We start from the raw sequence: 72089 nt of genomic DNA on the forward strand, positions 1-72089 counted from the left end.
AGGCCCCGTTTCATACGGTTTTAATGAGAAATATTACTTAAGCAAATCATCGAAGCAGGAAAATATTATTCAAAGCATTTTACTAATCGAGTTCATCGATTTAATCGATGAATCATTGCAGCCCTAAAAATACATATATAAAAGGCCTATCGTCCCGAGACCGTCCCGGGTAAGATCTCATCTCGTCCCGTGCATTTTTTTTTCCGTCCCCGGGACGACGGGACTACGTTAGTGTCGAGCCCTGACGTAACCCATGATAAAACCGACTTTAGCTAACGGAGGGCGATAGCTAGGCGCCCCAGTGCAGAAAATAACGGAGACTTAACTGATCGTGACATTAACCCACATTAACAGAGAGCACGTTAGCAAAGCCATGACTAATGTCTCTGCAGAAAGCCGATGGAGCCCAACATTTCACATATTGTTTCAACAAAGGGCTAGCTTCTGCTACTCAGTCTGCTAATCGCCTAGCATCCATCAATTCTGACAATTCGGAGAAAAACAGTGACTACATAGACTTTGCATAAGTATACAACTAAAGTTCATAGACTCACCGTTCAAAGTTGTGTCCAGGACCAATACCAGTTAGTGTGGTTCGGGCTATGGCTCGCCATCCAGATCTGGAGAATCTTCTGGAATCCAACTCCGATAAAAAACCTGACCTGGAAACAGGTCAGACGATAGCTTAAATTCTATTCTATAATGACTACAGGCTACTAGAAAGCTATTACATTTGCTCAAAATATCTTCTAGTTGTACAACATCAGGCTTCAAAAATTACACAATTAAAATGAACCAATTTACATTAGTTTACATTCCGTAACAAAATAGTTTTTCTCAAAAATGTATAGCAAGTATACTTTAAGTTCAAAAATAGCACTTCTTGGCTTTAAATGCATAAACTTAAACATTTCTCTTCCAAAATAACTTAAAAATCCAGGTACCAGCACTTGACATTACCCTACTAATTTTGTACAGTGGCTAACCCACATTAGCACCACTGGGGTAAGAAATAACATGTGCTAAATAAGCAATCTTGCACAGAAACGGAAATTTTACAACTCTACAAAAGTGACTTTGCATAAACCTTCAAGTAGTATTTCGTATCAAATGAATTGGGACCTTGGCTTATCGTTTCTAACTCTAAAAAGTGTGTTTTTGTAATGAAAAGCTGGCGGAGATACCACTCGGAGATTAGCATCCGGAGATTAGCATGCTAACTAGCCCCCATACACAATGAATGGCACTCACCATGCTACTTCACACGTGGGACACGAGTTTACGCAGCTCGCATGGGTTCGCAGCCTTTGGGACTCTCAGAATCTTAAATTAATAAAACGAATTGTCATTCATCTGCATATAGCAATATTTTACTTAATTAGGGTTGGAATTTGCTTACCTAGCACCGTGTATTTTCCACCAAAAAGGCTGCTACTAACACGTTAGCTTCCCCGGAGCAGGTACAAGGTCTCTCTCAGTCTGCGTCTCTGGCATGTCTGACTAGCACGTACAGAGCACGTAGAGGTCGAGAGAGACTTGACCTTATTGGTTAATGATGATTTTAGACTAAAGCGCTATTGGCTGCTCGGGGTGTCAAACTAAAATACATATTACGTCTTTTTAAATTATATTTTTAACAATATTTATCTATTTATATTTCTATACTTTTTTAGTCAATATTTATTCTTATTATGAATTAGGGAGTTTTAATCATCTTAATCAGAGTAGTATCAATATTCCATCCATCCATCCATTTTCTTCCGCTTTATCCGGGGCCGGGTCGCGGGGGCAGCAGTCTCAGCAGAGATGCCCAAACTTCCCGATCCACACACACCTCCTCCAGCTGTTCTGGGGGGGACCCCGAGGCGACACCAGGTCAGCTCGGAGACATAGTCCCACCACCGTGTCCTGGGCCTTCCACGAGGCCTTGTCCCACTAGGACATGCCTGGAACACCTCCCGCGGGAGGCGACCAGGAGGCATCCGAAACAGATGCCCGAGCCACCTCAGCTGCTCCTTTCGACGTGAAGGAGCAGCGACTCTACTCCGAGCTCCTCCCGGGTAACTGAGCTCCTCACCCGATCTCAGAGGGTGCGCCCAGCCACCCTGCCAAGGAAACTCATTTTGGCCGCTTGTATTCGCGATCTTGTCCTCCCCGGTAAGGTCTACTCCAGGGTGCTGGAGAGGAGGATCCGGCCGATAGTTGAACCTCGGATCCAGGAGGAACAATGCGGTTTTCGTCCTGGTCGTGGCACACTGGACCAACTCTATACCCTTCATCGGGTACTCGAGGGTTCGTGGGAGTTCGCCCAACCAGTCCACATGTGTTTTGTGGATCTGGAGAAAGCGTTCGACCGTGTCCCTCGTGGTGCCCTGTGGGGGGTGCTCCGGGAGTATGGGGTCCGGGGCCCTCGTGGTGCCCTGTGGGGGGTGCTCCGGGAGTATGGGGTCCGGGGCCCTCTGCTAAGGGCTGTCCGTTCCCTGTATGAGCAGCAGGAGCTTGGTTCGCATTGCCGGCAGTAAGTCAGACCTGTTCCCGGTGCGTGTTGGTCTCCGCCTGGGCTGCCCTTTGTCACCGGTTCTGTTCATTACTTTTATGGACAGAATTTCTAGGCGCAGCCAGGGGCTGGAGGGTGTCCGGTTTGGGAGCCTCAGGATCTCATCTCTGCTGTTTGCGGACGATGTTGTTCTGATGGCTTCAACGAACCAGGACCTTCAGCTGCACTGGGGCGGTTTGCAGCCGAGTGTGTAGCGGCCGGGATGAGGATCAGCACCTCCAAATCCGAGGCCATGGTTCTCCACCGGAAAAAGGTGGCTTCCCCTCTACAGGTCGGTGGGGAGTCCTTGCCTCAAGTGGAGGAGTTCAAGTATATTAACCTGTATCAAAGGTTATTCAAGTTCCTGATTGTGTGCAGTGAACACACACGTGACTCCTGGCTGTTCCTTCAGTGGTGCTGCTCTTCTTCACATTTTGTACATTCACACTGCAGATGCAACATGACCAAATACACACAATGAAAAAGTGGTTAAAAACAAGAATTAAATATAATCTTATAAAATGGAGGATGTGACAGTTCCTCTATTTGTGTGTATTTTAATAGATAAAGCTCACAGTGGTGAGTACAGTTACAAACAACCCCTAATTTAACCTCTTACCCCCCGCCTTAACTTAGTGCATTTTCTCCAGTCTAGCTTTACCCAAATGTAAAAGCTTCTGTTCTGAAACTTACAGCCTATAGACTAATGCCTCATTTGAAAGCTAAGACCTACAAAACTGATCGTGACCTTTTTAAACTGGAGAAAATGTGCTCAGTTCAGGTGGGGGTTAAGAGGTTAATTCAATGACAACTGATATGGAAAATTTAAACTTTTCCTATAATAAAATCAACACTCAGGTTTATACAGAGGCTGCACCTTTCTACGTTGTATGTTACAGTATATATTCACATAACATTTAAAGCAGTAGTAAGTAACTCTTCCCCCTAGAGGCCATAAGCCTAACTGCAGGTGTCGTAGCAAGTTACGATTTTTTAACTTATTAAATGTCTTGCAGAGTAAATACTACACTGACAGGAAAGGCGAAGGGAGAGAGGGTTACTGTGCATCCAATTATACAATGGAAATATTTTTTTTCACTCAAACTTGGCTGTAAATACTGTTTAAAGTGACGTTAGCCCGCAGTTAGCTTTGCCCGTTAGCATGCTAGCTTCTTCTTCGTGATTCCATTAGTGTGTGTTGCTTTCTCCGGACCGGGGGCAGTCAAGTTACAAACATGGTTTTCTGTCCAGAGACACCAGGGGGAGATGAAAGACCCTCCAATCATCCCATAAGCACTTGTATTACCCCCACAGGGACTACGGAAAGGATTTATTAAGGTCAACACGTTACTTAGTACTGCTTTAATGTTAGTGAAATAGTAGAATAGTTCAGATTGCTTTATGCTAGTAGGCTTATAAGACTGCTATAATAATGATTCAATTATATCTAGAAGCTGTTGTAGTCTGCACTGATTTCCAAACTAGAGGTGGCTGTAAACCACAGACAAACCAACGACAACTTTATTTGCGCATAATCACTGACGCTGTATAGGCACTTCAATCACATTACTTGCATTACCAGACAAAGCTAGGCGGTGTGACTGGGTGTAAAGCTCAAAGTTGTACGTGCATCTCTCTATCACTGCGGTACCACGCTTCCCCTCACCGCTGTTTTCTCCGCTGTAACGTTAGTGCACGTGGCTCCTGACGCCTTTTCCACCTCCAGCAGCGCGTGCACGTCCTGTAGATACTCTCTGTCACTGCATCCAACAGATCAGTTTGTGGATGCAAAACAACTTTCTCCAACTAAACTCAGACAAAACTGAGATCATTGTTTTTGGCCCACAGGCACAAAGAGTTATCTGTCACCTTGAGTCTCTCTCCCTAAAACCAAAAAATCTGGTTCGAAATCTAGGAGTAATCATGGACTCAGACCTGAACTTAAACAGCCACATCAAAGCAATAACATCAGCAGCTTTTTACCATCTGAAAAACATTGCTAAGATCAGAGGAATAGTGTCAAAACCAGACTTAGAGAGACTTATCCATGCATTTGTCTCCAGCAGGTTAGACGACTGTAACGGCCTGCTCACTGGCCTCTCTAAACGAGCTATCAGACAGCTACAGTACATCCAGAACGCTGCTGCCCGAGTCCTGACAAGGACCAGGAAATACGACCATATTAGTCCAGTGCTCCGGTCTCTGCACTGGCTTCCTGTCACTCAGAGAATTGACCCGTTGCGTGTAGTCACGTGATCATGTGAGTGAGCCGGAACGGACGTCACGGAGAGCGACGGGAGTCAGGACGGAAGTGTTACACTGAGGGAAAGATCCAGGATTGCGATTGTTGTTGTTTTTGTTTTGGAGATAAAGCCATGGCTTCAGCAAGTCCGAGCGCGGTGGACTTATCAGCTGAAGTAGCACATTTAGTCGGGACTCACAGGCAGAGATATATACAGAAGTTAGCGATAGCTAGCTTGCCAACAGACCCGTACCTTCTCGCTCCTGCTTTGTTTACCGATTTGATCAAATCGCCAACTTTGCCAGAATTCACCCCTCATGATTTATACCATTATGTGGTAAACGGTGTGTCTCCTTATACTGGAGCTGATTTAAAAGCTTATAAAAGTCTTGACGCTTACCAGTTTTTTGTTGCTGGCTGGGTCACCGCGACGAGATGCTACTGTCACACTGGAGGGACAATGTATCTCATAATGGCAAAGGTAAGACCTGCTCAATCAATGCTTATTAATTACAGTATTTGTGTTAACACGCACGCCTTTAGGCTTTTTGGATCAATATTATTTTTACAATAACCCACAGAAAAGCATGTGCACTGTGTTGGGGGGTAACGTATTACAAAAGTAGCGAGTTACAATTTTGTTTAACTTTTTTCAGAAACTAAGGAATATAACATAGCTATTACTTATACAAAATACAGGAATATACTAGTCATTACAATTCAAGTAACTCGAGTTACAAGAGCTTTTAAATGTATGAAGGAAAAAATGCCAAACAAGTTGGACACTGGTGAATAAGATCTGCAGCCTGTAGTTAATGTCGTCTAAACAAAACACAAGAGAATGGAGGAAAGGGAAATCTCTGACTGCACTTTTGCTCGGTGGCTTCATTACTATATTCAGTTTATATTTTGCAATTTTTTGTAATGTAGTGTAACTCGGCTACATTTTTAATACAGGAATATGTAATACAAACAGTAAAGCTGTAACTACTAATCTAGAATATATTCAATTTTTTAAGAAACTTGACTAACACTGTCCATCACTATAACAATATAAAGGTGTCTCTTTTATTTATCATTTCAGGTTCATCACAGTCAGTCTGAAGCTCCTCTCAAGCCATGGGTGTCGGTAAAAAGGATGGAACAGTAATGTGTGGCCACTGCACATGCAAAGCAGGTCTGGGAGAAGTGTGCTCTCATGTCACAGCGCTCCTCTACGCACTTGACTCGGGGGTGAAACGTTTAGAGGATAAAAGTTGCACCGATGGACCTAGGCAGTGGGGCCTTCCTCCTGTCCAAACAGGCAAAGCTCTTTATGAAGAAGCAACCGCAATTAACTTTTCAAATCCAGCCGAGAAACATGACACAAACACCAAATCCCATACAAGACAACCTGAAAAGAAAAGAGCGAAAAGAGATGTGTCTACGGCTGCCATAGAAAAATTCTATAAAGATCTGGACAATGCAGCCCCAACAGCATCAGAGAAGAGTGGCCTCCTGAGGGTATTGCCAGAGTACTGTAAACAGTTTGTGCCAAAGGTGATTTCTCTCAAACTACCAAAGCCTCTGACAGAGTTATACAAGTCTCATAACCGCGGGTTGTTTGCCTCTGACCTCATGGTGAAATGTGATGAGGAATTCATGAACATGGAAGTCACACAGGAGCAGGTAACTGATTTTCTTAATCAAAGCTATACTGAAATTTGATTTGCGATTGTTGTTTTAATGCTATTTTGAATGTTGTAGGGAGTAAAAGTAGAGGAAGAGACACGGCAACAGGGACAGTCCAGGCTATGGTTTGACATGAGAGGTGGCAGGGTGACAGCGTCCAGGTTCAAATCAGCAGCAAGAACCGACCCTACAAATCCTTCCAAATCTTTGATTAGGCAGATATGTTATCCCAACCAGGGCCGCTTTTCGACAGTGGCAACAAGGCATGAGTATGATGACACGAACATTCAAGACATGTTTTTATAGTGAAACTATGCTTACATCTTTCAAATCAAATATGAATTAGCACATTTATACGTCTCCTCCTGGAACCACCACCTTAACGTGGTGGAGGGGTTTGAGCACCCAAATGATCCTGGAGCTCTGTTGTTGGGGGCTTTGTGCCCCTGGTAGGGTCTCCCATGGATGGTTATTTACACGTGTTACAATGTTAAGGACATTTTCAGGGAACGGTCTCAGGAGCTTATAGGAAAATTGTAGTTAAAGACTGAGAACAGGGTTTCTGCGGGTACAAAAAAATGTATTGAGCCAAAATCAAGGCAGTCATTCAAAAGCATTTAATTTATGGAAAAATTATGACATCACTCAACATATTTTACTGTATAAGTTCATTAAAAATACCAAAATGATGGTCTAAAACATGCTTTTGCTGAAATGTACCGATTTTTTTTTTACATAGAAGTCACAATTATCTTTCCTCTTTTTGATGAAATGTTTGCAAATTCTAAGAAATGACATTAAAAAGCATTAAATTGAACTCTCTTCTGTCTGTATAAACCCTTAAAGGAAATGGTTGAAATCATAATAACTTGGTTTTCTTGTTTAGATGGGGATGCGAACATGAAAAAATAGCGAGGCAGACATATGAAGCCATCGCTGGACCACAGCATCAGGACCTGAGAGTTTGTGACTCCGGACTGCACATCAACCCTCGATGGCCATACCTCGGAGCTTCTCCAGATGCACTGCTTTCCTGCACCTGCTGTGGTAATGGTGTTTTGGAGATTAAGTGTCCACATTGTGCCAAAGGTGCTGGAGTTCTCGGTGCCGCAGACAAGAAGCATTTCTGCCTTGACAACACAAATGGGATTTACACACTGAGCAGAGATCACGCGTACTACTACCAGGTGCAAACTCAGTTGTTTGTGACAGAGCGAATGTACTGTGACTTCATGGTGTGGTCTGAATCAGATTGTTTTTTACAAAGGATTATTCCTGATAGTGTCTTCTTTACAGAAGCATTGCAACATGTAGAAATGTTCTATAGGGCAGCAATTTTACCTGAGCTATTGGCCAAAATATATACATGTCCAGAAATGCAGCTATCAGACACCACACAGAGCACAGAGTCAGTGGTGGGAGAGAAGGAGTAGTAAAGCCAAGTTTATAATAGCTCTCTTCATGCTTGTTTACAGTGTTTATTGTTAAGACTGTGCAATAGGTTGTGTTCACCTCAATATTAAACTGTAGGCTCTTAAGAATGTTGATATGTCACATGGAGGGCAACTGAAAATTTGTTGGCAGTAACTAGTGTAACTGTTCATTTTTTGTTATAGTTTATTGCCAATTTATCTGTAATTATTGGGCCGATTCACATGAAAAATAAACTGTCACAAAGTTCAAATTCATATCATCCAACACATATGAACTATGGGCTAATGGTTTCCTCATAAAGTCGTAAAAAAGTGGAGAAACAATATTCAAAAACACGTGCGAGATGTTGGTCAGGTTTGTTTTCATTATTTTTTTTAGCTCTTCACCATATACTTGTTATGGAGCACAAACTTAAACATGTCTTGCTGACAGACAAGGTAATATACAAAACAAAGCAACGCACTTCACTGATTCAGCGGGAGAACCCTCTGTGAATTTGGACATATTCTTTTTGGGAATTTCTTTCATAAACTGTTTCTCTCTGTTGTATTGACACCTACCCTCCATCTGAAATAGAATTCCATAATGTGAACGCAACCTATTTGTAAAAAATGTATTCATAGTTCAGGTTTTAAAATCGATTTGTTTCAGCTACTAATCGCTGAAAGAGCAAGATATTAACTGATCGGGTCTATATTTGGAATATACTGTTTACTGTCTATATGTCAATAATTGCAGTTCTTGCACAATGTTACCTGTTTTACAAAAACACACATGTTCAATTTCATTTTTATTCATTGATGTGTGAAGTTACAGTACACAAATAAATTAGATTTTGCACTTTCTTCTTTCTTCTGATTTCATTTTACTAACTGTACAGTAGATGTGTAGTAAACATTTCAAGATGATTGTTAATCAGTTGGCACAACAGAAGGGCACAGGTTTGTTAGGGCACATGCTACTCTCACTATTTTGTCCAAAGTAGTGTACTTTGCATCGTCGCTGGTCAAAAGACTAATGGGCACCGGTCCATGCAACATTTTATACTTTGAGCGTGCTTGTCCAATGACCCTCTCAACATGTATGCGGACTGCTGCAAGTCTTCGACTGTCTTCCAGTTCAACTGCACCCAGCTGCTTTTTGCCCCGTGTGAACGCAGGTGTTTCAACTTTTGCGCAGTACAGCCCGACTTGGTTCTGGATTGTGAAACCACGGTCAGCGAGGATTACATCTCCAGGTAGAAGGTGATCCAAAAAGCCACTGTTTGCTGTAATGTGTGCATCTGTCGTGCGTCCACCCCAGCCATTTGAGATGAAGGAAATTACGCCTTGAGGAGTAATGCTTATAAGGTATTTCATGGTGTTGTGAGATTTATATTGAGAGTATGTCTGTGCCCTTGCCTTCAGATCTTTTGGTTTATCCATGAATATCTCAAAACAATCTACAATTGATATGCAATGTTTGAAGGATTTTCTAAAGCACATAGGCATAGATGTTTCGACATGCTCCCTTTCTGGCCATACCACACATGCTGGTACAAGGATATCATTCAGTACATTAATCACATTGGTAAAAACTCTGGAAACAGTGGAACTATGAACATCAAAAAGATAAGATAAAAGTGAAACCATCAAATTACCTCTCAGTCTCATTAAGGTAATAAGCAGTTGGTGGAAACTTGTCATGTGTTTAGTGTCTTTGAGGAATGGCTTTACTAGGTCAAAAACAGCCATAAACACTTCATACCTGTGTAGTCCTGTAAGTGTTTTTAGTTTTTCTTTGTTTTTGAAACTGTTTTGTTCAAGGAGGTGTACGCTTAGCTTCTCTTTCAGTGCAAATGTCTCACTTCGGAGAACCTGACACTCACTCTGAAGTACCTCAATGTACTCTGCACTGAGGTCCGTTTGGCACATCACATCACCATTGGAAGTGTCATTCTCACACATGTTAGCTTCATTTTCATGGTTCTCTTCAGGTTCAGTTGCCTCAACAGTGAGATTGACGAGTGCTCCAGTGTCTTCATTTTGAGATGACAGTAGCTTCCTTTTTCTCTTTATTTCTTGCCTGATACCATATTTCTGGAGAGTCTTCAGGGCATGTCTTCTGGTCGGAGACTTGGTGTGGGCAAATACAGATGGCACATAATCAGGTGACAAGGGGTCCTGGCTCTTCTCTCCTGGTAAAATAAATGAGTAGTTTAGTGATCATCAGTGTGTTAACCACTAATAGATCCATGGTTTACTGCTACTAAGAACAATTCAAATGTAACCACGTGCACTATAATTGATACTGATAGTCCTTTACGAAATAAACAAACAAATCCAATGCGGCTGCACTTAGCATAGCATCTGTAGGGACATATTTCAGTTACTGATTGTTGCTTATTATCTTTATCCTTCTTTTACACGCTATGATTGTGTCTTCTTGCTTATGGAATATATTTACGTTTAACCTTCTTACCTTGTAAAAAATGCTCGCTGCGACTTCCGGTATGCAACGAAACAAGATGGACGCGTGAAGCGAGGGCTCCGTAAAGTCAGGCGATTAAAACCCCTTGAATTCAGCGAATAAATTCTAAGTTTTGGTAAAAGACTCGGAATATGAGTGGGGTTGCTAAAACAAGAAGCCAAACGATGACTGGAAAAGCGGAACAAGAGGGACGCAAAAAGGAGGCGAAGCAAATGCACTTGATGCTAACTATGCTAGCATGAACGCACACGGCAGTGACTCGATATCTCAGCCAAGCTTGAAAGATATAAGTGATCAAATAAGCAACCTTCGAACGCAGCTAAACTCCGATCTAACATCGTTTAAAGAAGATGTAAAGAGAGAAGTAAAAGAAGAACTGTCAGAGTTCAGCCAACAGATGAGCCAACAGTTAGCTTCTGCGACGCTAACTCTGCAAGAACATGACAATAAACTCGAGGAGGCGGCTGCACGCATTGAAGAGCTGGAAAGCTGGTCGGCAGCGGCAAATGAAGTACTCCAAGAGACACTAAAAGATCAAAGGGCATTGCTTGAAAAAGTTGATGATTTGGAATCAAGGGGGAGGCGAAACGACCTCAGAATATACGGGGTACCCGAGGAAACGGAAGGTGATTCTGTCATTCAACTTGTCGAGAAACTGTTGGTGAGCGAAAAACTTATCGGAGAAGGGACTGATGCCCAAATACAACGTGCACACCGCTCACTTGGTCCGAAACCGACCCCCGACGCACCCCCGAGATCAATAGTTGTCAACTTTCTACAGTACAGAGTCAAAGAAGCGGTTCTCAGAAACAGAAAAAGAAGATTCAGCTGTGGGATAAAACTCTCTTTTTTGACCACGATTACACAACAGACGTGATTCAGCAACGCAAAGCTTATAAAAAGGTTAAGCTTATTTTGAAAGAGAATGGCATCCGCTTCCAGACGCCATACACCCGAATGCGTATCCATTGGGAGAACGGTCAACAAACCTACAACAACGCGGAAGAAGCCGAAAGAGAGCTGCGTCGCCGAGGTCTTCTATCTGGGGACCACCACGGGGAGGATAACGCCAGCGACACCGGCACATCAGTGACCCGAAGACTGGACCAAACATCGACATGGCAACGCATGTCCCGGCGCGGAGAGAGGGAGACAGCCAAGAGAGCACGGGAGCGGCTACAGGAATTCCAACGGAAGATCAATACTTAAGCTGAGATGAGAAAGACGCGGAGGCCAGAAGGAATTAGGTACAAACTATGATCCAAAGAGCTGTGTGTTGAATTGCATTTGGACACTTTCTGTTAACTATTTAAACATTAGTATTGTCATCCTTTTTTATGATTCAAATGGCCTGACTTGATGGACCTAAAACGCCTAAGGTAGAATTAGTGGAAAAGCTCTTTGTAGGTTTATACACTGGTTCTGGGAGGGGCCCTCTCTGAGAGGGAGGCTTTTCCCCTTACCCTATACAGGCAAAAGTAAGGGAATTACAAATACCCTACCTTGGAAGTCAACTGAGTTTGTTTGTTTTGTTTGTTTAAGTTTTGTTTTGTTTTTCTTTTTATTTACAATGTTCTTGTTTAAAGTTGGTTATAAGACAAGCGACCAAATTGATCCATCTTACTTTCATGATGCACAGTCAAAAGGTTAAAATAATGTCATTGAATGTCAATGGATTAAGTAACCCAGTAAAGCGGGCAAGGGTGATGAATAAGATAAGGAAAGATGATATGCATATCATCATGCTACAGGAAACACATTTAGGAGCTTTAGAGCACGAAAAAATCACAAAATTTGGTTATAACATATTTTATAGCTCATATTCACAAAGTCATAGGAGGGGAGTGGCAATACTTGTAACCAAAAAAATTAAGTTTAACATTTTCAAAGAAGTAAAGGATAAGGAGGGGCGATATATTGTGGTAAAGGGTAAAATAGAAAATAATCTTATGACGTTGGTTAACATCTACGCACCACCTGAAAGCGAAACAACATTTTATAAAGAATTCTTTAACACGCTCACAGCTGAAGCGGAAGGGATCTGTGTTTCTGGAGGGGACTGGAATTCAGTTTTAAATTTGAAATTAGATACCACAAGTAAAAACAGAAGTAAAAAAAGTCTCACAAAATTACTTAACACTATGATTGAAGAGACTGGCATGGTGGATGTGTGGAGGAAGCTTCATTCAACTATGAGGGACTATACTCATTATTCAGTGCCTCACTTGGTACATTCCAGAATAGATTATTTTATAATGAGACAGGAAGACCTCTACCGAGTAACTGAATCTAAGATCGGAGTCACAGATGTTTCAGACCATAGCGCAATCTATTTAACCCTTAATTTACAGAATAACCCAAAACATACTGTATGGCGTTTAAATGTGGGCCTTCTTAATAACCAATCAGTCGTTGGCTCTGTCAAACAGGACATCAAAACATTTATAGATGAGAATGACAATGGGGAGGTGGACCCATCAATATTATGGGACTCGTTAAAAGCTGTCTTACGAGGAAAACTAATAGCTAAGGCATCATACATCAAGAAAACAAGGACTGAAGCATATCAAAGATTAATCAAAGATTTAAAGGACCAAGAGGAAAAATTCATTCTGAAAAAGGATCAGGACACTCAAAAAGAAATTAAAAAATTGAAATTGCAACTTGAAAAATATTTAGATGATGATGTAGAGAAAAAAGCGAGATATACAAAACAAGCATACTATGAGCTAGGCCCAAAATCTACCAAGTTGCTTGCTAGAAAATTACGCAAACAGCAAGCAGATTCAGCAATTCTGAAAGTCAAAGACCCTACCTCGCAAAAGCTTCAAACTGAGCCAAAAGAAATAGAAAACATTTTTTATCAGTATTACAGCAAACTCTACTCAGTAGAGGACACCCCAAACAAAGAGTCAATTAGAGCATTCCTAGATAAATTAGACCTTCCTTGTATAGGAGAAATTCAAAATAAAACAATAACAGCTGAAATTACATCAAAAGAACTGGATAAAGCAATAAGTAGACTAAAGGCAAATAAAGCCCCAGGTAGTGACGGTTTCCCCAGTGAGTGGTATAGGATATTTAATGACGAACTGAAACCACTTCTTCTTAGAACTTTAAACTATATCCATAAAGAAGGCAACACACCTCCCTCATGGAAGGAAGCAATTATTACACTGATTCCCAAAGAAAATAAAGCTAGAGAAAATTGTGCCAATTATAGGCCAATCTCAATTTTAAATGTGGACTATAAGCTATATACATCTATTATTTCTAAACGATTTGAAACCTTTATTTCTGATATAATTGATGAGGATCAGACTGGCTTTATAATCGGTAGGCAAACACAAGATAATATCAGAAGAAGTCTTCAAGTAATTCACAATATTTCCAGTAATAAGCTTAAAGCGGCCATGATCAGCCTCGATGCAGAAAAGGCTTTCGATCGAGTAAACTGGGATTTCTTATATCTAACGTTGGAGAAATTTGGCCTCACTAATGACTCCATTCAGTGTATTAGAGCAATTTATAATAAGCCAACTGCAAGAATAAAAGTGAATGGATCTCTGACAGATAGGTTTGAACTCAGTAGAGGCTGTAGGCAGGGCTGCGGATTAAGCCCCCCCCTTTTCGCTTTATACATCGAGCCCCTGGCTCAAGCGATTCGGCAGAAAGAAGACTTAAAGGGGATTACGATCAACGAAAGAGAACCAAAAATCGGATTGTTTGCGGATGATATACTATTATTTTTAGAAGATATTAACATATCCCTTCCAAAACTGTTGGATCTTTTGGGAGAGTATAATATTTATGCTGGATACAAGTTGAATATTTCCAAAACTCAAATATTACTGTTCAATCATTCACCCTCAAACGATACTGCTCGCACATATGATCTAAAATGGAACACCAACAAAATCAAATACCTCGGAGTAATTCTGTCTAAAGATCCTTCACTACTATATAATTTTAACTACAATCCAATAAACGAAAGTGTTAGAACGGACATCCAGAGATGGTCTACTTATCCACTCGACTTAAGTGATAGAATAAATGTGGTAAAAATGAACGTCCTCCCGAGGCTGCTTTATTTATTTCAAGCCCTTCCAGTGAATATACCGCCAAAACAATTCACAGAGTGGGACAAACTGTTATCAAAGTTTATTTGGGATGGGAAGAAGGCTAGAGTTAGGTATTCAACACTACAGCTTCCAAAAGATAAGGGGGGCATGGCCCTTCCGAATTTAAAAAAGGATTTTTATGCAGCTCAATTGCGATACCTGTGTTGCTGGTGTGACCCTGGATATTTTGCCAGATGGAAAGAGATCGAGACATGCATCCCTGGATACAATATTCAGACACTCATGGGAGAGGACAAGATACCAACTAATCTAATAGAATTACTTGGCCCAATTGTACAATTCACAATGGAAATTTGGTATAGTGTAGCAAGACAAGTAAAATTGAAGAAAGAAAGAAAAATACTAAGATGGGTAGCCCATGACAATGACTTCAAACCTGGAATGCATGACTCAGTGTTCAAATACTGGATCAACAGAGGGGTCACAGCCTTTTGTAATTTAATTAGTAATGGGGAAGTAAGAAGTTTTCAATATCTTAAAGACAAATTTAGACTAGAAAATCGAGACTTCTTCCGATACCTGCAACTAAGAGAATATTACAATAAAGAAATTAAGACTAAAAATGAACCTAATGCAGTTTTAGAGACACTGTGTGGTGCATATCAACAGAAAACGCGCAAAATCATATCCAAGCTGTACAGTAGCCTAATGTCCTGTCAGAAAAACACAACTTTGTATGTCAAAGAAAAGTGGGAAAAAGAAGCAGCCGTCACGATCTCAAATGAAGAATGGTATAAAATCTGTGAGACGTCTCAGTCATCTACAAATTCACAAAAATGGAGAGAATTCAATTGGAAAAATTTCATTCGATTCTTTATCACGCCATCTATTAAAAGTAAACAACTGTCCACCCAACAAATGTGTTGGAGGCAATGTGGCACTGTCGACGCTAACCACACGCACGTCTTTTGGGTCTGCATAGCGATAATTCCTTTCTGGAAGTCTGTCCACTTTACTTTATGCAAAGTACTGAAGTATTCTGTACCATTATCTTTTGCCACAGTGTATCTGGGCCTTTTGTCTAATGTGAAGAAAGATGATGAATATTTGGTTAAGATATTATTGTCAGCAGGCAGGAAAGCAATAACAAGAAGATGGCTTAAACCTGAGCCACCCAGCCATACCGAGTGGATGGACATTGTGCAGGAAATATTCACCATGGAAAGAATGACCTTTATTTTAAGATTGAAAGAAGCTGAATTTAAAGAAAAATGGAGCAAATGGTCAGCATATAAAACGGCATTAGAATCTGTGTAACTCGAATTTCTTGCTTTATCATGACAAATGGTCGCTGTCTTATGTTTACTTGTTCATTTTAGTTTATTTTTTCATTTTGTAAACATACATAAAACTGAGATCATCATGTAATGTGTTATGCTGCAAAATCAATAAATATAAGAGTTATAAAAAAGAATGCTCGCTGCAAATACGTGAATACTTGGAGGGTTTCCAGTCCTTACGATTGATGGCTGCTATCCATCGTTGCCTTCTGTCTCGATTAGTAGGTATGTGGTAAAAAGATAAATTGGGCTTACACCCTTGTCTGTTCACGCAGCCGACCGCGCAACAAGCTATGACCATCTTTACAACAACAAAAATCAACAAAATACAGGGCAACTTTGGCTAGTTTTTCACACAAACTTTGTTCTTCGTTAGCCGCGCACGGTTTGTTTTGATGTCTGTCGTAGTGGAGGGGCGTTCCAATGGGGGGCGTGACGTCACACGCATTGGGTGAATAGACTTTAAAACAGCTCTGCTTGTTACAAGTCTTTTCATGGTTTAGCACCAAAGCACATCTCTGACATGTTACAGCCGTATGAACCATCTCGGGCCCTGAGAACTTCAGGGAGGGGCCTCCTGGTGGTTCCCAGAGTCAATAATAAACACGGTGAGGCTGCATTTCAGTTTCATGCAGCTAAAATCTGGAACAGTCTTCACGAGGATGTGAGACAGGCCTCAACTCTGACAATGTTCAAATCCAGGCTGAAAACAGTTCTGTTTGCCCGTGAATATGACTGAAAGTATTTTATCTGCACTCTTGCCTTTTACTGTAATTGATTAAATTTTATGTTGGTGTCCAGAGGAGAAGGAGCGACAAAAACAGAGGTTAGGTAACTTTGTGTGAATGAGCAAGAAAAATAGTGCTCAAGACAGAGCGAAATAGTGCTCAAGACAGAGCGAGTCAAAACAAGACTTAAAAATAGTGCTCAAGACAGAGCGAGTCAAAACAAGACTTAAAAATAGTGCTCAAGACAGAGCGAATCAAAACAAGACTTAAAAATGCATATAACTGAAAGTATTTTATCTGCACTCTTGCCTCTTACTGTAATTGATTAATTCTATGTTGATGTTTTTATTGATTGTATTTGTTTTCTTATATTTATGCAACTGTGAAGCACTTTGAATTGCCTTGTGTATGAATTGTGCTCTACAAATAAACTTGCCTTGCCTTGCACGTTCATATGACCGTTATGCTACTGTGACCGGCTGACATCGCGGGTTTAGCAGCTTCCATTGTATTCACGGAGAACGTAACCCATGATAAAACCGACTTTAGCTAACGGAGGGCGATAGCTAGGCGCCCCAGTGCAGAAAATAACGGAGACTTAACCGATCGTGACATTAACCCACATTAACAGAGAGCACGTTAGCAAAGCCATGACTAATGTCTCTGCAGAAAGCCGATGGAGCCCAACATTTCACATATGTTGAAAAATACAGTAAATGGGCGTAATTGTGGTTACAGAATATGTCATTATAAAAACCTGCATTTCTTTAAATTTAACAGTGTAAAAATGTACATTTTACATTATCTAACTGTAAAATTTACATTAACGGTAAATAATTTTACAGAATTGATCTGTAAAAAGTACAGTTTACTCAGCAATAACAGAGTAAACCAGTAATATTTGCAGCAAATGTATGTAAAATGTACAGTATGTCACTTTTTTCAAAAAAATAGTTATACACTGTAAAATAAACAGTAATTTTCCATGAAACTATTAACATGCTTTTTCTGTAGGTAAATTAGAGTTTTTTACTGTATAATTTACAGACTTTTCTTACAGTAGCTGTCTCTGACCAGGGGTGTCCATCTAGTAGCCAGCATCAGTAGTGTGGCACTGCATCTGTAGCGCAGGTTCCACTTAAACACGGTATGGATCAGTTTTTTCATCCGCTTACGCTTCTCTTCATCGTCACAGGTCATCTTGATGAAGACATAGCTGATGTAAAGGAAGTTGAGAATGTTTTTGTTGATTATATAATCATTAGAGCCAAAGACGATACTTCCGCTTTGTGAAAACCATCACCTGCTCCACATATTCTGCATTCAGGGGCTCGTCGAGGTGCAACATCTCACAGAGGAGTTCCAGGAAACAGCAGATGTGGCTCGTCATTGTATCATTGTATCTCCACAGTTTCATGCAGTCGTCACACTCCAGGCTTTCTGCGTACTTGAATCCTCTGTTGGCGTTACAATCAGCAAAGGCTAATATGAACTCCACTATCCAGCCTTACAGCTCATTGCTGCATATTTCAAGGGCGTAATGCCGCATGTGTCCTCCAGTACAGCAGCCCGTCCCCTCACTAGCTCCTTAATAATAATAATAATAATGCATCGGTTTTATATAGCGCTTTTCTGGACACTCAAAGACGCTTTACATTGCACTATTCATTCACTCCATACTTCCTTCACTACGTCCATATGTCCATTACACACAGCAAAGTGCAGCGCTGTAGCTTCCGCCCAGTTCTGAGCGTCGGCTCCTTTCTCCAGCAGAAAGCGCACCACGTCAGAGCGCCTGTGTTGTACTGCGGCCATGAGGCACGTGTTGCCCTTGTTGTCTTTCATGCTGATGTCTGCCTGATAATTTACCAGATACTGAACTATGTTACGATGCCTGATATTGAACATTTGATTACTACCTTTAAAGAGGGGTATTCTGCTTTTTTCAGTCCCATAGCACCAGTCTATATCACACTACAATGATGAGAAAACCTTCTGTTGGTCTGTAAATGCAGTAAATTAGAATAACTGCCTTGTATAAAATGTCTCTCTCAAAATGGCTGTAGTGAATGTCTTGAAATAGGCCTCTGTCTCTTTAAGAACCTCTGACCCTTTCGGACACGCCCCCTCCACACGCTGTCTGTGGCATCAGTGGGGAGGGGGTTCTGCTGAGGAGCAGTGGTCGGTTACTCGGCTGGTGACGAAAGCTCGGAGGCGTCTCCAGGAGGTGGGGGCGTTCCTAGGAGGACTCAGGCAAACCTATCCCTAAAATGGCCGCCATCAGAGTTTTTTCAGATTACTCAGAAATACGTGAATGTGCCAAGGCAACACTTCAGGCATGTTTTTAATGAGGGAGTGACATAATAACATGATGGAAAGCTTGAAAAAGTCCATTTTGCATAATACCCCCCTTTAAAGGAACAGGCCACCGTTTTTCCATACTGAGACATGTTCTTGCCTGAGCATAGACGAGTTCATGTGTACCTGTCTGGTCTTCACTTCAGGTGTAGAAACACGTTTGTTAAGTGGTGACGTCACAGCTCGACCTCCTGGTTCACAGATGTGCGAGAAACTACAAAAAACTCTTTAATACGACAATCAATATTTGTGAAACTCAACAGAGAGTTACTGAACAGACTTATTAATCAGAACCATGAGCCAAACATGAACCTGCAGCTATAAAAGTCATATTTACCAAAATCGGTATTTAGCGTTAGCGGAGATAAATGCTAACGGCGCAGCAGCTACGCTGACCCCGTAAGTAGGTAAGTAATGGTGCGTTCCAGGCAGGGTTGCCAGGTCTGGGCAGCCAAACCCGCCCAAGAATACCTGAAAACCGCAGAAAAACGGCGCGGCTGGAATTTTCAATATTGTTTACTAGTTAACAGAGCGGCCCATGTGCTCCTGCAACGATGAAAAACCACCCCTACCTCCGTCCCTTATTGAAAAAGCAACTTACAGAGCCTTGGATTTGCCTTTGAAATAGTGATTTTGATCAAAAATAAGCCAAACTTTAAAGGAGATCAGAGCGAACGGCTTCTGGATTGTTGGAGGAAGCAAAGCAGTAGCTCAGTACATCAAGCAATGTGTATGGTGCAGGAGAGTTCGCACTCCACCAGAGCAACAGATAATGGCAGATTTAACGACCGCATTGAGCCTTCGCCACCATTCTCTTATTGCAGCATGGACTGCTTTGGCCCTTTTTATACCAAACAATGTCGTAAGGTTTACAAGCGGTACGGCCTTCTGTTCACATGTTTGAGCTCAAGAGCGATTCATCTGGAGATGCTAGAGGATATGACAACCGACGCATTTATTAATGCTTTAAGATGCTTTATAGCAATCCGTGGACATGTCAGACAGATAAGATCTGACCAAGGATCCAACTTCATCGGAGCAAAGAATGAACTGACGAAAACTCTAAATGAAATGGACAATGACAGAGTAAAATCGTGCCCTGCAGAAAGGCAATGCGACTTCCTCATGAATGCACCAAGCTCAAGTCATGCTGGAGGCGCATGGGAGCGTCAAATCACAACTGTGAGGAGCGTGCTGAGTAAAGTGCTGAAAGACTGGACGATGCATCCTTAAGAACTTTTCTGTATGAAGCAATGTACATTGTAAACAGTCGTCCACTTACTGTTGACAGCATAAGTGATCCCACAAGTTTAGAGCCCATAACACCTAACCATCTTATCACCATGAAATGTTCTGTACCACTTCCCCCACCTGGTAACTTTGTTCGGGAAGATGTGTTTGCTAAGAAACGCTGGAGAAGAAAAGAAGAAGAAAAAAGAGTATTTAGCTAACGTAACACTGAGGCAGCGTTGCCATGCTCCAAAACGTAACTTGAAAGTTGGTGACATTGTGATTGTCAAAGATGAGAACATTCCTCGCAATCAATGGACACTTGGAAGAGTGATTAAAGCACATGAAGGTGCTGATGGACTGGTGAGAAAGGTGACTTTACAAGTCGGAGACCACAAACTGGGAAAGAAAGGTGAACGCTTACATAAGCCATCTGTTATTGAAAGACCTATTCAAAAATTGGTTGTTCTTATTGAGAGTAGTTAAAGAGTAAACCGACAGCTAATGAACGGGTTATAAATGTTTTGTTTTGGAAATGACCATTGATGTTTGTATAAAGAGTGTAAAGAGTAACATCTTCAAAGTGTTCAAGGTAATTTGGTGGGAGTGTAGCTGACGCTAAAGAGGTCATTTAACAGGACACGTAGTGGTCAGGCTACGAAACTACCAGTGATGGTTTAAAATGTAAATCTCATGTGTAAAATTCCATCCATCCATCCATTTTCTTCCGCTTTATCCGGGGCCGGGTCGCGGGGGCAGCAGTCTCAGCAGAGATGCCCAGACTTCCCGATCCACACACACCTCCTCCAGCTGTTCTGACCCCGAGGCGACACCAGGCCAGCTCGGAGACATAGTCCCACCACCGTGTCCTGGGCCTTCCACGAGGCCTTGTCCCACTAGGACATGCCTGGAACACCTCCCGCGGGAGGCGACCAGGAGGCATCCGAAACAGATGCCCGAGCCACCTCAGCTGGCTCCTTTCGACGTGAAGGAGCAGCGACTCTACTCCGAGCTCCTCCCGGGTAACTGAGCTCCTCACCCGATCTCGGAGGGTGCGCCCAGCCACCCTGCGAAGGAAACTCATTTCGGCCGCTTGTATTCGCGATCTTGTCCTTTCGGTCATTACCCAAATCTCATGACCATAGTTGAGGGTGGGAACGTAGATCGATCGGTAAATCGAGAGCTTTGCCCCGACTCAGCTCCCTCTTCACCACGACAGACCGATACAGCGACCGCATCACTGCTGACGCCGCACCGATCCGTCTGTCCATCTCACGCTCCATCCGTCCCTCACTCGTGAACAAGACCCCGAGATACTTGAACTCCTCCACTTGAGGCAAGGACTCCCCACCGACCTGTAGAGGGGAAACCACCTTTTTCCGGTGGAGAACCATGGCCTCGGATTTGGAGGTGCTGATCCTCATCCCGGCCGCTACACACTCGGCTGCAAACCGCCCCAGTGCGTGCTGAAGGTCCTGGTTCGTTGAAGCCATCAGAACAACATCGCCCGCAAACAGCAGAGATGAGACTCTGAGGCTCCCAAACCGGACACCCTCCAGCCCCTGGCTGCGCCTAGAAATTCTGTCCATAAAAGTAATGAACAGAACCGGTGACAAAGGGCAGCCCTGGCGGAGACCAACACGCACCGGGAACAGGTCTGACTTACTGCCGGCAATGCGAACCAAGCTCCTGCTGCTCATACAGGGAACGGACAGCCCTTAGCAGAGGGCCCCGGACCCCATACTCCCGGAGCACCCCCCACAGGGCACCACGAACCCTCGAGTACCCGATGAAGGGTACTCGAATGTGTAAAATTATTTAGTTAAAAATATAAATAGTAAGTAAAAGGGGTTAAAAGCCAATAGTCTTCTGTTTAAAACATACACTGTTATTATTTTGATTGTAACTTGTCACATGACCGTAGTTGGTAAGTCAGTTAGGAAGTAGTTAGGAAAAGGAGCCTTGATGCTAACTATCATGGCCACTTTAGCATAGGGACCTCTGATGCTAACTAACCAGTGATTAGGAGCTATGTGCCATCCCACAAGCCACTGCGCCAAATCCCCCCACCCCCCTCGCCCCCACCCTGGAGTGATTCATGCGCAACCACTGTTGATTGACAGGAGCACATTTAATAATAAAACTAATAATAATTAAAAATTAAGATTCTGCACAACTTTATAAAAGTGATAAATCCATGTTGTCGTCCCCACAGCTCAGTCACATGTCAGTGTTAAAGAGTAAAGTCAGGAAACAGATTAAATGCTTTTGTTTTCATTTAGTAGAAACTTAAGCCACATGGATCATTTGCATAATGTAGTTTTATGAAACAGCTGTTGAAATAAAATAACACTAAAGGGAAATGTTTGGATCATTTGGATTTATTTTTCTCCTTAAATGTCTTTGTTTGGACACTATGTTGTTGTTGGACACTGTACAGTAGGGGGCGACTTGTGCTTTTGTTTGGCCTGCACTCCACCAATAACTTTAAAGAAGAAGAAATGTGATGTCACTTCCCTTTCCCCTGTTTAAGGACGGACGGATTATTCAAATGCTGCTGAAGGTCTAGTTCACTAACTGCATAGAGGTCTAACAGTTGACCCCATGAAAGGTTAAGGAGTCAGTTGCTAGTGTTAGTGCTTAGAGGATACAATTTGATGGTTTCGGATTGAGCCATGGTCCGAGAGCATGGATTTCTGCAATTAGGTTAACGAGGCGCAAACGGTAAATATGAACATTTAAAATGTGTTTGCAATGTTTACTGTAAGCTACGGTAGAGAGTGACAAAGTACGGTTTGATTTGTTTTAGTTTTCACGGTGTTCACGATGTCCAGAGAGAGAGAGCTGTTGTATACAGAATAAAAGTGAAACATCAAGACATCAGTACGAGACGTGGGCCTTTATTTCCTGTGTAAAACCTATGCAGTTACAGTGGGTGGGGGGAGTGTGAATGCGACAATATGTCTGTATTTTTTAGGGATGCACGATAATTATCGGCATTTATCGGCATTTTGGCGCCATCCCCGATAAAGCCGATAAAAAAAATTCGGCCGATAATTAGGCCCGATAATTATAAGCTCAAATTACATTGAATCTGCGGCTCCAGCTCGCTGCCTTTCTCTCGGCGGTGTAGTGACAGGCTGGGTAGGAACCCTTGTATGCCCTGTATGTTCCTGGGGGGAGGACAATAAAATGTTCCGCTTTGGACTTGGACTTGCCTTTGTCTCGTCTCTATCTAAAAGGTTTCTATGTACCTATAAAACATTAGAACAGGCGGCGGCGCCGCCCCCACGTCCTGCAGCCCGGAGCTGCAGCAGACTCAGGACAGCACATTTACAGCAGCAGTCAGATACACGCTCTCCACGGCCGACTTTGCACGTATTTAGCTGAAAAACACGAGTATTCCAGAGAAACAGCTGTGCAGGCGCTCTCCGTGAAGGAAGAGTTTTTAGACTTTTTACATCGAAGTAACTTCAACATTAGCACTGCAACAAAATGAGAAAAAGACGAGGAAATGTGAACCGCGGATCCGCTCACGTAAGTTACTGGAACAGAGCGGGGCCTAAAAACCCATAATCATCTTCGTATTTCTGATCAAATAAACACAATAGCCCCGCGATTGAAGCTCTATGAACGAGAGAAGTTTTACATTGATGAAATGAGCCACGCAGCATGTTTTTTTTTAACCACAATGAGCCCAATGCAGGATTATATTCCAGTATTGTAAATAAGAATTCATTAGTATGATGTCCACAAAAAGAAAAATACTAGGAATGAAGTAGTAGTAGTAATATTATTCTTTTATTTTATTTTTTTTTAAAATAAGATGTGACACAGATGAACAGAGACAGACCTGCTCAGATGATGGAACTGTAAAAAAAAACAGAGCTTTAGAAAAAGTTGGAGACCCAAACCCAAAGTAAAACTTGGTAGAGTTAGTACATTTTGTGCAGAACTGTCAACTGTTACATTGAGTTCTTGTCACAAAATAAAGTGCAAATATATATATACATAATTATCGGTTATCGGTATCGGGACATGCGGAATTATCGGTTATCGGTTCAAATTGGCATTATCGTGCATCACTAGTATTTTTGGAAGGAGGTCGGTGTGAGAGAATGTTTTTAAATCTGTAAAGCTCTTTGTGTTACATGACATGTATGAAAAGCGCTATACAAATCAAATTGAGTTGATAATTCTGCATTTGTTAAAGTCGTTTTTGAATAATTAGAGAAAGTTTAGATTTTTCTCCATATTGTTTTCCCCCTTAACTGTTTTCAATATTACAATTTTGTCAGAAGATTAACACTAAAACTGAATGAACACTGCTTTAGTTTGCTTCAAAACGTCTTTAATGCATCTGAACAAAGTCCCACAGGATTTTGGGGAGATATTTTTTGAAGGGGATCTTGTGCCTCCTCAAGGCTCGCGCTGCCAGACACTGCAGGCTCATGTTGGTCTGGCTCCTGAGCAGATCCTTGGCCTCACTGGTGGAGCACAAGTCCAGGGGAGTCCTCTTAAACCTGGTGGCCATGTCCATGTGTGCGTCCGCCTCCACCAGGCTGCTGATGATGGTGTGAAGCGTCCGGAAGTCGACGGACTGGTCGTGAATGGCGATGATGTGCAGTGGCGTGTTACCGTCCTTGTCCACAGCGTTGACCTGAGCTCCACATTCAAGCAGAAGCTTCACCACCTGCGCGTCGGGGAATCTGCACAATTCGTAGTTGCCGTCGACGACGGTGAGTGAGCTGACGGCCTGGTGCAGTAGCGTGCAGTCGAATTCAGAGCGCACGTCCATCTTAATCATGCGATAGATGTGTTTGTTCATCTGCACACGCTGCTCCTCCCCACAGGTCGTCTTGGTGGAGATGAAGGAGAGTAACAGGAAGGCAAAGATGTTGAACCTGTAGTCTTTACGAGCCTGAGGCCGCTCCTTCTTGGCTGCAGAGTCCACGCGACTGATGAGGCGCTCCATCTCCAGCACTGAGCAGCTCATCGCCTGCTCCACAGACACTGCGTCCAGAGGCTCGTGGAGGCGCACCATCTGGAAGAAGATCCTCACAAACCTCTGCATGGCGTTGTGCGAGTTCCTGTTGTATCTCTGCTCCAGCCGCAGCGCGTGCAGCCACAGTTTCATGCAGATGTCAAACTTCAGGCTACTTGCGAAACACGCTCCTCTGTAGAAGAGCGGGTCGAGCACAAAGATGTTGTCTGAGCCCAAGATCCTCTCTCGGATCATCAGAGTCTCCAAGTGCAGCGCCTCCTGGTCCTCATGGATGTTCTCCAGATCCTCCAGACTCTCACACTCCCTGCGCGGCCCGTACGCCTCGACGTGTGGCAGCCTCTCTTTGAGGATCGGTCTCCGCGGGTCTCTGCAACGCTCCGTCATGGCCGCATGGAGGTAATGGAACGCTTTCTTGAGGTCATAGTTTTCCTCATCATTGGCCAGTGACGCTCCCAGCAGCTCCAGCCCCTCGACGCGGCTCTTGGCGTCACATTCTTCCGTTAAAAACTCCACCACATCAGCCTTGCATCTCACTGCTGCCAGCTTCAGGGGCGTCATGCCGTGTTCGCCCTCCACCACAGCAGCCCGTCGACCCACCAGCTCCCTGACGATGTCCACAAGCCCCTCCTCCGCGGCGTAGTGCAGCGCTGTAGCTCCTCCGAGGGACTTAACGTCGGGGTCGGCTCCTCTCTCCAGCAGAACCCGCACCACGCCGGTGTGGCCCTCCATCGCCGCGGCCATGAGGCTCGTGTTGTTGGTGTGGTCTGTGACGTTGATGTCGGCGTGATGCTCCAACAGGCACTGCACGACCTCGAGGTGCCCGTAGGTGCAGGCCACATGCAGCGGGGTGGAGCCGGTGATGGGGACGGTGTGGTTGACGTTGGCCTGGTGATGAACCAACTGACGGACCACCTCCAAGTGCCCTGCTCTGGCCGCGCACCACAGGGCGGTCACCCCGCGGATCAGCGTCCTGCACACAGGACACACTCAGACATGAGAGACGTTCCAACAACATGGAGCCAATAATCCATCACAATCAATCTATATTTCAGACTAAAAATGATCCATTAAAGAACATGCATGTAAACCTCTTAACTCCAACCTGAACATGTTTTCTCCTGTTCTCCAAATCTAAAAGCTTCTTCAAAACAGAGGCAAAAAACGAGAAGAAAATGAGGATGTAAACGCAACAAAAAAAAGCTAAAAAGTGACAAAAAAAGCGACAAAAATGACAAAAACTCAACAAAAAAGTGACAGAAATCCAGCAAAAAAAGACAAAAAAATCAAGCAAAAAAAGACAAAAATCCAGCAAAAAAAAGACAAAAATCCAGCAAAAAAAAGACAAAAATCCAGCAAAAAAAGACAAAAATCCAGCAAAAAAAGACAAAAATCCAGCATCCAGTGTAAAAGCGAGTTTAGACGGAGCGTTTGTGTTTGTGATCGATCATGAGACTGACCCGAGAGAAGACGAGACGCTCGCGCTGGTGGGAGGAGTTATTTTGAGGCGTGACTGACCTGCACACGGAGCAGCTGGATGTGCTTTGACATAGACATGCACTAGCCTAGCATTAGCCTAGCGCCACGTAACTCTTCAAACATAAGAACTCTGGATAAGTAGGAAATGAGGCCCTATGTCAAAAATCCTGAAATATCCCTTTAATGAGAACGAGGTGGAACAGCATCGTGCATGAACAATCATCAGCTAATTTAAGTTCAGATGCTCCGACAGAAAGCTAGCAGCGTGTTTGTTGGTTAGTTGAATAAAGTATCCACTGACCCGTCAAAGTCGATGGAGCCCAGCTGCTCCGTGTCCAGTCCACCACTGTCCAGCAGCTGTTCCACCGTCTCATGGTGGCCGTGTCTCGCCGCGTCCATCAGTGGATCGTACGTCTGTGAGAGAAGCAGGTCGTCCTCCAGTTAATACATGTAGCACTAGCTCTGACGCGGGAAACGTTTACTTACCTCCAGAGACGCCATCTTTTTATCCAGAAAACGATTGTTTAATGTGTAAAACAAACAGTAACAGTAACAACACTTTGGCTGTGGCTGGTGACCATAGCAACCCAGTCTTTACATAAAAACATGTTTTTTAAAATTTAGTTTATGTTTGTTTTTAATTTAAAGGATCTATAGATACAGACGGCATCTCTGGAGTCGCCCATATATGGTCATGTTTGAAACCAGTTAAGGGGGAAAACAATTTAGAAAAAATGTATATTTTCTCTAATTATTCAAAAACTACTTTAACAAACGCTGAAATATGAACATAGTTTCTACTAAATAATGATACAAAGACATGGGGAGGAGCAAAGTGGTTCAACAGCCCATAAATACATGAATAACGGGGAATGCTAAAATGATGCAACTTGATGCTACATGTTAGCATTGGGCTAATGCTAACGGTTAGCTCGAGCTAGCTACAACTGCCGTTTTTTCACTTCTACTGAACAATCTGCTGTGAGAAAATATCCATATGGACCCGATTTACACTTGACTTTATTTGCATGATAAATAAGTTCATATTCCACCAGAAAATGGCAAAAAAGAGGGGAAAATTGTGTTTCTCTAAAGATTCTATTTTCCCCCTCGGCGAAGCCACACCCCCTTCTATGACGCGATGCCGTCTGTATCTATATCATGCTATTTTAGCCATTCCAAAGTTAAGTATAGGCATTCATATGATATATTGTACCTCTACCATTATGGAGCACTCATTTTTGTGATAAATATAAATGTTTTCTGGAGGTATTTTTCAAACCCGGAAGACACAACGCTTTGATTCAGTTAACTCCGCCCCCTCTCTCCGCACATACTTTGCCGTAATATAAATAAACAGCAATAAGTGAAGTTACTTCACAATGCAGTTTTAAGGAGTTGACATCTGCAACACAGCTTCATAAATGGCTAACACAAATGCTAATATGCTAACACACATGCTAATATGCTAACACACATGCTAATATGCTAACACACAAGCTAACACGCGTTTGGATTGACTCACCGCTCTGGTCCATCTCTGTTTACATCACTGGCAACTACAGCTGCCAGTGAATTACCGTAAATGTTACAGAATACCTTACCGTATTTTTAACGGTGAAAAAATGGCAACTACAGCTAAAAAAAAAAGTTTTTCTTTTTACGCTGTGGTTGCCAGAATATTTTCGTAAAAAATACAGTTAACATGTAAACAAGGTTCAGGAATCAGTATATAAATTCAAAACGGCTTTTAAACCTTTTAAATTAAATTACATGTTTCATGATTAAAATGTAAAGATGCAACCTTTTATTCAGCTGCCAGATTTCTACCATGAAAAATGTTGTATCACTTTGTCTTTTTTATAAACCAGGCAGCCGTGGTCTTTAGCTCCAAACACAATATAAAATCAAACAATAGTGTAAACTACCTTAAATAAACAATTAAAACTACTATTGCAATACATTTGTTTAAATTACAGCTTATGCACTTTTTACATGCAGTTAAAGACTTTAGTTTTTGTAGCACTAAGTGCTGACATTGATAAGGGACTTTTAATGTACAATATTTGTTGAACTGTTCAATGACAAAAGCAGTATTCTGTGGGCCACTTTTAGTAAGCAGAACTAGCATTGCAGGATGAACCAAACGCCCGATACCTTAACCCGTATGCAAAGGTCTACTTACAGGCATGTGTTGAAAAGTACTATAGTACTCGCTGCAGATATTGTAGTTGTAGGTTAGAAGAATAGTCTTTTTCCAACAGTCCATATGAATGATGGTTTTTGGCAAGTTGTCCATACATGAGATGTGTCTCGCAGTATGAGGGGTCCTTGCGATTTTCCTTCATCCAGCAATCCCAAAAACTGCTAATAAAATAGTCATTAAATACGTTAATATGAAAAAAGTATTTAAATTATATACCGTATTTATTGCACCATTAGGCGCACCTGATTATAAGGCGCATTATCAATGATAATGTTTATTTTCATAAATAAGGAATACAAGGTGCATTAATTAATGCTGGTTCATCTGCAAACAAAGGCACGATTCAGTACGAATGAAGTTGATACAAAGGGAGCACCGGGATATAAAGGCACTGTTAAAATTAAAGGCTTTTATGTGCTCCTTATAGTGCAAAAAATACGGTAATAATAATGCATTAGCTTAGCTTATACAGCGCTTTTCAAGATGCTCAAAGTTGATTTACAATTGTGTGCATTATTCATTCACTTCATACTTTGTAGTAGTAAGTTACTATTGTAGCCACAGCTGCCCTGGGGTAGACTGATGGCAGCGAGGCAACGAGTCTGTGCCATCGGCCCCGCCGACCACCACCCAAGAGTCATTTTGTCACAATAGAACCTGAGTCAGCAATGGTTTTTAAATTGGCAGTATGATAACAAACACTGGATCTGGAGGGTCCATTATTTTTCCAGGTTTTCTGTGACTATACTTCACATCATAGCAGAGCACAGAAGGAGCACCTGGATCTGGTTGTATAATTTAGTGCATTTAAACACCTCTCCAAACATTGTCACTGTTACATGCAACTATTCTGACTAGAATCAGCCAAGACCCTTCGAACTTCAAAAGTTTGTGTTCAAAATGAACATCATTAACTTTTAGCAGGGCATTTGCTGCTGCATTTAACACAATAAACTATTGAATGTGTGGACTACTCAGACATCACTTTTGGTTATTTCATAAAGGCATTAGTAGATATTAGCCTATATGAAAAAGCGGTTTATTATTAAGGTTGTTACCTCAGATGTTTCAACAGTTGTAATACCGCCTTCGTCAGAGATGAACGTGATGCATCTTTTCAGGTTTTCCCAGGCCTGGCCCTCCTGACAAAAGCAATAATCAGTCAATCACGCCTCGTTTTAGCCACTACTCTCAAACATCAAATATAAATACAATATTTCATTGAAGTCAGTGACTGACATAAAATAATGCACCCAGCCCTTTTTTGCACGTGCACACCTTCTGTTTGTCGATGCATCCCTTGGCAATGCTGAGCCTCCGCCTTTTCTTCCTTGACGTCTGTGTGGACACTGGTCGTGGGGGCAGCCAGGCTTCTTCTGCAGTGCAAACAAATAATAACAGCAATTGGAATTATAGCAGCTACTGATAATCTTATTCAAATGCTTCCAGACCAGCAGTCCAGTACAACACTATCCTATATCCCCTAAAATGATGCTTGTTCATGCACTCACCCCAGGATAGCGAGTAGTCCTCCATTTCCCCCTTGTCCGGCTCAGTACTAGGTGTCAGATTGGGGTTGTACAGTTGGCTCTTGTACTTAGCTGAAAGTCCAGCCTCATCACTGAACAGTGCTTCAAAGTCCAGATCAATCTGTTTAAAGAATAAAAGTACAAATGTCAGAAAATGCAGTGAAAATGTGTGTTTACACATCACCTACAGATCATACACCCTGTGATCACTCTGAAACATGTTACCTGCTTCTACAGAAGATCAAGCTAGTGCTTGCTGTCTTGTATAGATGCTACGCACTCTCAAATTCACTCATATTACCAATGCCCAAACTTCAAAAATCTTGAAGCTCTGTGCTCTGTGCACATGCTAAAATATTGATAACAGGACTCTCTCCATTCTCACCATTCCCATGGTCCTTCAGAGCCTTCCTGAGGTCCTGCAAAATACACAACACATCAACATCAGTAAAAATGATCAAAATATTAACAAGTAACATATTATTAAAAGTAAAACTCACAGTATTATTTGTCATTATACAATTGCACTTACCAGATGTAGAATTAGTCCTGAAACACTGAAACACTGCGACTCTGCGCTGTAACTGTGGGCCAACCTGACCAGCATGTTTTTGGAGGTGAAACCTGGTTGGTTGCCTCCAGTGCTCCTCTTAAACGCTGCATCGCTTCCTGAGTTTGTCCCGGTTTCAGAGCATGGTGTCCCGCACTGGTGGGCTTCTCCACTTCCTCCTTCCTCCTGCGCAGCTCCCTCTGCTTCTCATCTTCGTCTTTGTCCTCCTCCTTCTCCCCTGGCCCTGACAAAATTTTCCACCTGAGGGTCACAATATTTCTGTTTAATATAAGAGTAAAACGTAAGAGCAATGACGCGGCATAACCACACCATGACAGCGTATATTAACCTGTATCAAAGGTTATTCAAGTTCCTGATTGTGTGCAGTGAACACACACGTGACTCCTGGCTGTTCCTTCAGTGGTGCTGCTCTTCTTCACATTTTGTACATTCACACTGCAGATGCAACATGACCAAATACACACAATGAAAAAGTGGTTAAAAACAAGAATTAAATATAATCTTATAAAATGGAGGATGTGACAGTTCCTCTATTTGTGTGTATTTTAATAGATAAAGCTCACAGTGGTGAGTACAGTTACAAACAACCCCTAATTTAACCTCTTACCCCCCGCCTTAACTTAGTGCATTTTCTCCAGTCTAGCTTTACCCAAATGTAAAAGCTTCTGTTCTGAAACTTACAGCCTATAGACTAATGCCTCATTTGAAAGCTAAGACCTACAAAACTGATCGTGACCTTTTAAACTGGAGAAAATGTGCTCAGTTCAGGTGGGGGTTAAGAGGTTAATTCAATGACAACTGATATGGAAAATTTAAACTTTTCCTATAATAAAATCAACACTCAGGTTTATACAGAGGCTGCACCTTTCTACGTAGTATGTTACAGTATATATTCACATAACATTTAAAGCAGTAGTAAGTAACTCTTCCCCCTAGAGGCCATAAGCCTAACTGCAGGTGTCATAGCAAGTTATGATTTTTTAACTTATTAAATGTATTGCAGAGTAAATACTACACTGACAGGAAAGGCGAAGGGAGAGAGGGTTACTGTGCATCCAATTATACAATGGAAATATTTTTTTTCACTCAAACTTGGCTGTTAATACTGTTTAAAGTGACGTTAGCCCGCAGTTAGCTTTGCCCGTTAGCATGCTAGCTTCTTCTTCGTGATTCCATTAGTGTGTGTTGCTTTCTCCGGACCGGGGGCAGTCAAGTTACAAACATGGTTTTCTGTCCAGAGACACCAGGGGGAGATGAAAGACCCTCCAATCATCCCATAAGCACTTGTATTACCCCCACAGGGACTACGGAAAGGATTTATTAAGGTCAACACGTTACTTAGTACTGCTTTAATGTTAGTGAAATAGTAGAATAGTTCAGATTGCTTTATGCTAGTAGGCTTATAAGACTGCTATAATAATGATTCAATTATATCTAGAAGCTGTTGTAGTCTGCACTGATTTCCAAACTAGAGGTGGCTGTAAACCACAGACAAACCAACGACAACTTTATTTGCGCATAATCACTGACGCTGTATAAGCACTTCAATCACATTACTTGCATTACCAGACAAAGCTAGGCGGTGTGACTGGGTGTAAAGCTCAAAGTTGTACGTGCATCTCTCTATCACTGCGGTACCACGCTTCCCCTCACCGCTGTTTTCTCCGCTGTAACGTTAGTGCACGTGGCTCCTGACGCCTTTTCCACCTCCAGCAGCGCGTGCACGTCCTGTAGATACTCTCTGTCACTGCATCCAACAGATCAGTTTGTGGATGCAAAACAACTTTCTCCAACTAAACTCAGACAAAACTGAGATAATTGTTTTTGGCCCACAGGCACAAAGAGTTATCTGTCACCTTGAGTCTCTCTCCCTAAAACCAAAAAATCTGGTTCGAAATCTAGGAGTAATCATGGACTCAGACCTGAACTTAAACAGCCACATCAAAGCAATAACATCAGCAACTTTTTACCATCTGAAAAACATTGCTAAGATCAGAGGAATAGTGTCAAAACCAGACTTAGAGAGACTTATCCATGCATTTGTCTCCAGCAGGTTAGACTACTGTAACGGCCTGCTCACTGGCCTCTCTAAACGAGCTATCAGACAGCTACAGTACATCCAGAACGCTGCTGCCCGAGTCCTGACAAGGACCAGGAAATACGACCATATTAGTCCAGTGCTCCGGTCTCTGCACTGGCTTCCTGTCACTCAGAGAATAGACTTTAAAACAGCTCTGCTTGTGTACAAGTCTTTTCATGGTTTAGCACCAAAGTACATCTCTGACATGTTACAGCCGTATGAACCATCTCGGGCCCTGAGAACTTCAGGGAGGGGCCTCCTGGTGGTTCCCAGAGTCAATAATAAACACGGTGAGGCTGCGTTTCAGTTTCATGCAGCTAAAATCTGGAACAGTCTTCACGAGGATGTGAGACAGGCCTCAACTCTGACAATGTTCAAATCCAGGCTGAAAACAGTTCTGTTTGCCCGTGAATATGACTGAAAGTATTTTATCTGCACTCTTGCCTTTTACTGTAATTGATTAAATTTTATGTTGATGTCCAGAGGAGAAGGAGCGACATAAACAGAGGTTAGGTAACTTTGTGTGAATGAGCAAGAAAAATAGTGCTCAAGACAGAGCGAAATAGTGCTCAAGACAGAGCGAAATAGTGCTCAAGACAGAGCGAGTCAAAACAAGACTTAAAAATAGTGCTCAAGACAGAGCGAGTCAAAACAAGACTTAAAAATAGTGCTCAAGACAGAGCGAGTCAAAACAAGACTTAAAAATAGTGCTCAAGACAGAGCGAGTCAAAACAAGACTTAAAAATAGTGCTCAAGACAGAGCGAGTCAAAACAAGACTTAAAAATGCATATAACTGAAAGTATTTTATCTACACTCTTGCCTCTTACTGTAATTGATTAATTCTATGTTGATGTTTTTATTGATTGTATTTGTTTTCTTATATTTATGCAACTGTGAAGCACTTTGAATTGCCTTGTGTATGAATTGTGCTCTACAAATAAACTTGCCATGCCTTGCACGTTCATATGACCGTTATGCTACTGTGACCGGCTGACATCGCGGGTTTAGCAGCTTCCATTGTATTCACGGAGAACGTAACCAGGGCTCGACACTAACTTTTTTCATGACCGTCCCGACACCGTCCCGAAAACCATTTGGCATCGCCCCGAAATGGATGTGAACCGTCCCGAATTTTATAGAGCTCTCGTTCTTTTATAGGAAGAGGGGAGCATGCACACTCGCTTACATAAATATTAGGGCTGCAACTATTGATTATTTACATCGATTTGTCGAGTAATCAGATATGTATTGCATTTATATTGAAAAACTACATTTCATGACTTTAGAGCAGATTATAAAAGGAGAAAAAATGTTTTAAACAAAGGATCTTTCTGCTAGAAATAACATCATTTATTCTTAATTTCTTAGTTTGTCCCAAAAGCAGCAACATTTGACTCTCATTAAGAGACGCCTGTCCTTATGTCCATGACGAGGAGCGAGAGCAGCTTCAGAGTGTCTTTATATTATTCAGTACTTTTGTTCTTATTCAGGTGAAGTAGGTCCTGACTGGAAACAGAATCTTGAAATGTTCTGCTGAAGCTCAGGTGATTCATTTCTTTCCCAGGATCTCAACCAGAGGGGTTTCCTAAAAGAGGAGAAACATTTTATTTATTTTTGTCACAGTATTGCTATAGCAGGGATTAATGTGTCAGTGTTTATGGTTCATAAATGTATTTGTTGTGAGCCATGAAAGGATGGATATGAAAAATTTAAAGTACGGATGAAACAGTGTGACTGTTGGAGTTTTATTCTGCTTTTGAAATAGTGTGACCACCATAAATAGTTTAAACAGACCAATGGGACAATTTGGCAGAACTTTGAAGTACAGAGGAATTAGTTTAGTTTTTTATAGATCAGGTATTTTTTTTATCCCACTAAAAAGACACATCTTTTCATTATTACAACTTTTATAACACTGGGCGAGCAACAGATTGCAATATATTATTAAGCAGTTAAACACAAAAATCATGAAGGCTTCAGTGATAAAGTGGGACATGTTAAGCATGGAGGAGAACGACATGGCTCTGCAGGACAGTCAAAAGAGGGACAGGTGGTCACGCTACGTAAATCTGTGTTTTTATTTATCTTAATTTAAATCGTAGCTACAGCGTAAAGATATTTAGCGCAAACCACTTTGCAGCGACGGAGGAGTAGATACAGTAGGATGTAAAAGTCTGTGTTTGGTGAGGGGTGGAAGGAGAGAAGTTACTTTATCATGTCACACTTTGAAGTAACAGTGGATGAAAGTGTAGATGGTCCTGATGGTAAATCATCACTGATGCAGTTGTCAGTATTGTTGTGGCGGTAGCGGGGGAGTCTTGTCCTTTCGCCTCGTTCGCCTCCGTCCTGTCTTCGCCTCTCGTTGTGGAGTTTCTTCTTGTTTGAGTCGTGTTTTGATGATTACAACAGCCTGGTTCTCCGCTCCGCTACCTGGCTCTGCCCGGCTACGAGTTTTAGCACAGCGAGCTCCGCTCTGGTGTTTACAACCATAGAGCTGTGCTCTTGAGAAGCGGCCGTGCGGAAACAAGCGCCACTTAGTTCCGAGCGCGTAGGCCCCGTTTCATACGGTTTTAATGAGAAATATTACTTAAGCAAATCATCGAAGCAGGAAAATATTATTCAAAGCATTTTACTAATCGAGTTCATCGATTTAATCGATGAATCATTGCAGCCCTAAAAATACATATATAAAAGGCCTATCGTCCCGAGACCGTCCCGGGTAAGATCTCATCTCGTCCCGTGCATTTTTTTTTCCGTCCCCGGGACGACGGGACTACGTTAGTGTCGAGCCCTGACGTAACCCATGATAAAACCGACTTTAGCTAACGGAGGGCGATAGCTAGGCGCCCCAGTGCAGAAAATAACGGAGACTTAACTGATCGTGACATTAACCCACATTAACAGAGAGCACGTTAGCAAAGCCATGACTAATGTCTCTGCAGAAAGCCGATGGAGCCCAACATTTCACATATTGTTTCAACAAAGGGCTAGCTTCTGCTACTCAGTCTGCTAATCGCCTAGCATCCATCAATTCTGACAATTCGGAGAAAAACAGTGACTACATAGACTTTGCATAAGTATACAACTAAAGTTCATAGACTCACCGTTCAAAGTTGTGTCCAGGACCAATACCAGTTAGTGTGGTTCGGGCTATGGCTCGCCATCCAGATCTGGAGAATCTTCTGGAATCCAACTCCGATAAAAAACCTGACCTGGAAACAGGTCAGACGATAGCTTAAATTCTATTCTATAATGACTACAGGCTACTAGAAAGCTATTACATTTGCTCAAAATATCTTCTAGTTGTACAACATCAGGCTTCAAAAATTACACAATTAAAATGAACCAATTTACATTAGTTTACATTCCGTAACAAAATAGTTTTTCTCAAAAATGTATAGCAAGTATACTTTAAGTTCAAAAATAGCACTTCTTGGCTTTAAATGCATAAACTTAAACATTTCTCTTCCAAAATAACTTAAAAATCCAGGTACCAGCACTTGACATTACCCTACTAATTTTGTACAGTGGCTAACCCACATTAGCACCACTGGGGTAAGAAATAACATGTGCTAAATAAGCAATCTTGCACAGAAACGGAAATTTTACAACTCTACAAAAGTGACTTTGCATAAACCTTCAAGTAGTATTTCGTATCAAATGAATTGGGACCTTGGCTTATCGTTTCTAACTCTAAAAAGTGTGTTTTTGTAATGAAAAGCTGGCGGAGATACCACTCGGAGATTAGCATCCGGAGATTAGCATGCTAACTAGCCCCCATACACAATGAATGGCACTCACCATGCTACTTCACACGTGGGACACGAGTTTACGCAGCTCGCATGGGTTCGCAGCCTTTGGGACTCTCAGAATCTTAAATTAATAAAACGAATTGTCATTCATCTGCATATAGCAATATTTTACTTAATTAGGGTTGGAATTTGCTTACCTAGCACCGTGTATTTTCCACCAAAAAGGCTGCTACTAACACGTTAGCTTCCCCGGAGCAGGTACAAGGTCTCTCTCAGTCTGCGTCTCTGGCATGTCTGACTAGCACGTACAGAGCACGTAGAGGTCGAGAGAGACTTGACCTTATTGGTTAATGATGATTTTAGACTAAAGCGCTATTGGCTGCTCGGGGTGTCAAACTAAAATACATATTACGTCTTTTTAAATTATATTTTTAACAATATTTATCTATTTATATTTCTATACTTTTTTAGTCAATATTTATTCTTATTATGAATTAGGGAGTTTTAATCATCTTAATCAGAGTAGTATCAATATTCCATCCATCCATCCATTTTCTTCCGCTTTATCCGGGGCCGGGTCGCGGGGGCAGCAGTCTCAGCAGAGATGCCCAAACTTCCCGATCCACACACACCTCCTCCAGCTGTTCTGGGGGGGACCCCGAGGCGACACCAGGTCAGCTCGGAGACATAGTCCCACCACCGTGTCCTGGGCCTTCCACGAGGCCTTGTCCCACTAGGACATGCCTGGAACACCTCCCGCGGGAGGCGACCAGGAGGCATCCGAAACAGATGCCCGAGCCACCTCAGCTGCTCCTTTCGACGTGAAGGAGCAGCGACTCTACTCCGAGCTCCTCCCGGGTAACTGAGCTCCTCACCCGATCTCAGAGGGTGCGCCCAGCCACCCTGCCAAGGAAACTCATTTTGGCCGCTTGTATTCGCGATCTTGTCCTCCCCGGTAAGGTCTACTCCAGGGTGCTGGAGAGGAGGATCCGGCCGATAGTTGAACCTCGGATCCAGGAGGAACAATGCGGTTTTCGTCCTGGTCGTGGCACACTGGACCAACTCTATACCCTTCATCGGGTACTCGAGGGTTCGTGGGAGTTCGCCCAACCAGTCCACATGTGTTTTGTGGATCTGGAGAAAGCGTTCGACCGTGTCCCTCGTGGTGCCCTGTGGGGGGTGCTCCGGGAGTATGGGGTCCGGGGCCCTCTGCTAAGGGCTGTCCGTTCCCTGTATGAGCAGCAGGAGCTTGGTTCGCATTGCCGGCAGTAAGTCAGACCTGTTCCCGGTGCGTGTTGGTCTCCGCCTGGGCTGCCCTTTGTCACCGGTTCTGTTCATTACTTTTATGGACAGAATTTCTAGGCGCAGCCAGGGGCTGGAGGGTGTCCGGTTTGGGAGCCTCAGGATCTCATCTCTGCTGTTTGCGGACGATGTTGTTCTGATGGCTTCAACGAACCAGGACCTTCAGCTGCACTGGGGCGGTTTGCAGCCGAGTGTGTAGCGGCCGGGATGAGGATCAGCACCTCCAAATCCGAGGCCATGGTTCTCCACCGGAAAAAGGTGGCTTCCCCTCTACAGGTCGGTGGGGAGTCCTTGCCTCAAGTGGAGGAGTTCAAGTATATTAACCTGTATCAAAGGTTATTCAAGTTCCTGATTGTGTGCAGTGAACACACACGTGACTCCTGGCTGTTCCTTCAGTGGTGCTGCTCTTCTTCACATTTTGTACATTCACACTGCAGATGCAACATGACCAAATACACACAATGAAAAAGTGGTTAAAAACAAGAATTAAATATAATCTTATAAAATGGAGGATGTGACAGTTCCTCTATTTGTGTGTATTTTAATAGATAAAGCTCACAGTGGTGAGTACAGTTACAAACAACCCCTAATTTAACCTCTTACCCCCCGCCTTAACTTAGTGCATTTTCTCCAGTCTAGCTTTACCCAAATGTAAAAGCTTCTGTTCTGAAACTTACAGCCTATAGACTAATGCCTCATTTGAAAGCTAAGACCTACAAAACTGATCGTGACCTTTTTAAACTGGAGAAAATGTGCTCAGTTCAGGTGGGGGTTAAGAGGTTAATTCAATGACAACTGATATGGAAAATTTAAACTTTTCCTATAATAAAATCAACACTCAGGTTTATACAGAGGCTGCACCTTTCTACGTTGTATGTTACAGTATATATTCACATAACATTTAAAGCAGTAGTAAGTAACTCTTCCCCCTAGAGGCCATAAGCCTAACTGCAGGTGTCATAGCAAGTTACGATTTTTTAACTTATTAAATGTCTTGCAGAGTAAATACTACACTGACAGGAAAGGCGAAGGGAGAGAGGGTTACTGTGCATCCAATTATACAATGGAAATATTTTTTTTCACTCAAACTTGGCTGTAAATACTGTTTAAAGTGACGTTAGCCCGCAGTTAGCTTTGCCCGTTAGCATGCTAGCTTCTTCTTCGTGATTCCATTAGTGTGTGTTGCTTTCTCCGGACCGGGGGCAGTCAAGTTACAAACATGGTTTTCTGTCCAGAGACACCAGGGGGAGATGAAAGACCCTCCAATCATCCCATAAGCACTTGTATTACCCCCACAGGGACTACGGAAAGGATTTATTAAGGTCAACACGTTACTTAGTACTGCTTTAATGTTAGTGAAGTAGTAGAATAGTTCAGATTGCTTTATGCTAGTAGGCTTATAAGACTGCTATAATAATGATTCAATTATATCTAGAAGCTGTTGTAGTCTGCACTGATTTCCAAACTAGAGGTGGCTGTAAACCACAGACAAACCAACGACAACTTTATTTGCGCATAATCACTGACGCTGTATAAGCACTTCAATCACATTACTTGCATTACCAGACAAAGCTAGGCGGTGTGACTGGGTGTAAAGCTCAAAGTTGTACGTGCATCTCTCTATCACTGCGGTACCACGCTTCCCCTCACCGCTGTTTTCTCCGCTGTAACGTTAGTGCACGTGGCTCCTGACGCCTTTTCCACCTCCAGCAGCGCGTGCACGTCCTGTAGATACTCTCTGTCACTGCATCCAACAGATCAGTTTGTGGATGCAAAACAACTTTCTCCAACTAAACTCAGACAAAACTGAGATCATTGTTTTTGGCCCACAGGCACAAAGAGTTATCTGTCACCTTGAGTCTCTCTCCCTAAAACCAAAAAATCTGGTTCGAAATCTAGGAGTAATCATGGACTCAGACCTGAACTTAAACAGCCACATCAAAGCAATAACATCAGCAGCTTTTTACCATCTGAAAAACATTGCTAAGATCAGAGGAATAGTGTCAAAACCAGACTTAGAGAGACTTATCCATGCATTTGTCTCCAGCAGGTTAGACTACTGTAACGGCCTGCTCACTGGCCTCTCTAAACGAGCTATCAGACAGCTACAGTACATCCAGAACGCTGCTGCCCGAGTCCTGACAAGGACCAGGAAATACGACCATATTAGTCCAGTGCTCCGGTCTCTGCACTGGCTTCCTGTCACTCAGAGAATTGACCCGTTGCGTGTAGTCACATGATCATGTGAGTGAGCCGGAACGGACGTCACGGAGAGCGACGGGAGTCAGGACGGAAGTGTTACACTGAGGGAAAGATCCAGGATTGCGATTGTTGTTGTTTTTGTTTTGGAGATAAAGCCATGGCTTCAGCAAGTCCGAGCGCGGTGGACTTATCAGCTGAAGTAGCACATTTAGTCGGGACTCACAGGCAGAGATATATACAGAAGTTAGCGATAGCTAGCTTGCCAACAGACCCGTACCTTCTCGCTCCTGCTTTGTTTACCGATTTGATCAAATCGCCAACTTTGCCAGAATTCACCCCTCATGATTTATACCATTATGTGGTAAACGGTGTGTCTCCTTATACTGGAGCTGATTTAAAAGCTTATAAAAGTCTTGACGCTTACCAGTTTTTTGTTGCTGGCTGGGTCACCGCGACGAGATGCTACTGTCACACTGGAGGGACAATGTATCTCATAATGGCAAAGGTAAGACCTGCTCAATCAATGCTTATTAATTACAGTATTTGTGTTAACACGCACGCCTTTAGGCTTTTTGGATCAATATTATTTTTACAATAACCCACAGAAAAGCATGTGCACTGTGTTGGGGGGTAACGTATTACAAAAGTAGCGAGTTACAATTTTGTTTAACTTTTTTCAGAAACTAAGGAATATAACATAGCTATTACTTATACAAAATACAGGAATATACTAGTCATTACAATTCAAGTAACTCGAGTTACAAGAGCTTTTAAATGTATGAAGGAAAAAATGCCAAACAAGTTGGACACTGGTGAATAAGATCTGCAGCCTGTAGTTAATGTCGTCTAAACAAAACACAAGAGAATGGAGGAAAGGGAAATCTCTGACTGCACTTTTGCTCGGTGGCTTCATTACTATATTCAGTTTATATTTTGCAATTTTTTGTAATGTAGTGTAACTCGGCTACATTTTTAATACAGGAATATGTAATACAAACAGTAAAGCTGTAACTACTAATCTAGAATATATTCAATTTTTTAAGAAACTTGACTAACACTGTCCATCACTATAACAATATAAAGGTGTCTCTTTTATTTATCATTTCAGGTTCATCACAGTCAGTCTGAAGCTCCTCTCAAGCCATGGGTGTCGGTAAAAAGGATGGAACAGTAATGTGTGGCCACTGCACATGCAAAGCAGGTCTGGGAGAAGTGTGCTCTCATGTCACAGCGCTCCTCTACGCACTTGACTCGGGGGTGAAACGTTTAGAGGATAAAAGTTGCACCGATGGACCTAGGCAGTGGGGCCTTCCTCCTGTCCAAACAGGCAAAGCTCTTTATGAAGAAGCAACCGCAATTAACTTTTCAAATCCAGCCGAGAAACATGACACAAACACCAAATCCCATACAAGACAACCTGAAAAGAAAAGAGCGAAAAGAGATGTGTCTACGGCTGCCATAGAAAAATTCTATAAAGATCTGGACAATGCAGCCCCAACAGCATCAGAGAAGAGTGGCCTCCTGAGGGTATTGCCAGAGTACTGTAAACAGTTTGTGCCAAAGGTGATTTCTCTCAAACTACCAAAGCCTCTGACAGAGTTATACAAGTCTCATAACCGCGGGTTGTTTGCCTCTGACCTCATGGTGAAATGTGATGAGGAATTCATGAACATGGAAGTCACACAGGAGCAGGTAACTGATTTTCTTAATCAAAGCTATACTGAAATTTGATTTGCGATTGTTGTTTTAATGCTATTTTGAATGTTGTAGGGAGTAAAAGTAGAGGAAGAGACACGGCAACAGGGACAGTCCAGGCTATGGTTTGACATGAGAGGTGGCAGGGTGACAGCGTCCAGGTTCAAATCAGCAGCAAGAACCGACCCTACAAATCCTTCCAAATCTTTGATTAGGCAGATATGTTATCCCAACCAGGGCCGCTTTTCGACAGTGGCAACAAGGCATGAGTATGATGACACGAACATTCAAGACATGTTTTTATAGTGAAACTATGCTTACATCTTTCAAATCAAATATGAATTAGCACATTTATACGTCTCCTCCTGGAACCACCACCTTAACGTGGTGGAGGGGTTTGAGCACCCAAATGATCCTGGAGCTCTGTTGTTGGGGGCTTTGTGCCCCTGGTAGGGTCTCCCATGGATGGTTATTTACACGTGTTACAATGTTAAGGACATTTTCAGGGAACGGTCTCAGGAGCTTATAGGAAAATTGTAGTTAAAGACTGAGAACAGGGTTTCTGCGGGTACAAAAAAATGTATTGAGCCAAAATCAAGGCAGTCATTCAAAAGCATTTAATTTATGGAAAAATTATGACATCACTCAACATATTTTACTGTATAAGTTCATTAAAAATACCAAAATGATGGTCTAAAACATGCTTTTGCTGAAATGTACCGATTTTTTTTTTACATAGAAGTCACAATTATCTTTCCTCTTTTTGATGAAATGTTTGCAAATTCTAAGAAATGACATTAAAAAGCATTAAATTGAACTCTCTTCTGTCTGTATAAACCCTTAAAGGAAATGGTTGAAATCATAATAACTTGGTTTTCTTGTTTAGATGGGGATGCGAACATGAAAAAATAGCGAGGCAGACATATGAAGCCATCGCTGGACCACAGCATCAGGACCTGAGAGTTTGTGACTCCGGACTGCACATCAACCCTCGATGGCCATACCTCGGAGCTTCTCCAGATGCACTGCTTTCCTGCACCTGCTGTGGTAATGGTGTTTTGGAGATTAAGTGTCCACATTGTGCCAAAGGTGCTGGAGTTCTCGGTGCCGCAGACAAGAAGCATTTCTGCCTTGACAACACAAATGGGATTTACACACTGAGCAGAGATCACGCGTACTACTACCAGGTGCAAACTCAGTTGTTTGTGACAGAGCGAATGTACTGTGACTTCATGGTGTGGTCTGAATCAGATTGTTTTTTACAAAGGATTATTCCTGATAGTGTCTTCTTTACAGAAGCATTGCAACATGTAGAAATGTTCTATAGGGCAGCAATTTTACCTGAGCTATTGGCCAAAATATATACATGTCCAGAAATGCAGCTATCAGACACCACACAGAGCACAGAGTCAGTGGTGGGAGAGAAGGAGTAGTAAAGCCAAGTTTGTAATAGCTCTCTTCATGCTTGTTTACAGTGTTTAGTGTTAAGACTGTGCAATAGGTTGTGTTCACCTCAATATTAAACTGTAGGCTCTTAAGAATGTTGATATGTCACATGGAGGGCAACTGAAAATTTGTTGGCAGTAACTAGTGTAACTGTTCATTTTTTGTTATAGTTTATTGCCAATTTATCTGTAATTATTGGGCCGATTCACATGAAAAATAAACTGTCACAAAGTTCAAATTCATATCATCCAACACATATGAACTATGGGCTAATGGTTTCCTCATAAAGTCGTAAAAAAGTGGAGAAACAATATTCAAAAACACGTGCGAGATGTTGGTCAGGTTTGTTTTCATTATTTTTTTTAGCTCTTCACCATATACTTGTTATGGAGCACAAACTTAAACATGTCTTGCTGACAGACAAGGTAATATACAAAACAAAGCAACGCACTTCACTGATTCAGCGGGAGAACCCTCTGTGAATTTGGACATATTCTTTTTGGGAATTTCTTTCATAAACTGTTTCTCTCTGTTGTATTGACACCTACCCTCCATCTGAAATAGAATTCCATAATGTGAACGCAACCTATTTGTTAAAAATGTATTCATAGTTCAGGTTTTAAAATCGATTTGTTTCAGCTACTAATCGCTGAAAGAGCAAGATATTAACTGATCGGGTCTATATTTGGAATATACTGTTTACTGTCTATATGTCAATAATTGCAGTTCTTGCACAATGTTACCTGTTTTACAAAAACACACATGTTCAATTTCATTTTTATTCATTGATGTGTGAAGTTACAGTACACAAATAAATTAGATTTTGCACTTTCTTCTTTCTTCTGATTTCATTTTACTAACTGTACAGTAGATGTGTAGTAAACATTTCAAGATGATTGTTAATCAGTTGGCACAACAGAAGGGCACAGGTTTGTTAGGGCACATGCTACTCTCACTATTTTGTCCAAAGTAGTGTACTTTGCATCGTCGCTGGTCAAAAGACTAATGGGCACCGGTCCATGCAACATTTTATACTTTGAGCGTGCTTGTCCAATGACCCTCTCAACATGTATGCGGACTGCTGCAAGTCTTCGGCTGTCTTCCAGTTCAACTGCACCCAGCTGCTTTTTGCCCCGTGTGAACGCAGGTGTTTCAACTTTTGCGCAGTACAGCCCGACTTGGTTCTGGATTGTGAAACCACGGTCAGCGAGGATTACATCTCCAGGTAGAAGGTGATCCAAAAAGCCACTGTTTGCTGTAATGTGTGCATCTGTCGTGCGTCCACCCCAGCCATTTGAGATGAAGGAAATTACGCCTTGAGGAGTAATGCTTATAAGGTATTTCATGGTGTTGTGAGATTTATATTGAGAGTATGTCTGTGCCCTTGCCTTCAGATCTTTTGGTTTATCCATGAATATCTCAAAACAATCTACAATTGATATGCAATGTTTGAAGGATTTTCTAAAGCACATAGGCATAGATGTTTCGACATGCTCCCTTTCTGGCCATACCACACATGCTGGTACAAGGATATCATTCAGTACATTAATCACATTGGTAAAAACTCTGGAAACAGTGGAACTATGAACATCAAAAAGATAAGATAAAAGTGAAACCATCAAATTACCTCTCAGTCTCATTAAGGTAATAAGCAGTTGGTGGAAACTTGTCATGTGTTTAGTGTCTTTGAGGAATGGCTTTACTAGGTCAAAAACAGCCATAAACACTTCATACCTGTGTAGTCCTGTAAGTGTTTTTAGTTTTTCTTTGTTTTTGAAACTGTTTTGTTCAAGGAGGTGTACGCTTAGCTTCTCTTTCAGTGCAAATGTCTCACTTCGGAGAACCTGACACTCACTCTGAAGTACCTCAATGTACTCTGCACTGAGGTCCGTTTGGCACATCACATCACCATTGGAAGTGTCATTCTCACACATGTTAGCTTCATTTTCATGGTTCTCTTCAGGTTCAGTTGCCTCAACAGTGAGATTGACGAGTGCTCCAGTGTCTTCATTTTGAGATGACAGTAGCTTCCTTTTTCTCTTTATTTCTTGCCTGATACCATATTTCTGGAGAGTCTTCAGGGCATGTCTTCTGGTCGGAGACTTGGTGTGGGCAAATACAGATGGCACATAATCAGGTGACAAGGGGTCCTGGCTCTTCTCTCCTGGTAAAATAAATGAGTAGTTTAGTGATCATCAGTGTGTTAACCACTAATAGATCCATGGTTTACTGCTACTAAGAACAATTCAAATGTAACCACGTGCACTATAATTGATACTGATAGTCCTTTACGAAATAAACAAACAAATCCAATGCGGCTGCACTTAGCATAGCATCTGTAGGGACATATTTCAGTTACTGATTGTTGCTTATTATCTTTATCCTTCTTTTACACGCTATGATTGTGTCTTCTTGCTTATGGAATATATTTACGTTTAACCTTCTTACCTTGTAAAAAATGCTCGCTGCGACTTCCGGTATGCAACGAAACAAGATGGACGCGTGAAGCGAGGGCTCCGTAAAGTCAGGCGATTAAAACCCCTTGAATTCAGCGAATAAATTCTAAGTTTTGGTAAAAGACTCGGAATATGAGTGGGGTTGCTAAAACAAGAAGCCAAACGATGACTGGAAAAGCGGAACAAGAGGGACGCAAAAAGGAGGCGAAGCAAATGCACTTGATGCTAACTATGCTAGCATGAACGCACACGGCAGTGACTCGATATCTCAGCCAAGCTTGAAAGATATAAGTGATCAAATAAGCAACCTTCGAACGCAGCTAAACTCCGATCTAACATCGTTTAAAGAAGATGTAAAGAGAGAAGTAAAAGAAGAACTGTCAGAGTTCAGCCAACAGATGAGCCAACAGTTAGCTTCTGCGACGCTAACTCTGCAAGAACATGACAATAAACTCGAGGAGGCGGCTGCACGCATTGAAGAGCTGGAAAGCTGGTCGGCAGCGGCAAATGAAGTACTCCAAGAGACACTAAAAGATCAAAGGGCATTGCTTGAAAAAGTTGATGATTTGGAATCAAGGGGGAGGCGAAACGACCTCAGAATATACGGGGTACCCGAGGAAACGGAAGGTGATTCTGTCATTCAACTTGTCGAGAAACTGTTGGTGAGCGAAAAACTTATCGGAGAAGGGACTGATGCCCAAATACAACGTGCACACCGCTCACTTGGTCCGAAACCGACCCCCGACGCACCCCCGAGATCAATAGTTGTCAACTTTCTACAGTACAGAGTCAAAGAAGCGGTTCTCAGAAACAGAAAAAGAAGATTCAGCTGTGGGATAAAACTCTCTTTTTTGACCACGATTACACAACAGACGTGATTCAGCAACGCAAAGCTTATAAAAAGGTTAAGCTTATTTTGAAAGAGAATGGCATCCGCTTCCAGACGCCATACACCCGAATGCGTATCCATTGGGAGAACGGTCAACAAACCTACAACAACGCGGAAGAAGCCGAAAGAGAGCTGCGTCGCCGAGGTCTTCTATCTGGGGACCACCACGGGGAGGATAACGCCAGCGACACCGGCACATCAGTGACCCGAAGACTGGACCAAACATCGACATGGCAACGCATGTCCCGGCGCGGAGAGAGGGAGACAGCCAAGAGAGCACGGGAGCGGCTACAGGAATTCCAACGGAAGATCAATACTTAAGCTGAGATGAGAAAGACGCGGAGGCCAGAAGGAATTAGGTACAAACTATGATCCAAAGAGCTGTGTGTTGAATTGCATTTGGACACTTTCTGTTAACTATTTAAACATTAGTATTGTCATCCTTTTTTATGATTCAAATGGCCTGACTTGATGGACCTAAAACGCCTAAGGTAGAATTAGTGGAAAAGCTCTTTGTAGGTTTATACACTGGTTCTGGGAGGGGCCCTCTCTGAGAGGGAGGCTTTTCCCCTTACCCTATACAGGCAAAAGTAAGGGAATTACAAATACCCTACCTTGGAAGTCAACTGAGTTTGTTTGTTTTGTTTGTTTAAGTTTTGTTTTGTTTTTCTTTTTATTTACAATGTTCTTGTTTAAAGTTGGTTATAAGACAAGCGACCAAATTGATCCATCTTACTTTCATGATGCACAGTCAAAAGGTTAAAATAATGTCATTGAATGTCAATGGATTAAGTAACCCAGTAAAGCGGGCAAGGGTGATGAATAAGATAAGGAAAGATGATATGCATATCATCATGCTACAGGAAACACATTTAGGAGCTTTAGAGCACGAAAAAATCACAAAATTTGGTTATAACATATTTTATAGCTCATATTCACAAAGTCATAGGAGGGGAGTGGCAATACTTGTAACCAAAAAAATTAAGTTTAACATTTTCAAAGAAGTAAAGGATAAGGAGGGGCGATATATTGTGGTAAAGGGTAAAATAGAAAATAATCTTATGACGTTGGTTAACATCTACGCACCACCTGAAAGCGAAACAACATTTTATAAAGAATTCTTTAACACGCTCACAGCTGAAGCGGAAGGGATCTGTGTTTCTGGAGGGGACTGGAATTCAGTTTTAAATTTGAAATTAGATACCACAAGTAAAAACAGAAGTAAAAAAAGTCTCACAAAATTACTTAACACTATGATTGAAGAGACTGGCATGGTGGATGTGTGGAGGAAGCTTCATTCAACTATGAGGGACTATACTCATTATTCAGTGCCTCACTTGGTACATTCCAGAATAGATTATTTTATAATGAGACAGGAAGACCTCTACCGAGTAACTGAATCTAAGATCGGAGTCACAGATGTTTCAGACCATAGCGCAATCTATTTAACCCTTAATTTACAGAATAACCCAAAACATACTGTATGGCGTTTAAATGTGGGCCTTCTTAATAACCAATCAGTCGTTGGCTCTGTCAAACAGGACATCAAAACATTTATAGATGAGAATGACAATGGGGAGGTGGACCCATCAATATTATGGGACTCGTTAAAAGCTGTCTTACGAGGAAAACTAATAGCTAAGGCATCATACATCAAGAAAACAAGGACTGAAGCATATCAAAGATTAATCAAAGATTTAAAGGACCAAGAGGAAAAATTCATTCTGAAAAAGGATCAGGACACTCAAAAAGAAATTAAAAAATTGAAATTGCAACTTGAAAAATATTTAGATGATGATGTAGAGAAAAAAGCGAGATATACAAAACAAGCATACTATGAGCTAGGCCCAAAATCTACCAAGTTGCTTGCTAGAAAATTACGCAAACAGCAAGCAGATTCAGCAATTCTGAAAGTCAAAGACCCTACCTCGCAAAAGCTTCAAACTGAGCCAAAAGAAATAGAAAACATTTTATTACAGCAAACTCTACTCAGTAGAGGACACCCCAAACAAAGAGTCAATTAGAGCATTCCTAGATAAATTAGACCTTCCTTGTATAGGAGAAATTCAAAATAAAACAATAACAGCTGAAATTACATCAAAAGAACTGGATAAAGCAATAAGTAGACTAAAGGCAAATAAAGCCCCAGGTAGTGACGGTTTCCCCAGTGAGTGGTATAGGATATTTAATGACGAACTGAAACCACTTCTTCTTAGAACTTTAAACTATATCCATAAAGAAGGCAACACACCTCCCTCATGGAAGGAAGCAATTATTACACTGATTCCCAAAGAAAATAAAGCTAGAGAAAATTGTGCCAATTATAGGCCAATCTCAATTTTAAATGTGGACTATAAGCTATATACATCTATTATTTCTAAACGATTTGAAACCTTTATTTCTGATATAATTGATGAGGATCAGACTGGCTTTATAATCGGTAGGCAAACACAAGATAATATCAGAAGAAGTCTTCAAGTAATTCACAATATTTCCAGTAATAAGCTTAAAGCGGCCATGATCAGCCTCGATGCAGAAAAGGCTTTCGATCGAGTAAACTGGGATTTCTTATATCTAACGTTGGAGAAATTTGGCCTCACTAATGACTCCATTCAGTGTATTAGAGCAATTTATAATAAGCCAACTGCAAGAATAAAAGTGAATGGATCTCTGACAGATAGGTTTGAACTCAGTAGAGGCTGTAGGCAGGGCTGCGGATTAAGCCCCACCCTTTTCGCTTTATACATCGAGCCCCTGGCTCAAGCGATTCGGCAGAAAGAAGACTTAAAGGGGATTACGATCAACGAAAGAGAACCAAAAATCGGATTGTTTGCGGATGATATACTATTATTTTTAGAAGATATTAACATATCCCTTCCAAAACTGTTGGATCTTTTGGGAGAGTATAATATTTATGCTGGATACAAGTTGAATATTTCCAAAACTCAAATATTACTGTTCAATCATTCACCCTCAAACGATACTGCTCGCACATATGATCTAAAATGGAACACCAACAAAATCAAATACCTCGGAGTAATTCTGTCTAAAGATCCTTCACTACTATATAATTTTAACTACAATCCAATAAACGAAAGTGTTAGAACGGACATCCAGAGATGGTCTACTTATCCACTCGACTTAAGTGATAGAATAAATGTGGTAAAAATGAACGTCCTCCCGAGGCTGCTTTATTTATTTCAAGCCCTTCCAGTGAATATACCGCCAAAACAATTCACAGAGTGGGACAAACTGTTATCAAAGTTTATTTGGGATGGGAAGAAGGCTAGAGTTAGGTATTCAACACTACAGCTTCCAAAAGATAAGGGGGGCATGGCCCTTCCGAATTTAAAAAGGATTTTTATGCAGCTCAATTGCGATACCTGTGTTGCTGGTGTGACCCTGGATATTTTGCCAGATGGAAAGAGATCGAGACATGCATCCCTGGATACAATATTCAGACACTCATGGGAGAGGACAAGATACCAACTAATCTAATAGAATTACTTGGCCCAATTGTACAATTCACAATGGAAATTTGGTATAGTGTAGCAAGACAAGTAAAATTGAAGAAAGAAAGAAAAATACTAAGATGGGTAGCCCATGACAATGACTTCAAACCTGGAATGCATGACTCAGTGTTCAAATACTGGATCAACAGAGGGGTCACAGCCTTTTGTAATTTAATTAGTAATGGGGAAGTAAGAAGTTTTCAATATCTTAAAGACAAATTTAGACTAGAAAATCGAGACTTCTTCCGATACCTGCAACTAAGAGAATATTACAATAAAGAAATTAAGACTAAAAATGAACCTAATGCAGTTTTAGAGACACTGTGTGGTGCATATCAACAGAAAACGCGCAAAATCATATCCAAGCTGTACAGTAGCCTAATGTCCTGTCAGAAAAACACAACTTTGTATGTCAAAGAAAAGTGGGAAAAAGAAGCAGCCGTCACGATCTCAAATGAAGAATGGTATAAAATCTGTGAGACGTCTCAGTCATCTACAAATTCACAAAAATGGAGAGAATTCAATTGGAAAAATTTCATTCGATTCTTTATCACGCCATCTATTAAAAGTAAACAACTGTCCACCCAACAAATGTGTTGGAGGCAATGTGGCACTGTCGACGCTAACCACACGCACGTCTTTTGGGTCTGCATAGCGATAATTCCTTTCTGGAAGTCTGTCCACTTTACTTTATGCAAAGTACTGAAGTATTCTGTACCATTATCTTTTGCCACAGTGTATCTGGGCCTTTTGTCTAATGTGAAGAAAGATGATGAATATTTGGTTAAGATATTATTGTCAGCAGGCAGGAAAGCAATAACAAGAAGATGGCTTAAACCTGAGCCACCCAGCCATACCGAGTGGATGGACATTGTGCAGGAAATATTCACCATGGAAAGAATGACCTTTATTTTAAGATTGAAAGAAGCTGAATTTAAAGAAAAATGGAGCAAATGGTCAGCATATAAAACGGCATTAGAATCTGTGTAACTCGAATTTCTTGCTTTATCATGACAAATGGTCGCTGTCTTATGTTTACTTGTTCATTTTAGTTTATTTTTTCATTTTGTAAACATACATAAAACTGAGATCATCATGTAATGTGTTATGCTGCAAAATCAATAAATATAAGAGTTATAAAAAAGAATGCTCGCTGCAAATACGTGAATACTTGGAGGGTTTCCAGTCCTTACGATTGATGGCTGCTATCCATCGTTGCCTTCTGTCTCGATTAGTAGGTATGTGGTAAAAAGATAAATTGGGCTTACACCCTTGTCTGTTCACGCAGCCGACCGCGCAACAAGCTATGACCATCTTTACAACAACAAAAATCAACAAAATACAGGGCAACTTTGGCTAGTTTTTCACACAAACTTTGTTCTTCGTTAGCCGCGCACGGTTTGTTTTGATGTCTGTCGTAGTGGAGGGGCGTTCCAATGGGGGGCGTGACGTCACACGCATTGGGTGAATAGACTTTAAAACAGCTCTGCTTGTTACAAGTCTTTTCATGGTTTAGCACCAAAGCACATCTCTGACATGTTACAGCCGTATGAACCATCTCGGGCCCTGAGAACTTCAGGGAGGGGCCTCCTGGTGGTTCCCAGAGTCAATAATAAACACGGTGAGGCTGCGTTTCAGTTTCATGCAGCTAAAATCTGGAACAGTCTTCACGAGGATGTGAGACAGGCCTCAACTCTGACAATGTTCAAATCCAGGCTGAAAACAGTTCTGTTTGCCCGTGAATATGACTGAAAGTATTTTATCTGCACTCTTGCCTTTTACTGTAATTGATTAAATTTTATGTTGGTGTCCAGAGGAGAAGGAGCGACAAAAACAGAGGTTAGGTAACTTTGTGTGAATGAGCAAGAAAAATAGTGCTCAAGACAGAGCGAAATAGTGCTCAAGACAGAGCGAGTCAAAACAAGACTTAAAAATAGTGCTCAAGACAGAGCGAGTCAAAACAAGACTTAAAAATAGTGCTCAAGACAGAGCGAGTCAAAACAAGACTTAAAAATAGTGCTCAAGACAGAGCGAATCAAAACAAGACTTAAAAATGCATATAACTGAAAGTATTTTATCTGCACTCTTGCCTCTTACTGTAATTGATTAATTCTATGTTGATGTTTTTATTGATTGTATTTGTTTTCTTATATTTATGCAACTGTGAAGCACTTTGAATTGCCTTGTGTATGAATTGTGCTCTACAAATAAACTTGCCTTGCCTTGCACGTTCATATGACCGTTATGCTACTGTGACCGGCTGACATCGCGGGTTTAGCAGCTTCCATTGTATTCACGGAGAACGTAACCCATGATAAAACCGACTTTAGCTAACGGAGGGCGATAGCTAGGCGCCCCAGTGCAGAAAATAACGGAGACTTAACCGATCGTGACATTAACCCACATAAACAGAGAGCACGTTAGCAAAGCCATGACTAATGTCTCTGCAGAAAGCCGATGGAGCCCAACATTTCACATATGTTGAAAAATACAGTAAATGGGCGTAATTGTGGTTACAGAATATGTCATTATAAAAACCTGCATTTCTTTAAATTTAACAGTGTAAAAATGTACATTTTACATTATCTAACTGTAAAATTTACATTAACGGTAAATAATTTTACAGAATTGATCTGTAAAAAGTACAGTTTACTCAGCAATAACAGAGTAAACCAGTAATATTTGCAGCAAATGTATGTAAAATGTACAGTATGTCACTTTTTTCAAAAAAATAGTTATACACTGTAAAATAAACAGTAATTTTCCATGAAACTATTAACATGCTTTTTCTGTAGGTAAATTAGAGTTTTTTACTGTATAATTTACAGACTTTTCTTACAGTAGCTGTCTCTGACCAGGGGTGTCCATCTAGTAGCCAGCATCAGTAGTGTGGCACTGCATCTGTAGCGCAGGTTCCACTTAAACACGGTATGGATCAGTTTTTTCATCCGCTTACGCTTCTCTTCATCGTCACAGGTCATCTTGATGAAGACATAGCTGATGTAAAGGAAGTTGAGAATGTTTTTGTTGATTATATAATCATTAGAGCCAAAGACGATACTTCCGCTTTGTGAAAACCATCACCTGCTCCACATATTCTGCATTCAGGGGCTCGTCGAGGTGCAACATCTCACAGAGGAGTTCCAGGAAACAGCAGATGTGGCTCGTCATTGTATCATTGTATCTCCACAGTTTCATGCAGTCGTCACACTCCAGGCTTTCTGCGTACTTGAATCCTCTGTTGGCGTTACAATCAGCAAAGGCTAATATGAACTCCACTATCCAGCCTTACAGCTCATTGCTGCATATTTCAAGGGCGTAATGCCGCATGTGTCCTCCAGTACAGCAGCCCGTCCCCTCACTAGCTCCTTAATAATAATAATAATAATGCATCGGTTTTATATAGCGCTTTTCTGGACACTCAAAGACGCTTTACATTGCACTATTCATTCACTCCATACTTCCTTCACTACGTCCATATGTCCATTACACACAGCAAAGTGCAGCGCTGTAGCTTCCGCCCAGTTCTGAGCGTCGGCTCCTTTCTCCAGCAGAAAGCGCACCACGTCAGAGCGCCTGTGTTGTACTGCGGCCATGAGGCACGTGTTGCCCTTGTTGTCTTTCATGCTGATGTCTGCCTGATAATTTACCAGATACTGAACTATGTTACGATGCCTGATATTGAACATTTGATTACTACCTTTAAAGAGGGGTATTCTGCTTTTTTCAGTCCCATAGCACCAGTCTATATCACACTACAATGATGAGAAAACCTTCTGTTGGTCTGTAAATGCAGTAAATTAGAATAACTGCCTTGTATAAAATGTCTCTCTCAAAATGGCTGTAGTGAATGTCTTGAAATAGGCCTCTGTCTCTTTAAGAACCTCTGACCCTTTCGGACACGCCCCCTCCACACGCTGTCTGTGGCATCAGTGGGGAGGGGGTTCTGCTGAGGAGCAGTGGTCGGTTACTCGGCTGGTGACGAAAGCTCGGAGGCGTCTCCAGGAGGTGGGGGCGTTCCTAGGAGGACTCAGGCAAACCTATCCCTAAAATGGCCGCCATCAGAGTTTTTTCAGATTACTCAGAAATACGTGAATGTGCCAAGGCAACACTTCAGGCATGTTTTTAATGAGGGAGTGACATAATAACATGATGGAAAGCTTGAAAAAGTCCATTTTGCATAATACCCCCCTTTAAAGGAACAGGCCACCGTTTTTCCATACTGAGACATGTTCTTGCCTGAGCATAGACGAGTTCATGTGTACCTGTCTGGTCTTCACTTCAGGTGTAGAAACACGTTTGTTAAGTGGTGACGTCACAGCTCGACCTCCTGGTTCACAGATGTGCGAGAAACTACAAAAAACTCTTTAATACGACAATCAATATTTGTGAAACTCAACAGAGAGTTACTGAACAGACTTATTAATCAGAACCATGAGCCAAACATGAACCTGCAGCTATAAAAGTCATATTTACCAAAATCGGTATTTAGCGTTAGCGGAGATAAATGCTAACGGCGCAGCAGCTACGCTGACCCCGTAAGTAGGTAAGTAATGGTGCGTTCCAGGCAGGGTTGCCAGGTCTGGGCAGCCAAACCCGCCCAAGAATACCTGAAAACCGCAGAAAAACGGCGCGGCTGGAATTTTCAATATTGTTTACTAGTTAACAGAGCGGCCCATGTGCTCCTGCAACGATGAAAAACCACCCCTACCTCCGTCCCTTATTGAAAAAGCAACTTACAGAGCCTTGGATTTGCCTTTGAAATAGTGATTTTGATCAAAAATAAGCCAAACTTTAAAGGAGATCAGAGCGAACGGCTTCTGGATTGTTGGAGGAAGCAAAGCAGTAGCTCAGTACATCAAGCAATGTGTATGGTGCAGGAGAGTTCGCACTCCACCAGAGCAACAGATAATGGCAGATTTAACGACCGCATTGAGCCTTCGCCACCATTCTCTTATTGCAGCATGGACTGCTTTGGCCCTTTTTATACCAAACAATGTCGTAAGGTTTACAAGCGGTACGGCCTTCTGTTCACATGTTTGAGCTCAAGAGCGATTCATCTGGAGATGCTAGAGGATATGACAACCGACGCATTTATTAATGCTTTAAGATGCTTTATAGCAATCCGTGGACATGTCAGACAGATAAGATCTGACCAAGGATCCAACTTCATCGGAGCAAAGAATGAACTGACGAAAACTCTAAATGAAATGGACAATGACAGAGTAAAATCGTGCCCTGCAGAAAGGCAATGCGACTTCCTCATGAATGCACCAAGCTCAAGTCATGCTGGAGGCGCATGGGAGCGTCAAATCACAACTGTGAGGAGCGTGCTGAGTAAAGTGCTGAAAGACTGGACGATGCATCCTTAAGAACTTTTCTGTATGAAGCAATGTACATTGTAAACAGTCGTCCACTTACTGTTGACAGCATAAGTGATCCCACAAGTTTAGAGCCCATAACACCTAACCATCTTATCACCATGAAATGTTCTGTACCACTTCCCCCACCTGGTAACTTTGTTCGGGAAGATGTGTTTGCTAAGAAACGCTGGAGAAGAAAAGAAGAAGAAAAAAGAGTATTTAGCTAACGTAACACTGAGGCAGCGTTGCCATGCTCCAAAACGTAACTTGAAAGTTGGTGACATTGTGATTGTCAAAGATGAGAACATTCCTCGCAATCAATGGACACTTGGAAGAGTGATTAAAGCACATGAAGGTGCTGATGGACTGGTGAGAAAGGTGACTTTACAAGTCGGAGACCACAAACTGGGAAAGAAAGGTGAACGCTTACATAAGCCATCTGTTATTGAAAGACCTATTCAAAAATTGGTTGTTCTTATTGAGAGTAGTTAAAGAGTAAACCGACAGCTAATGAACGGGTTATAAATGTTTTGTTTTGGAAATGACCATTGATGTTTGTATAAAGAGTGTAAAGAGTAACATCTTCAAAGTGTTCAAGGTAATTTGGTGGGAGTGTAGCTGACGCTAAAGAGGTCATTTAACAGGACACGTAGTGGTCAGGCTACGGAACTACCAGTGATGGTTTAAAATGTAAATCTCATGTGTAAAATTCCATCCATCCATCCATTTTCTTCCGCTTTATCCGGGGCCGGGTCGCGGGGGCAGCAGTCTCAGCAGAGATGCCCAAACTTCCCGCTCCACACACACCTCCTCCAGCTGTTCTGACCCCGAGGCGACACCAGGCCAGCTCGGAGACATAGTCCCACCACCGTGTCCTGGGCCTTCCACGAGGCCTTGTCCCACTAGGACATGCCTGGAACACCTCCCGCGGGAGGCGACCAGGAGGCATCCGAAACAGATGCCCGAGCCACCTCAGCTGGCTCCTTTCGACGTGAAGGAGCAGCGACTCTACTCCGAGCTCCTCCCGGGTAACTGAGCTCCTCACCCGATCTCGGAGGGTGCGCCCAGCCACCCTGCGAAGGAAACTCATTTCGGCCGCTTGTATTCGCGATCTTGTCCTTTCGGTCATTACCCAAATCTCATGACCATAGTTGAGGGTGGGAACGTAGATCGATCGGTAAATCGAGAGCTTTGCCCCGACTCAGCTCCCTCTTCACCACGACAGACCGATACAGCGACCGCATCACTGCTGACGCCGCACCGATCCGTCTGTCCATCTCACGCTCCATCCGTCCCTCACTCGTGAACAAGACCCCGAGATACTTGAACTCCTCCACTTGAGGCAAGGACTCCCCACCGACCTGTAGAGGGGAAACCACCTTTTTCCGGTGGAGAACCATGGCCTCGGATTTGGAGGTGCTGATCCTCATCCCGGCCGCTACACACTCGGCTGCAAACCGCCCCAGTGCGTGCTGAAGGTCCTGGTTCGTTGAAGCCATCAGAACAACATCGCCCGCAAACAGCAGAGATGAGACTCTGAGGCTCCCAAACCGGACACCCTCCAGCCCCTGGCTGCGCCTAGAAATTCTGTCCATAAAAGTAATGAACAGAACCGGTGACAAAGGGCAGCCCTGGCGGAGACCAACACGCACCGGGAACAGGTCTGACTTACTGCCGGCAATGCGAACCAAGCTCCTGCTGCTCATACAGGGAACGGACAGCCCTTAGCAGAGGGCCCCGGACCCCATACTCCCGGAGCACCCCCCACAGGGCACCACGAACCCTCGAGTACCCGATGAAGGGTACTCGAATGTGTAAAATTATTTAGTTAAAAATATAAATAGTAAGTAAAAGGGGTTAAAAGCCAATAGTCTTCTGTTTAAAACATACACTGTTATTATTTTGATTGTAACTTGTCACATGACCGTAGTTGGTAAGTCAGTTAGGAAGTAGTTAGGAAAAGGAGCCTTGATGCTAACTATCATGGCCACTTTAGCATAGGGACCTCTGATGCTAACTAACCAGTGATTAGGAGCTATGTGCCATCCCACAAGCCACTGCGCCAAATCCCCCCACCCCCCTCGCCCCCACCCTGGAGTGATTCATGCGCAACCACTGTTGATTGACAGGAGCACATTTAATAATAAAACTAATAATAATTAAAAATTAAGATTCTGCACAACTTTATAAAAGTGATAAATCCATGTTGTCGTCCCCACAGCTCAGTCACATGTCAGTGTTAAAGAGTAAAGTCAGGAAACAGATTAAATGCTTTTGTTTTCATTTAGTAGAAACTTAAGCCACATGGATCATTTGCATAATGTAGTTTTATGAAACAGCTGTTGAAATAAAATAACACTAAAGGGAAATGTTTGGATCATTTGGATTTATTTTTCTCCTTAAATGTCTTTGTTTGGACACTATGTTGTTGTTGGACACTGTACAGTAGGGGGCGACTTGTGCTTTTGTTTGGCCTGCACTCCACCAATAACTTTAAAGAAGAAGAAATGTGATGTCACTTCCCTTTCCCCTGTTTAAGGACGGACGGATTATTCAAATGCTGCTGAAGGTCTAGTTCACTAACTGCATAGAGGTCTAACAGTTGACCCCATGAAAGGTTAAGGAGTCAGTTGCTAGTGTTAGTGCTTAGAGGATACAATTTGATGGTTTCGGATTGAGCCATGGTCCGAGAGCATGGATTTCTGCAATTAGGTTAACGAGGCGCAAACGGTAAATATGAACATTTAAAATGTGTTTGCAATGTTTACTGTAAGCTACGGTAGAGAGTGACAAAGTACGGTTTGATTTGTTTTAGTTTTCACGGTGTTCACGATGTCCAGAGAGAGAGAGCTGTTGTATACAGAATAAAAGTGAAACATCAAGACATCAGTACGAGACGTGGGCCTTTATTTCCTGTGTAAAACCTATGCAGTTACAGTGGGTGGGGGGAGTGTGAATGCGACAATATGTCTGTATTTTTTAGGGATGCACGATAATTATCGGCATTTATCGGCATTTTGGCGCCATCCCCGATAAAGCCGATAAAAAAAATTCGGCCGATAATTAGGCCCGATAATTATAAGCTCAAATTACATTGAATCTGCGGCTCCAGCTCGCTGCCTTTCTCTCGGCGGTGTAGTGACAGGCTGGGTAGGAACCCTTGTATGCCCTGTATGTTCCTGGGGGGAGGACAATAAAATGTTCCGCTTTGGACTTGGACTTGCCTTTGTCTCGTCTCTATCTAAAAGGTTTCTATGTACCTATAAAACATTAGAACAGGCGGCGGCGCCGCCCCCACGTCCTGCAGCCCGGAGCTGCAGCAGACTCAGGACAGCACATTTACAGCAGCAGTCAGATACACGCTCTCCACGGCCGACTTTGCACGTATTTAGCTGAAAAACACGAGTATTCCAGAGAAACAGCTGTGCAGGCGCTCTCCGTGAAGGAAGAGTTTTTAGACTTTTTACATCGAAGTAACTTCAACATTAGCACTGCAACAAAATGAGAAAAAGACGAGGAAATGTGAACCGCGGATCCGCTCACGTAAGTTACTGGAACAGAGCGGGGCCTAAAAACCCATAATCATCTTCGTATTTCTGATCAAATAAACACAATAGCCCCGCGATTGAAGCTCTATGAACGAGAGAAGTTTTACATTGATGAAATGAGCCACGCAGCATGTTTTTTTTTAACCACAATGAGCCCAATGCAGGATTATATTCCAGTATTGTAAATAAGAATTCATTAGTATGATGTCCACAAAAAGAAAAATACTAGGAATGAAGTAGTAGTAGTAATATTATTCTTTTATTTTATTTTTTTTTAAAATAAGATGTGACACAGATGAACAGAGACAGACCTGCTCAGATGATGGAACTGTAAAAAAAAACAGAGCTTTAGAAAAAGTTGGAGACCCAAACCCAAAGTAAAACTTGGTAGAGTTAGTACATTTTGTGCAGAACTGTCAACTGTTACATTGAGTTCTTGTCACAAAATAAAGTGCAAATATATATATACATAATTATCGGTTATCGGTATCGGGACATGCGGAATTATCGGTTATCGGTTCAAATTGGCATTATCGTGCATCACTAGTATTTTTGGAAGGAGGTCGGTGTGAGAGAATGTTTTTAAATCTGTAAAGCTCTTTGTGTTACATGACATGTATGAAAAGCGCTATACAAATCAAATTGAGTTGATAATTCTGCATTTGTTAAAGTCGTTTTTGAATAATTAGAGAAAGTTTAGATTTTTCTCCATATTGTTTTCCCCCTTAACTGTTTTCAATATTACAATTTTGTCAGAAGATTAACACTAAAACTGAATGAACACTGCTTTAGTTTGCTTCAAAACGTCTTTAATGCATCTGAACAAAGTCCCACAGGATTTTGGGGAGATATTTTTTGAAGGGGATCTTGTGCCTCCTCAAGGCTCGCGCTGCCAGACACTGCAGGCTCATGTTGGTCTGGCTCCTGAGCAGATCCTTGGCCTCACTGGTGGAGCACAAGTCCAGGGGAGTCCTCTTAAACCTGGTGGCCATGTCCATGTGTGCGTCCGCCTCCACCAGGCTGCTGATGATGGTGTGAAGCGTCCGGAAGTCGACGGACTGGTCGTGAATGGCGATGATGTGCAGTGGCGTGTTACCGTCCTTGTCCACAGCGTTGACCTGAGCTCCACATTCAAGCAGAAGCTTCACCACCTGCGCGTCGGGGAATCTGTACAATTCGTAGTTGCCGTCGACGACGGTGAGTGAGCTGACGGCCTGGTGCAGTAGCGTGCAGTCGAATTCAGAGCGCACGTCCATCTTAATCATGCGATAGATGTGTTTGTTCATCTGCACACGCTGCTCCTCCCCACAGGTCGTCTTGGTGGAGATGAAGGAGAGTAACAGGAAGGCAAAGATGTTGAACCTGTAGTCTTTACGAGCCTGAGGCCGCTCCTTCTTGGCTGCAGAGTCCACGCGACTGATGAGGCGCTCCATCTCCAGCACTGAGCAGCTCATCGCCTGCTCCACAGACACTGCGTCCAGAGGCTCGTGGAGGCGCACCATCTGGAAGAAGATCCTCACAAACCTCTGCATGGCGTTGTGCGAGTTGTCAAACTTCAGGCTACTTGCGAAACACGCTCCTCTGTAGAAGAGCGGGTCGAGCACAAAGATGTTGTCTGAGCCCAAGATCCTCTCTCGGATCATCAGAGTCTCCAAGTGCAGCGCCTCCTGGTCCTCGTGGATGTTCTCCAGATCCTCCAGACTCTCACACTCCCTGCGCGGCCCGTACGCCTCGACGTGTGGCAGCCTCTCTTTGAGGATCGGTCTCCGCGGGTCTCTGCAACGCTCCGTCATGGCCGCATGGAGGTAATGGAACGCTTTCTTGAGGTCATAGTTTTCCTCATCATTGGCCAGTGACGCTCCCAGCAGCTCCAGCCCCTCGACGCGGCTCTTGGCGTCACATTCTTCCGTTAAAAACTCCACCACATCAGCCTTGCATCTCACTGCTGCCAGCTTCAGGGGCGTCATGCCGTGTTCGCCCTCCACCACAGCAGCCCGTCGACCCACCAGCTCCCTGACGATGTCCACAAGCCCCTCCTCCGCGGCGTAGTGCAGCGCTGTAGCTCCTCCGAGGGACTTAACGTCGGGGTCGGCTCCTCTCTCCAGCAGAACCCGCACCACGCCGGTGTGGCCCTCCATCGCCGCGGCCATGAGGCTCGTGTTGTTGGTGTGGTCTGTGACGTTGATGTCGGCGTGATGCTCCAACAGGCACTGCACGACCTCGAGGTGCCCGTAGGTGCAGGCCACATGCAGCGGGGTGGAGCCGGTGATGGGGACGGTGTGGTTGACGTTGGCCTGGTGATGAACCAACTGACGGACCACCTCCAAGTGCCCTGCTCTGGCCGCGCACCACAGGGCGGTCACCCCGCGGATCAGCGTCCTGCACACAGGACACACTCAGACATGAGAGACGTTCCAACAACATGGAGCCAATAATCCATCACAATCAATCTATATTTCAGACTAAAAATGATCCATTAAAGAACATGCATGTAAACCTCTTAACTCCAACCTGAACATGTTTTCTCCTGTTCTCCAAATCTAAAAGCTTCTTCAAAACAGAGGCAAAAAACGAGAAGAAAATGAGGATGTAAACGCAACAAAAAAAAGCTAAAAAGTGACAAAAAAAGCGACAAAAATGACAAAAACTCAACAAAAAAGTGACAGAAATCCAGCAAAAAAAGACAAAAAAATCCAGCAAAAAAAGACAAAAATCCAGCAAAAAAAGACAAAAATCCAGCAAAAAAAAGACAAAAATCCAGCAAAAAAAAGACAAAAATCCAGCAAAAAAAGACAAAAATCCAGCAAAAAAAGACAAAAATCCAGCATCCAGTGTAAAGGCGAGTTTAGACGGAGCGTTTGTGTTTGTGATCGATCATGAGACTGACCCGAGAGAAGACGAGACGCTCGCGCTGGTGGGAGGAGTTATTTTGAGGCGTGACTGACCTGCACACGGAGCAGCTGGATGTGCTTTGACATAGACATGCACTAGCCTAGCATTAGCCTAGCGCCACGTAACTCTTCAAACATAAGAACTCTGGATAAGTAGGAAATGAGGCCCTATGTCAAAAATCCTGAAATATCCCTTTAATGAGAACGAGGTGGAACAGCATCGTGCATGAACAATCATCAGCTAATTTAAGTTCAGATGCTCCGACAGAAAGCTAGCAGCGTGTTTGTTGGTTAGTTGAATAAAGTATCCACTGACCCGTCAAAGTCGATGGAGCCCAGCTGCTCCGTGTCCAGTCCACCACTGTCCAGCAGCTGTTCCACCGTCTCATGGTGGCCGTGTCTCGCCGCGTCCATCAGTGGATCGTACGTCTGTGAGAGAAGCAGGTCGTCCTCCAGTTAATACATGTAGCACTAGCTCTGACGCGGGAAACGTTTACTTACCTCCAGAGACGCCATCTTTTTATCCAGAAAACGATTGTTTAATGTGTAAAACAAACAGTAACAGTAACAACACTTTGGCTGTGGCTGGTGACCATAGCAACCCAGTCTTTACATAAAAACATGTTTTTTAAAATTTAGTTTATGTTTGTTTTTAATTTAAAGGATCTATAGATACAGACGGCATCTCTGGAGTCGCCCATATATGGTCATGTTTGAAACCAGTTAAGGGGGAAAACAATTTAGAAAAAATGTATATTTTCTCTAATTATTCAAAAACTACTTTAACAAACGCTGAAATATGAACATAGTTTCTACTAAATAATGATACAAAGACATGGGGAGGAGCAAAGTGGTTCAACAGCCCATAAATACATGAATAACGGGGAATGCTAAAATGATGCAACTTGATGCTACATGTTAGCATTGGGCTAATGCTAACGGTTAGCTCGAGCTAGCTACAACTGCCGTTTTTTCACTTCTACTGAACAATCTGCTGTGAGAAAATATCCATATGGACCCGATTTACACTTGACTTTATTTGCATGATAAATAAGTTCATATTCCACCAGAAAATGGCAAAAAAGAGGGGAAAATTGTGTTTCTCTAAAGATTCTATTTTCCCCCTCGGCGAAGCCACGCCCCCTTCTATGACGCGATGCCGTCTGTATCTATATCATGCTATTTTAGCCATTCCAAAGTTAAGTATAGGCATTCATATGATATATTGTACCTCTACCATTATGGAGCACTCATTTTTGTGATAAATATAAATGTTTTCTGGAGGTATTTTTCAAACCCGGAAGACACAACGCTTTGATTCAGTTAACTCCGCCCCCTCTCTCCGCACATACTTTGCCGTAATATAAATAAACAGCAATAAGTGAAGTTACTTCACAATGCAGTTTTAAGGAGTTGACATCTGCAACACAGCTTCATAAATGGCTAACACAAATGCTAATATGCTAACACACATGCTAATATGCTAACACACATGCTAATATGCTAACACACAAGCTAACACGCGTTTGGATTGACTCACCGCTCTGGTCCATCTCTGTTTACATCACTGGCAACTACAGCTGCCAGTGAATTACCGTAAATGTTACAGAATACCTTACCGTATTTTTAACGGTGAAAAAATGGCAACTACAGCTAAAAAAAAAAGTTTTTCTTTTTACGCTGTGGTTGCCAGAATATTTTCGTAAAAAATACAGTTAACATGTAAACAAGGTTCAGGAATCAGTATATAAATTCAAAACGGCTTTTAAACCTTTTAAATTAAATTACATGTTTCATGATTAAAATGTAAAGATGCAACCTTTTATTCAGCTGCCAGATTTCTACCATGAAAAATGTTGTATCACTTTGTCTTTTTTATAAACCAGGCAGCCGTGGTCTTTAGCTCCAAACACAATATAAAATCAAACAATAGTGTAAACTACCTTAAATAAACAATTAAAACTACTATTGCAATACATTTATTTAAATTACAGCTTATGCACTTTTTACATGCAGTTAAAGACTTTAGTTTTTGTAGCACTAAGTGCTGACATTAATAAGGGACTTTTAATGTACAATATTTGTTGAACTGTTCAATGACAAAAGCAGTATTCTGTGGGCCACTTTTAGTAAGCAGAACTAGCATTGCAGGATGAACCAAACGCCCGATACCTTAACCCGTATGCAAAGGTCTACTTACAGGCATGTGTTGAAAAGTACTATAGTACTCGCTGCAGATATTGTAGTTGTAGGTTAGAAGAATAGTCTTTTTCCAACAGTCCATATGAATGATGGTTTTTGGCAAGTTGTCCATACATGAGATGTGTCTCGCAGTATGAGGGGTCCTTGCGATTTTCCTTCATCCAGCAATCCCAAAAACTGCAAATAAAATAGTCATTAAATACGTTAATATGAAAAAAGTATTTAAATTATATACCGTATTTATTGCACCATTAGGCGCACCTGATTATAAGGCGCATTATCAATGATAATGTTTATTTTCATAAATAAGGAATACAAGGTGCATTAATTAATGCTGGTTCATCTGCAAACAAAGGCACGATTCAGTACGAATGAAGTTGATACAAAGGGAGCACCGGGATATAAAGGCACTGTTAAAATTAAAGGCTTTTATGTGCTCCTTATAGTGCAAAAAATACGGTAATAATAATGCATTAGCTTAGCTTATACAGCGCTTTTCAAGATGCTCAAAGTTGATTTACAATTGTGTGCATTATTCATTCACTTCATACTTTGTAGTAGTAAGTTACTATTGTAGCCACAGCTGCCCTGGGGTAGACTGATGGCAGCGAGGCAACGAGTCTGTGCCATCGGCCCCGCCGACCACCACCCAAGAGTCATTTTGTCACAATAGAACCTGAGTCAGCAATGGTTTTTAAATTGGCAGTATGATAACAAACACTGGATCTGGAGGGTCCATTATTTTTCCAGGTTTTCTGTGACTATACTTCACATCATAGCAGAGCACAGAAGGAGCACCTGGATCTGGTTGTATAATTTAGTGCATTTAAACACCTCTCCAAACATTGTCACTGTTACATGCAACTACTCTGACTAGAATCAGCCAAGACCCTTCGAACTTCAAAAGTTTGTGTTCAAAATGAACATCATTAACTTTTAGCAGGGCATTTGCTGCTGCATTTAACACAATAAACTATTGAATGTGTGGACTACTCAGACATCACTTTTGGTTATTTCATAAAGGCATTAGTAGATATTAGCCTATATGAAAAAGCGGTTTATTATTAAGGTTGTTACCTCAGATGTTTCAACAGTTGTAATACCGCCTTCGTCAGAGATGAACGTGATGCATCTTTTCAGGTTTTCCCAGGCCTGGCCCTCCTGACAAAAGCAATAATCAGTCAATCACGCCTCGTTTTAGCCACTACTCTCAAACATCAAATATAAATACAATATTTCATTGAAGTCAGTGACTGACATAAAATAATGCACCCAGCCCTTTTTTGCACGTGCACACCTTCTGTTTGTCGATGCATCCCTTGGCAATGCTGAGCCTCCGCCTTTTCTTCCTTGACGTCTGTGTGGACACTGGTCGTGGGGGCAGCCAGGCTTCTTCTGCAGTGCAAACAAATAATAACAGCAATTTGAATTATAGCAGCTACTGATAATCTTATTCAAATGCTTCCAGACCAGCAGTCCAGTACAACACTATCCTATATCCCCTAAAATGATGCTTGTTCATGCACTCACCCCAGGATAGCGAGTAGTCCTCCATTTCCCCCTTGTCCGGCTCAGTACTAGGTGTCAGATTGGGGTTGTACAGTTGGCTCTTGTACTTAGCTGAAAGTCCAGCCTCATCACTGAACAGTGCTTCAAAGTCCAGATCAATCTGTTTAAAGAATAAAAGTACAAATGTCAGAAAATGCAGTGAAAATGTGTGTTTACACATCACCTACAGATCATACACCCTGTGATCACTCTGAAACATGTTACCTGCTTCTACAGAAGATCAAGCTAGTGCTTGCTGTCTTGTATAGATGCTACGCACTCTCAAATTCACTCATATTACCAATGCCCAAACTTCAAAAATCTTGAAGCTCTGTGCTCTGTGCACATGCTAAAATATTGATAACAGGACTCTCTCCATTCTCACCATTCCCATGGTCCTTCAGAGCCTTCCTGAGGTCCTGCAAAATACACAACACATCAACATCAGTAAAAATGATCAAAATATTAACAAGTAACATATTATTAAAAGTAAAACTCACAGTATTATTTGTCATTATACAATTGCACTTACCAGATGTAGAATTAGTCCTGAAACACTGAAACACTGCGACTCTGCGCTGTAACTGTGGGCCAACCTGACCAGCATGTTTTTGGAGGTGAAACCTGGTTGGTTGCCTCCAGTGCTCCTCTTAAACGCTGCATCGCTTCCTGAGCTTGTCCCGGTTTCAGAGCATGGTGTCCCGCACTGGTGGGCTTCTCCACTTCCTCCTTCCTCCTGCGCAGCTCCCTCTGCTTCTCATCTTCGTCTTTGTCCTCCTCCTTCTCCCCTGGCCCTGACAAAATTTTCCACCTGAGGGTCACAATATTTCTGTTTAATATAAGAGTAAAACGTAAGAGCAATGACGCGGCATAACCACACCATGACAGCGTATATTAACCTGTATCAAAGGTTATTCAAGTTCCTGATTGTGTGCAGTGAACACACACGTGACTCCTGGCTGTTCCTTCAGTGGTGCTGCTCTTCTTCACATTTTGTACATTCACACTGCAGATGCAACATGACCAAATACACACAATGAAAAAGTGGTTAAAAACAAGAATTAAATATAATCTTATAAAATGGAGGATGTGACAGTTCCTCTATTTGTGTGTATTTTAATAGATAAAGCTCACAGTGGTGAGTACAGTTACAAACAACCCCTAATTTAACCTCTTACCCCCCGCCTTAACTTAGTGCATTTTCTCCAGTCTAGCTTTACCCAAATGTAAAAGCTTCTGTTCTGAAACTTACAGCCTATAGACTAATGCCTCATTTGAAAGCTAAGACCTACAAAACTGATCGTGACCTTTTTAAACTGGAGAAAATGTGCTCAGTTCAGGTGGGGGTTAAGAGGTTTATTCAATGACAACTGATATGGAAAATTTAAACTTTTCCTATAATAAAATCAACACTCAGGTTTATACAGAGGCTGCACCTTTCTACGTAGTATGTTACAGTATATATTCACATAACATTTAAAGCAGTAGTAAGTAACTCTTCCCCCTAGAGGCCATAAGCCTAACTGCAGGTGTCATAGCAAGTTATGATTTTTTAACTTATTAAATGTATTGCAGAGTAAATACTACACTGACAGGAAAGGCGAAGGGAGAGAGGGTTACTGTGCATCCAATTATACAATGGAAATATTTTTTTTCACTCAAACTTGGCTGTAAATACTGTTTAAAGTGACGTTAGCCCGCAGTTAGCTTTGCCCGTTAGCATGCTAGCTTCTTCTTCGTGATTCCATTAGTGTGTGTTGCTTTCTCCGGACCGGGGGCAGTCAAGTTACAAACATGGTTTTCTGTCCAGAGACACCAGGGGGAGATGAAAGACCCTCCAATCATCCCATAAGCACTTGTATTACCCCCACAGGGACTACGGAAAGGATTTATTAAGGTCAACACGTTACTTAGTACTGCTTTAATGTTAGTGAAATAGTAGAATAGTTCAGATTGCTTTATGCTAGTAGGCTTATAAGACTGCTATAATAATGATTCAATTATATCTAGAAGCTGTTGTAGTCTGCACTGATTTCCAAACTAGAGGTGGCTGTAAACCACAGACAAACCAACGACAACTTTATTTGCGCATAATCACTGACGCTGTATAAGCACTTCAATCACATTACTTGCATTACCAGACAAAGCTAGGCGGTGTGACTGGGTGTAAAGCTCAAAGTTGTACGTGCATCTCTCTATCACTGCGGTACCACGCTTCCCCTCACCGCTGTTTTCTCCGCTGTAACGTTAGTGCACGTGGCTCCTGACGCCTTTTCCACCTCCAGCAGCGCGTGCACGTCCTGTAGATACTCTCTGTCACTGCATCCAACAGATCAGTTTGTGGATGCAAAACAACTTTCTCCAACTAAACTCAGACAAAACTGAGATCATTGTTTTTGGCCCACAGGCACAAAGAGTTATCTGTCACCTTGAGTCTCTCTCCCTAAAACCAAAAAATCTGGTTCGAAATCTAGGAGTAATCATGGACTCAGACCTGAACTTAAACAGCCACATCAAAGCAATAACATCAGCAGCTTTTTACCATCTGAAAAACATTGCTAAGATCAGAGGAATAGTGTCAAAACCAGACTTAGAGAGACTTATCCATGCATTTGTCTCCAGCAGGTTAGACTACTGTAACGGCCTGCTCACTGGCCTCTCTAAACGAGCTATCAGACAGCTACAGTACATCCAGAACGCTGCTGCCCGAGTCCTGACAAGGACCAGGAAATACGACCATATTAGTCCAGTGCTCCGGTCTCTGCACTGGCTTCCTGTCACTCAGAGAATAGACTTTAAAACAGCTCTGCTTGTGTACAAGTCTTTTCATGGTTTAGCACCAAAGTACATCTCTGACATGTTACAGCCGTATGAACCATCTCGGGCCCTGAGAACTTCAGGGAGGGGCCTCCTGGTGGTTCCCAGAGTCAATAATAAACACGGTGAGGCTGCGTTTCAGTTTCATGCAGCTAAAATCTGGAACAGTCTTCACGAGGATGTGAGACAGGCCTCAACTCTGACAATGTTCAAATCCAGGCTGAAAACAGTTCTGTTTGCCCGTGAATATGACTGAAAGTATTTTATCTGCACTCTTGCCTTTTACTGTAATTGATTAAATTTTATGTTGGTGTCCAGAGGAGAAGGACCGACATAAACAGAGGTTAGGTAACTTTGTGTGAATGAGCAAGAAAAATAGTGCTCAAGACAGAGCGAAATAGTGCTCAAGACAGAGCGAAATAGTGCTCAAGACAGAGCGAGTCAAAACAAGACTTAAAAATAGTGCTCAAGACAGAGCGAGTCAAAACAAGACTTAAAAATAGTGCTCAAGACAGAGCGAGTCAAAACAAGACTTAAAAATAGTGCTCAAGACAGAGCGAGTCAAAACAAGACTTAAAAATAGTGCTCAAGACAGAGCGAGTCAAAACAAGACTTAAAAATGCATATAACTGAAAGTATTTTATCTACACTCTTGCCTCTTACTGTAATTGATTAATTCTATGTTGATGTTTTTATTGATTGTATTTGTTTTCTTATATTTATGCAACTGTGAAGCACTTTGAATTGCCTTGTGTATGAATTGTGCTCTACAAATAAACTTGCCTTGCCTTGCACGTTCATATGACCGTTATGCTACTGTGACCGGCTGACATCGCGGGTTTAGCAGCTTCCATTGTATTCACGGAGAACGTAACCAGGGCTCGACACTAACTTTTTTCATGACCGTCCCGACACCGTCCCGAAAACCATTTGGCATCGCCCCGAAATGGATGTGAACCGTCCCGAATTTTATAGAGCTCTCGCTCTTTTATAGGAAGAGGGGAGCATGCACACTCGCTTACATAAATATTAGGGCTGCAACTATTGATTATTTACATCGATTTGTCGAGTAATCAGATATGTATTGCATTTATATTGAAAAACTACATTTCATGACTTTAGAGCAGATTATAAAAGGAGAAAAAATGTTTTAAACAAAGGATCTTTCTGCTAGAAATAACATCATTTATTCTTAATTTCTTAGTTTGTCCCAAAAGCAGCAACATTTGACTCTCATTAAGAGACGCCTGTCCTTATGTCCATGACGAGGAGCGAGAGCAGCTTCAGAGTGTCTTTATATTATTCAGTACTTTTGTTCTTATTCAGGTGAAGTAGGTCCTGACTGGAAACAGAATCTTGAAATGTTCTGCTGAAGCTCAGGTGATTCATTTCTTTCCCAGGATCTCAACCAGAGGGGTTTCCTAAAAGAGGAGAAACATTTTATTTATTTTTGTCACAGTATTGCTATAGCAGGGATTAATGTGTCAGTGTTTATGGTTCATAAATGTATTTGTTGTGAGCCATGAAAGGATGGATATGAAAAATTTAAAGTACGGATGAAACAGTGTGACTGTTGGAGTTTTATTCTGCTTTTGAAATAGTGTGACCACCATAAATAGTTTAAACAGACCAATGGGACAATTTGGCAGAACTTTGAAGTACAGAGGAATTAGTTTAGTTTTTTATTGATCAGGTATTTTTTTTTATCCCACTAAAAAGACACATCTTTTCATTATTACAACTTTTATAACACTGGGCGAGCAACAGATTGCAATATATTATTAAGCAGTTAAACACAAAAATCATGAAGGCTTCAGTGATAAAGTGGGACATGTTAAGCATGGAGGAGAACGACATGGCTCTGCAGGACAGTCAAAAGAGGGACAGGTGGTCACGCTACGTAAATCTGTGTTTTTATTTATCTTAATTTAAATCGTAGCTACAGCGTAAAGATATTTAGCGCAAACCACTTTGCAGCGACGGAGGAGTAGATACAGTAGGATGTAAAAGTCTGTGTTTGGTGAGGGGTGGAAGGAGAGAAGTTACTTTATCATGTCACACTTTGAAGTAACAGTGGATGAAAGTGTAGATGGTCCTGATGGTAAATCATCACTGATGCAGTTGTCAGTATTGTTGTGGCGGTAGCGGGGGAGTCTTGTCCTTTCGCCTCGTTCGCCTCCGTCCTGTCTTCGCCTCTCGTTGTGGAGTTTCTTCTTGTTTGAGTCGTGTTTTGATGATTACAACAGCCTGGTTCTCCGCTCCGCTACCTGGCTCTGCCCGGCTACGAGTTTTAGCACAGCGAGCTCCGCTCTGGTGTTTACAACCATAGAGCTGTGCTCTTGAGAAGCGGCCGTGCGGAAACAAGCGCCACTTAGTTCCGAGCGCGTAGGCCCCGTTTCATACGGTTTTAATGAGAAATATTACTTAAGCAAATCATCGAAGCAGGAAAATATTATTCAAAGCATTTTACTAATCGAGTTCATCGATTTAATCGATGAATCATTGCAGTCCTAAAAATACATATATAAAAGGCCTATCGTCCCGAGACCGTCCCGGGTAAGATCTCATCTCGTCCCGTGCATTTTTTTTTCCGTCCCCGGGACGACGGGACTACGTTAGTGTCGAGCCCTGACGTAACCCATGATAAAACCGACTTTAGCTAACGGAGGGCGATAGCTAGGCGCCCCAGTGCAGAAAATAACGGAGACTTAACTGATCGTGACATTAACCCACATTAACAGAGAGCACGTTAGCAAAGCCATGACTAATGTCTCTGCAGAAAGCCGATGGAGCCCAACATTTCACATATTGTTTCAACAAAGGGCTAGCTTCTGCTACTCAGTCTGCTAATCGCCTAGCATCCATCAATTCTGACAATTCGGAGAAAAACAGTGACTACATAGACTTTGCATAAGTATACAACTAAAGTTCATAGACTCACCGTTCAAAGTTGTGTCCAGGACCAATACCAGTTAGTGTGGTTCGGGCTATGGCTCGCCATCCAGATCTGGAGAATCTTCTGGAATCCAACTCCGATAAAAAACCTGACCTGGAAACAGGTCAGACGATAGCTTAAATTCTATTCTATAATGACTACAGGCTACTAGAAAGCTATTACATTTGCTCAAAATATCTTCTAGTTGTACAACATCAGGCTTCAAAAATTACACAATTAAAATGAACCAATTTACATTAGTTTACATTCCGTAACAAAATAGTTTTTCTCAAAAATGTATAGCAAGTATACTTTAAGTTCAAAAATAGCACTTCTTGGCTTTAAATGCATAAACTTAAACATTTCTCTTCCAAAATAACTTAAAAATCCAGGTACCAGCACTTGACATTACCCTACTAATTTTGTACAGTGGCTAACCCACATTAGCACCACTGGGGTAAGAAATAACATGTGCTAAATAAGCAATCTTGCACAGAAACGGAAATTTTACAACTCTACAAAAGTGACTTTGCATAAACCTTCAAGTAGTATTTCGTATCAAATGAATTGGGA

The 72089-nt window shown here is 42.1% G+C and overlaps 2 protein-coding genes across 2 annotated transcripts; both read right to left on the reverse strand.

The window, feature by feature from the left end:
- Window positions 1-24441: 24441 nt before the first annotated feature.
- On the reverse strand, window positions 24442-30700 carry LOC306965106 (protein fem-1 homolog B-like; the record flags this gene model as incomplete). Its single annotated transcript, XM_079559349.1, has 5 exons — window positions 24442-26065; window positions 26873-26985; window positions 30056-30153; window positions 30289-30427; window positions 30692-30700. 5 exons carry the CDS (start codon window positions 30698-30700, stop codon window positions 24442-24444), a joined length of 1983 nt encoding a protein of 660 aa, XP_079415475.1.
- Window positions 30701-59932: 29232 nt separating this feature from the next.
- On the reverse strand, window positions 59933-66158 carry LOC306965107 (protein fem-1 homolog B-like; the record flags this gene model as incomplete). The annotated part of the gene is made up of 5 exons (XM_079559350.1): window positions 59933-61502; window positions 62331-62443; window positions 65514-65611; window positions 65747-65885; window positions 66150-66158. 5 exons carry the CDS (start codon window positions 66156-66158, stop codon window positions 59933-59935), a joined length of 1929 nt encoding a protein of 642 aa, XP_079415476.1.
- Window positions 66159-72089: the final 5931 nt, after the last annotated feature.

This window comes from Gobius niger (assembly GCF_951799975.1).
Source record: "Gobius niger genome assembly, chromosome: 7".
Lineage (NCBI taxonomy): Eukaryota > Metazoa > Chordata > Actinopteri > Gobiiformes > Gobiidae > Gobius > Gobius niger.